This window comes from Vicia villosa, linkage group LG6 (assembly GCF_029867415.1).
Source record: "Vicia villosa cultivar HV-30 ecotype Madison, WI linkage group LG6, Vvil1.0, whole genome shotgun sequence".
In the NCBI taxonomy this organism is placed as follows: Eukaryota; Viridiplantae; Streptophyta; class Magnoliopsida; order Fabales; family Fabaceae; genus Vicia; species Vicia villosa.
In genome coordinates, this window is record NC_081185.1 from 18,149,725 (window position 1) to 18,221,813 (window position 72,089).

The following is a 72,089-nucleotide window of genomic DNA, read 5'->3' on the forward strand; positions in this document are numbered from 1 at the left end:
AAGCAATACCAATATAACTCTGATCTTGCACCGACTCGCATGCAACTTCAAAGCATGTCCATGGGTCCTAAAGAAAGTTTCAAGGAGTATGCCCAGAAATGGAGAGATTTGGCTGGGAGAGTCCAACCCTCTTTAAATGATAGGGAGTTAGTAGACATGTTCATGGGCACGCTAACTGGGCCATTCTATAGTCATCTGCTGGGTAGTTCTTCATCTGGGTTTACTGATCTCATCTTAACTGGAGAACGTGTGGAAAATGGTATTCGAAGTGGAAAGATCCAAGTGGGTTCTGCCTCTGGCACTACGAGGAAGCCATATCAAGGAAGAAATGAGTCTAATGCTATTCATAGCCAAAAGAGCCGTGGTAAGGAGGATCAGAATCAATCTGTTGGTGCCGTCCTTATCTCCGCACCAATATCTCAACAAGCTCCTAGACAAGACTACCAACGCAAGACTGATAGACCAAGGAGGCAATTCACTAAAATTAACATGCCTTTATCTCAAGCTCTGCAACATCTGTTGAAAGCCAACCTGATCACCATAAGAGATCCTCCAAAGAGCGTCACCACTACATCTCCAAATTATGACCCTAATGCAAAATGTGTGTATCATTCCAATAGCTCTGGACACACTGCTGATAATTGTTGGGCATTGAAAAATAAGATCCAAGACATGATAGATGCTGGTGAAATCGAGTTCGACGCCCCTGAGACTCCTAACGTCATCACCGCTCCGATGCCAAAACATGACCATGCTGTTAATGCCATCATGGATACCATCCATGTCTATGATGTGAGAGATCTGTCGACTCCTCTCCCCGATATCAAGAGAAAGTTGTTGCGAGCTGGTTTATTTCCAGGTTGCGACCCTGACTGTTATTACTGTGCCCTCATACCCGAGGGTTGTGAGAACCTGAAAAGAGGCATCCAAGGCTGGATGGATCGTGGCACTATCAGATTTGAGAAGACTCCCACTGTTGAAGAGTTGTGTGAGGGTTTCTCCCGTGGTTTGAAGTTCGAAGATGTATCTGTGATCTCTAAGGTACCACTAAAGATCCCTACCAAGGCTCCTTTCAAGATTTCTGCTGAACCCCGTGTGGCTCCGATCATTATCACTAAACCGGGTCCTATGCCATACTCATCTGACAAAGCTATCCCTTGGAATTATGGTTCCGAGGTCTATGTGCAAGGAGTTAAGCAAGAACTTGAATTTGATAAGGTTTCTGAAGATGTCAATCCTGATGTAGGAAACATTGCTGGAACTAGTAAGGTGACGAGGAGTGGAAGGGTGTTTTCTCCAGAGATCTCCCCAAATGTTACTTCACCTACCATTACTATCACCCCGAATGCTGATGCTCATGGTAAAGGACCGCTGCCTGAACCTGAAACTGTCACTAGAAATGCGCCATCTGAAGAAACAAATGAGTTCCTGAAATACATCCGCAAGAGTGATTATGATATTGTTGAACAAATGGGGCATACTCCTTCCAAGATCTCTATGCTGTCGCTCCTGAGTTGTTCAAAGACCCATGCCAAGGCCATGATGAAATTTCTAGAGGCTGCCCATGTGCCACAAGAGATTTCTGTCACTCAACTCGAGAACTGTATTGCGAACTTAACAACTGATAACTACCTTGGGTTTTCTGATGCTGATCTAAGTCCTAGTGGGAGGAATCATAACAAGGCACTGCATATCTCCATTGAATGTGGTGGTACTACCCTGGCTCATGTACTAGTTGATGATGGCTCGTCTCTGAATGTGTTACCCAAGGTGGTGTTGGACAGACTCAAGGTCGATGGAATTGAGCTGAAATCTAGTAATGTGATAGTCAAAGCTTACGATGGCACTATGAGTACCGTGTATGGCGAAGTTGAGCTCCCCATCAGAGTAGGCGCCCAAATTTTTAATACTGTGTTCTACGTGATGGATATTCGTCCCGCCTATTCCTGTCTACTTGGGCGTCCCTGGATACATAAAGCAAATGCCGTGACTTCAACTCTCCATCAGAAGTTGAGATACCCAATGGAAGGCAAGATTGTCACTGTGCATGGTGAAGATGAATATTTGGTAAGTTTCGTAGATGAGACCAAGTATCTTGAGTGCACTGGAGAGACATTTGAATCACCCCGCATAGCACATGAATGGAAGCTTGAACCAGTTCCAGAAACTAAACATGTCTACACTCCTCCTAAAATTACTGGAGATATTCCTACGATGGCTTCCCTGAAAGACGCCAGGGCTGTGGTAGAAGAAGGTGGTTGCACCATCTGGGGGCAATTACCTGACATTCCGTATAAATCCAACAAATGGGGTTTAGGTTGCACTGCTAAGGATCAGAAGGGAACACCACCTCCTCGTTCAGAAGACTTGAAACATCACTTCATCAGCAAGGGAGTTAATGCCATTGAGGAAGACGAAGATAATCACAACCTGGACAAATGGATCTCCCCTACATCAGACAAAGGGCTGGACAACTGGAAGACCGAGGACATTGTTTCTATCTCCTATAGTCAGGAGTAATTGCCACTCTTAGTTTATTTCCTGCTTTTCTTTCATTTCCAATTTTAATTCTTGTACTTCAATAAAAACAATAAACGCAAAAGCCATGTGTCCTGCCCGAGGCACAATGGTCCATTTGTTAGGGCTTGTCATTTCATAAGCATATTTTCATTCAATAAAACATTGGACGTTTCGTATTCAAATTGTGTGTTTGCCTTTATTTTTCTTTACTTTTTATAGCTATGCGTTCTCACACACACCCACATAATGCACTGCAGATCCACATTCACTCTGGATCCTGTTGATAACGATTCTGCTATTGCTAAATATGACTTTGAAAATCCGATCTATCAAGCTGAAGATGGAGGTGAGGAAGGTTGTGAAGTGCCTAGGGAACTTGCCCGTTTACTAGAGCAAGAAGAAAAGACTATACAGCCGCATGAAGAGCCAATTGAAGTTGTGAACATAGGTACCGATGAAGAAAAGAAAGAAATCAAGATAGGGGCTGAATTAGAGGATGCTGTCAAGCAAAGGCTGATTCAGATGTTACGAGACAATGTTGAGATTTTCGCTTGGTCATACGAAGACATGCCTGGGCTCGATACTGATATTGTGGTTCATCGTTTACCTATCAAAGAGAACAGTCCTCCGGTTAAACAGAAATTACGAAGAAGCAGACCTGATATGGCTCAGAAAATTAAAGAAGAGGTTGAGAAACAATTTAACGCTGGGTTCCTGAAAGTAGTGAGTTATCCACCGTGGATCGCCAATATAGTGCCTGTACCGAAGAAAGATGGAAAAGTTAGAATGTGTGTAGACTATAGAGATTTGAATCGAGCAAGTCCTAAAGATGATTTCCCATTACCGCATATCGACATTCTGGTTGATAGTACTGCACAATGCAAGGTTTTCTCTTTTATGGATGGTTTCTCAGGCTACAATCAGATTAAGATGGCACCCGAAGACATGGAAAAGACAACTTTCACTACGCCTTGGGGCACTTTCTGTTACAAAGTCATGCCATTTGGGTTGAAGAATGCTGGGGCAACTTACCAACGGGCAATGGTAGCCTTATTCCATGACATGATCCACAAAGAAATAGAGGTCTATGTTGATGACATGATTGCAAAGTCCAACACTGAAGAAGAACATCTGGTCCATTTACAGAAGTTGTTCGATAGGTTGAAGAAGTACAAGTTAAGACTAAATCCGAACAAGTGTACCTTCGGCGTAAGGTCTGGTAAGCTGCTGGGTTTTGTTGTTAGTAGCAAAGGTATCGAAGTTGATCCTGCAAAAATGAAAGCCATACAAGAAATGCCCGCTCCACGAAACGAGAAAGAAGTTAGAGGATTCCTGGGTCGACTAAATTACATTGCTAGATTTATCTCCCATCTGACCGCCACTTGTGAGCCAATCTTCAAATTACTAAAGAAAGATCAAGTAGTGAAATGGAACGACCAATGTCAAGAAGCCTTTGACAAAATAAAGAAGTACCTGCAAGAACCTCCGATCATGATACCACCTGCAGAAGGAAGACCTCTAATTATGTACCTAACAGTATTAGAGAACTCAATGGGGTGCGTACTGGGGCAACATGACGAGTCCGGTCGAAAAGAGCATGCAATATACTACCTTAGCAAAAAGTTTACCGACTGTGAAACAAGATACTCACTGCTCGAGAAAACTTGCTGTGCTTTGGCATGGGCTGCTCGCCGACTGAGACAGTATATGTTGAACCATACCACGTTGTTGATTTCCCGAATGGATCCCATCAAGTATGTATTCGAGAAGCCTGCTCTCTCCGGACGAATAGCAAGATGGCAAATGATACTAACAGAATATGACATCCAATACACTACACAGAAGGCAATCAAGGGTAGTGTGGTAGCAGACCATTTGGCGCAACAAGCGGTGGATGACTACCAATCGATGAATTTTGAATTTCCAGATGAAGATGTGATGCTTGTTACTGACTATAAGCAACCTGGCCCGGATGAAGGACCTGAACCAGGATCCCGATGGACTATGGTTTTCGATGGAGCTTCGAATGCACTTGGTAATGGCATTGGCGCTATAATTGTCTCTCCTGCTGGTGGACACACCCCATTCACCGCAAGATTATGTTTCGACTGCACCAACAATATGGCTGAGTACGAAGCGTGTATCTTGGGGCTCAGAGCTGCTATCGATTTAAGGATCAAATTCCTGGAAGTGTATGGGGATTCGGCACTAGTAATCAGCCAAATCAGAGGGGAATGGGATACAAAACATCCTAATCTCATACCCTACAAGGAGTTCGTACTATCCTTAATTCCATATTTTGAAGAGATTACCTTCGAACATATTCCCCGAGAAGAGAATCAGCTGGCCGATGCGTTAGCTACTATGTCATCTATGTTCAAAGTCAATTGGGATAATGAGGCTCCTATAGTTATCATTGAAAGACATGACGAACTCGCATATTGTTATGAGATAGTTGACGACGAGGCTGAAGAGAAACCATGGTTTTACGAAGTAAAAAGGTACCTCGAGATTCAAGAATACCCTGAAGGGGCATCCATCAATGACAAAAAGTTCCTAAGAAGATTCGCATCCAAGTTTCTTCTGAGCAATGGGACTTTATACAAGCGCAACTATGATTCAACCCTGCTTCGTTGTGTGAACAAGAAGGAAGCTGAAAAGATCATGGAAGACATGCACGATGGTACTTTTGGGACCCACTCTAGTGGACATACTATGGCTAAGAAGATTCTAAGAGCAGGTTACTACTGGTCTACAATGGAAACTGACTGTCACCACTATTCAAGAACGTGTCACAAGTGTCAGGTATACGCCGACAAAGTACATGTACCTCCCGTTCCTCTGAACGTACTAACTGCTCCTTGGCCTTTTGCAATGTGGGGCATTGATATGATTGGAGAAATTAAGCCTACTGCTTCCAATGGACATCGTTTCATTCTGGTAGCCATCGACTATTTTACTAAATGGGTGGAAGCTGCTTCATTTGCCTCCGTAACCAAGAATGTGGTGGCTCGATTCATTAAACACAACCTCATCTGTCGGTATGGCATTCCCGAAAGAATCATCACTGATAATGGTACCAATCTGAACAATAAGATGATCACTGAGCTCTGCACACAATTCAACATCAAACATCACAATTCTTCGCCTTATAGACCAAAAATGAATGGCGCTGTGGAGGCCGCCAACAAAAACATTAAGAAGATTGTGCAGAAAATGACTGTGACTTACAAGGATTGGCATGAAATGTTACCATTTGCTCTTCATGGTTACCGTACCTCCGCACGAACATCAACTGGGGCAACCCCGTTCTCGTTAGTCTATGGTATGGAAGCTGTATTACCAATCGAAGTTCAGATACCGTCATTAAGGATCATGAAAGAAGCAGAGCTAGATGAAGATGAATGGATCCAAACTCGACTAGATCAGATAAACTTGATTGACGAAAAAAGGCTCGCGGCTGTTTGTCATGGACAACTGTATCAGAAACGTATGATCAAGGCATTTAACAAGAGAGTCAAACAACAAGTTTATCAAGTTGGTGACTTGGTCATAAAGAGAATCATTCTGCCACAAGGTGATCCTAGGGGCAAGTGGACTCCCACCTATGAAGGACCATTCGTCATCAAGAAAATCTTCTCTGGAGGAGCAATGATACTCACTACTATGGATGGAGAGGACTTCCCGCAACCTGTGAACGCAGACATAGTCAAAAAATACTACGCATAAATATGACCCGCTAGGTCGACGTACCTAGGCAAAAATAAGGGCATCCCGGCAAACCAAAAAGGTTTGGGCAAAATTTAGGGATATATATAAGAAAAAATGTACACCCGTCAAGTTGAAAACCCGAAAGGGCGACTTGGGCAAAAAGGGGTATCCTGCTAGACCGAAAACCTGAAAGGGCGATCTAGGCAAAAGTTAAGGATTAAGCGTACGACTATGTCTCATTCCTATCATTCATCAATCAGATACAGCTACAACAACAAGTTCAAAGGGTTCAGATCAACTCAATCACTTTTCTCCGACAAGCATGGGATGAGATGCTCGAAGACATAATAGCAATAGCAGAGTGGAAACTCAATAGGATTATTTTTACATAGCTATGTTTCTTTTGTTTTTCTATCTTTTCAAAAACACACAATATGTTTTATCTTGCCTATTTATGGCTCTTCTCAATATAATTTACTTCTTCCTTCCAAATTCATTTTCTTCTTTTTTACTTTTCGAATACGCAAACGTCCAATGATAATTTTGAATGAACATATGCATATGAATGTGATTATCATTTTCTCCTTTTCCATAAAATATCTAATAGTCTATTAGTAGGAAAGGCAAAGAGACAATGTCCGAGGTAATCAAAAGTCCTCCCGCAAATCAATTGACATATCCCCACAGAGTAATCATTAAGAAGATATCTTCAAACGCTCCCGATAGAGACATGGCTGCCCAACAGAGTTTACATCTTCAACACAGTCGCTCTCCTCCAACACGATTTATCAATATCTTTATCACCAATCAAGGAACATCAAGTCACTGATCATCTCCAAGCAGAAATCATAAATTCCCAGCTGAGCATCTTCAAGACAAGATCAGACAGTACAATTACAAGGACATAAAGATCTACTTTCTTAATCAAAGACAACATAAATCATATTCACATATCATATGTCATAAACATGTTCACACACTGCATACATTACCTCATAATGAACTCATACATAACATACAAAGTTTCTCATTTATTTTGAGAGACTCATTACATAATACATGCATCATGACATTGCATAAAGACTAACTATACCTATTGCAGGATACAGGTACCGACAAATGAACGAAATCTCCAACTTTCCAAGATCTAATTCAGCTACTACGAACGGTACTGACACGGTCCACTCTCAGAGATCTAATTCTATCATCACGAACGGTGTAGACACGATCACTGACCTTCCCAGTCTAATTCAGTTACTACGAACAGTGCTGACACGACAAAAGAATCTAATTCTATCATCACGAACGATGTAGACACGATTATCTCTCCAAGATCTAATTCGGTTACTACGAACGGTACTGACACGATCAACTCTCAGAGATCTAATTCCATCATCACGAACGGTGGGGACACGATCAACTGTTTCCGAAGTCTAATTCAGTTATTACGAACGGTACTGACACGACAAAAAAGATCTAATTCTATCATCACGAACGGTGTAGACACGATCATCTTCCAAAGTCTAATTCAGTTACTACGAATAGTGCTGACGCGAACAACTCTCCTAAAATCTAATTCATCTACTATACGATCAACATTCAAACAATTACTTCTCAAACACTTCAGTCTCGACACCTGGATGGCATCTTCAAGCCCGTTTCCGACAAAAGTCCCTACTTCAGCTAGGGCAAATTTCTTGGTATTCTAGTGTTCAATCATCTTCCACCTTCAGATTTCGACTGGCGCACAAACCACTCTACATCTTCAGGTTTAAGATAATTGAACAGGGGCAGCTGTCATACCCCAAAATTTGCCCATGTTATTTTTCACACACAAAATCAAGTCAAAACACAAAGCTCCAAAACACACTCTCCTGTACAAAAGCTCTGAATTAGGGTTTGACTAATTCAATGGAAAATCATCGAATCAATGGCTCAAGGTGGTTCCATAGGGTCACCAACATCCCAAGTATCTCCATATAAAGTTTCAAGTCAAACAGAGCAAATTTAGTCCCTCAAATCCTGGTTAGGTCAACAGTCGACTCGTAAGGGCAAAACAGTCATTTCAAGTCAAAATACAGTCAAAGTTCAAGATATTTGGTCAATAACATCCTCATAACCCTAAAATCATCATTTGATCAAGGGTTGATCATGATGATGCAAAGAAAGATCAGAAAAGTCAAAAGTCAAAAGTTACTATTTTGGGCATGAACTGAAAAAGTCAACCGAACTTTGAAAAATCACCAAATATTCATACTTGATCAGAAAAATTCCCACCAAAGCTCATTTCGAAGGGAATTCATTCCTCTATCCAATGGTCCAAGAATCAAAGCTCACAGGTCAAGGGTTTAAGAATTATGGCCTCATACATTACAGGTCCTTTTCAAAAGTCAACAAAAAGACATTTTTTTCAAAAGCTTATAAAATGAGAATGAAAAATGATTTTGATAGGGGACCAAAGACATTGGTTAGAGGACTCTCTAAGGTTTCCAAAAAGTCCAAAAACATCTCCATACCTCAAGAATTGAGAGAAATACGCCTTGTCAAAGTTGGACTATTTTTGAGAAAAAGATATGAAAAGAAAAGGTTCAAAATCCAAAAATCTCCAAATGGGCCTATGATTTCTTCACCCAATCTTCATTACAAGCCCATGCACATTCCAAAAAAATCATATCCTTATACTTTATATTTTTTATTAATTATTTTGTGATTTTAATCATTTAAAATCATGAATTAAAAGTATAAAATATAAAAGATATGATTTGTGTTTATTTTTCAATCATCATCAATCATATAAATATCCAATAATCACTAAAAATTTCGTGCAAGGCTAATTGGTGAAGGAAAGATTGATTTTGGACATATTTAGAAAGATTTCTCCATAATTTTCAATCAAAATTTCCAACTTTGCAAATCAAAGATTCATAAGGATTTGGTTCAGTTTTGTTGCCCTAAATCCATCACATATATATATAGAAGCAATTCAGACCTAAAGGGACGAACTCAGCAGCCACAAGAACCCTAATTCGAGCACCAATCTTGAAGAAGAAAGTCAAATCGGTTTTTGGAATTGGAGGCGTTTCAAAGAGTCTAAAGTATTCCAACACACTCAACGATCAATTCTGAAGGTGTCTCGATCATTCACAACAAATCACACGCTCAGAATCACCCTCGTTTGCTCACGGTTTGTCAAAACTTAAATCGAATCGATTCTGTAAATTCATGCATCCATACACACAATTGATTGCATATTCTTGTTTAGAATAGAATATTTATCGTTTCTGGATAGTTTGACGTGTTATTATGGTGTTTCAAGCAAGATACCATGTTAGGGTTCGTACCCCCGAATTAGGGTCTTCTTCTACAGGTGGAATTAGTACCAATTGAAACCATGGTTGAATTCGCAAGGTTCATACGAACTTAATGGACCTGGTGCGAAAAATTTCTGTATCGTTTTGCCCCTACTCGTTTTTTTCAGGAATAGAGAAGACCTATCATAGCGCATCTGGAAAGGAGCGGTGTTAAAAGTGGAGGCTGAGGGAAGAAGACGATGAGGTGTCGTCTCCTGGTTGGGTGGTTTGAAGTTTCCCGCGCGCCTGTTTGTGATGTCCCCAGCTGGATCACACGCGATAAGAAACACGCCCTAGCGTGCTCCCTCACCATCCAGGCCGTCCCTTCCATCACCAGATCAATCCAACGCGCCCTAAGCTGCCAGTCCATCATGGATCTCCACGCATGCGCAACATAGGATCAAAAGGTTAGCAATATGATTAATCCCGACTACGCGCCTGATCCAAAATACGAAGTTAAGTACTCTATTTAATTTAATTTAAATACTATTTGGTTTATTTTTAGAATTAGGGTTTGTTCCGCCTTCATTTTTTCTCTGCCTTGTTTCTTTTCAGGGTTAACCTTAAAGGCGCCCTATCAACCATATCAAATCAAATTCAAAAGCTAATTCCCAATGGTCAGAGTCAACGCTTCTGGCAAACCCTTGCCCTCGACCCTGTCAGGAAAAGCTAAGTACTTTCTCTCTATTCTATTTTTTAATTTATATTTCTATTTTCTTTTGTGGTTAATGAAGTTTGCCCTCGAGCTTGATAATGCACTCACTCTCTGCTTTCTGCCTCTTCTTTCTCCTTTTCAGGGTTTGTCAATTGCCAAAGCTACGTTGTTGGTAACCCTAAACCCTATTTTTTGCCTTTTATTATTATTACTTGTGACAAACCCCATTGGGGATCCGCTGGTTTCAATTTCCCTTCCCCTTTATTGCTTTATATACTGCGTGGTTAGTAATTTAGGGAGTGCAAATTTAAACTGAATTAGAGTCACTAATTACAAGATAAATAACTGAATTGAACCACGTGAATGTTGCACACACGCACCCTTTTGGGGTAACCTCTTCGTTGCCTTGTTGCCTGTTGCCTGTTGCCTTGTGTTTTTGCAGAATAAGCCAAGTCCCTCGAATACGAGGATACCTCAGCCATGTTGCCTCGATAAAAAGGTCACGACCCTAAATGATGCTGCCTTCGATACACAAATGACCTAGACCCTCGGAAGTTGCCTACGGAAAAAGGCTGAGGTATCTTCTGGTTGCCTAACGAAAATGGCTTATTCTGATCCTTACCTTAGACTACCTGCCCTTCTATGGCATGGGACAGTCTTATGGCAAAGGATGCTTCGATGACCCTTCAACGTCCAAATGAAAGGCTTCCTGCCCTCTTATGGCAAGGATAGACCCTTTCACCCTGAAAGGCTAAAAGAACTCTTTTTTCAAATTATAAGGTAATTGCCCCTAATTGCCTTGCTCTGGCTAAAATGTCTTTTATCAACTTTTTCTTAAACAAACACTCTCAAGGCTACGCTCATTTACGAGCTAAAGTCCTTGTTTCTTCATCTTCTATACATTTCTAAACTTTTGGTTTCAAAACGAGCAAAGCAATTAAGAGCCCATGGAAAACCATGGATGCAAAGGGTGCCTTACACCTTCCCTTTGCATAATTACCCCCCGAACCCTATTTTATTTAAAAGGTTTTTCCTGTTTCTTTTAGCCTTTCTAATTAATTTGGATAAAATAAAAGTCGGTGGCGACTCTTGCTTACCGCGACATTTTCGATTATAAAAGTCAGTTCACCGTGTTACAATAAAGTATCATCAATGAACATGAATGAATGCAAACATACATGAACATACTTATACCATCGTCAAGTCTAATGAGTAACATCGTCAAATACTCATTTCATCATCATCATCATCATCATCAAAGTATGTTTATATACATTAGCATCATTCAAATACAATAAATCATCATCATCATCAATAAAGAACATACATGCGTCCACATCAATCATCATCATCAATAAGAAGAACACACATGTATCCACATCATTCCACAACAATCAATCATCATCATATAATTCTCAACAAATCATCGCATCATAATGTTTTTCAAAACAGCATCTTATATTGTCACATTTCATCAAATATGTCAACAATACATCATCCAATTAAACAAATCGTCACATGATTAATATTTCAACATAGCATGTATTTAACACATCTCATCACATATATATACAATACATCATTCACCAAGGAATAAAAATCATATTTAAAAATATTTGGATTCACACCTCATTCCATCATTTAAACACGTAGACCATCTCGTAAGATTCATCGTGCTCGAAACGACACTAAAAACAGACCTACGGTTCGAAAGTTACGCATCATTTAACTTTTCCAAGAAAACAACCATCGCTACAGCACGCGGTGCAACCATGGTTCGCGGCGCGACCTGAACCACACAAACGAGTTCACGGCGCAACATATGCACGCGGCGCGAAACGAGAAAATAAGTACGCCTTCGTGGCGCCAACACTGGGACGCGGCGCGAACTGGCGATTTCACAGACTTTCGGGTGTGCGTCAGATCCTGCGATCTCGCCCAATTTGAGTCCAAAACTAACTCCATACATCATATACAGGCAGTTAATCATCAATTGCATCATTATTCATCATCACACATCAAAACAACACATAAATCAATCAATAATCCATGCAATTTTCATCAATTCATAACCTCCCCAAACCTAACATATAATCCAATTGACTCAACAACATCCCTAATCAATATTATTATCTAAGAACACGATAATAGATGATAACCAGAGAGTCCCCCCTTACCTTAGCCAAAGATTCTTGATTGGTTCTTTTCCTCTTTGTTCCTCTTCACGTACCAGCTTTCCAATCTCTCATCTCCTCTGGTCTGCTTTTCACGTTCCTTTTTCCTTTCTCCCAATTTTCCTTATTATTTATGAAAAATAACATTTTAATTAGTAAAGGGCTTTACTAACATAGCACCCCCTCTTTACTAACACCACACTTGGCCCAATAGCCCATCTCATAATTCTTTCTAAATAATTCCACAAAATACCGAATAATTCCAAATAATAATTTAATTTCCAATTAAATTAAAATTAGAAAATATGGGGTGTTACACTAAACACACACAACACCTTTCAAACATTTCAAACAAACAAGTGAGCTAAGCAAGCTAAGAGCCCATGGATAACCATGGATACAAAGGGTGCTTACACCTTCCCTTTGTATAACCTACCTCCCAAACTCCATCTCTTTTCAAAAAGGGTCTTTCCTGTTCTTTTATGCCTTTCCTAATTGGATAAAATAAAAGTCGGTGGCGACTCTTGCTCACCGCAACACATTGTTTGCGAAATTAAAAGTCAGTTCTCCCACCGAGTTACAGAATGCATCTTTTTTTTACATTTCCACACCACAAAAAATTCTAAGATGTCCTCTTATATCTTGAATAATACAACTCGGAGCTTTATAAAAAGAGAGAGTGAAAATAGGGATAGCATTGAGGACGGATCCAATAAGAGTCACTCTACCACCGATTGAAATGTTTCTATCCTTCCATTTAGATAATCTCGAAATGATATTATCCACCACGTCCTTCCACGTTCTTTTCTTATTAGCTCCTTCGCCCACCCAAATACCAAGAAATTTAAACGGAAAGGACCCTCTTTTGCAAGCAAGGAAGGATGTGGCCGATTTAGAAAACCAATCTCCTATATGAATTCCAAAAAAATAGCTTTTATGGAAATTGATTTTCAACCCGGAGACAATCTCAAAACCTCTCAATAACACTTTCAAACTCCAAAGGTTGTCGTAAGTAGGTTCTCCAAGAATGACGGTGTCATCCGCAAGTTGAAGAATGTCAACAAAGTCATTTTCTCCATACTTGAACGGCTTAAAGTCACCCCTTGCTACCGAATTCTTGGTTAAAGCGGTTAAACCTTCCATAGCAATCACAAAGAGAAATGGTGAAATGGGATCACCTTGACGTAAGCCTCTTTGAACCTTGAAGTCTTTTGTTGCACTGCCGTTGACCAACACGGACATGTAGCTAGGAAAAATACAAGATTCCATCCATTTCATCCATCTCTTTCCAAAACCCATTTTACCCATTATCCATCTAAGGTAATTCCAAGAAATCGAGTCATATGCCTTTTCAAAATCCACTTTAAGGAGTAAGCACCCCTTCTTCTTCTTTTTTTCCCAATCAAGAATCTCATTAACCATTAACACCCCGTCCATCATACTCCTTCCCGGTACAAAAGCGGTTTGGTTTGGAGAAACCAATTTGTCCACCACCCGTCTCATACGAGCCGCCAAAATCTTTGTAATAATCTTGTAAATACTCCCCACTAAACAAATAGGGCGGTATTCAAACAAGTCTTTTGGGTTCTTGTTTTTTGGAATAAGAGCAAGAAATGAAGAAGTGATAGATTTTACAAGTGTACCTTTTTGGTAGAAGTCTTTGCAACACTTCATCAAGTCATCTTTAAGGAGGAACCAATACCTTTTATAAAATTCCAAAGAGAAACCATCCGGTCCCGGACTTTTTCTACCATCACACGACCAAATTTCTTCCTTAACTTCATCTTCGGAAAAATGACTCTCAAGCTCCAATGATTCTTCATACGATAAATAATTCAATTGGATCCCAAAAAGTTCCGGTCTAATGCTCTCCTCTTCTTTGAAGAAATTTTCAAAATGATTGGAAGTAAGAGCTTTAACTTCTTCGACCCCTTCCACTCTTCCCTCCGAAGCATCAAAAAAGAAAATTGAATTCCTTCTTCTTCTATCTTTTAGAAAATTATGGAAATAACGAGTGTTATCATCACCTTCGGAAAGCCAAAGTTGTCTTGATTTGAGTCTTAGAAGTCCTTCTTTTTTGTTAATGTTATCCCAAAAAACCTCCGCCACCTTACTTCTAGTTTTTATCACATCTTTCGGGGCGTTACCTGCAAAATAAACAAACAAGTTATCAAAAAAGTGCATCTCTCTCGCGTCTTTGTCTATTTTGAGGTCTATCCACCCGTAGACCGTTTTGTTCCACCAAGAGATCTGATTTTTAAGAGTTTTCAACTTTTCAACCAAGCAATAATCTCCTCTCTCTTTGACTTCTATCTTTTTCCACTCCTCTTCCACAAAACTATCAAACTCCTCATGCTTGAACCACATGTTGTTGAACTTAAAAGGTTTAGACCCCCAATTCTTTCTATTATCTTTCAACCAAATCAGAGCATGGTCGGACACATTCCTCTCACCAATATATTGACTATCCACCTTCCAGTCTTCGATAAAGCTTTTCGATAGAAGGAATCTATCTATCTGACTCATTGCCTTTCCATTACTATTAATCCAAGTAAACTTGCCACCAATCGTAGGAAGGTCCACCAAATCCATTTCCTCTATGAATTCATTGAAAATATTTATGTCCCTTCTATAGCTACGGTTTGAAACTCCAATTCTTTCTTCAAAGGAAGAGATTGAATTGAAATCTCCTCCTATACACCAAGAACCATTGTTGTTATTGTTTTTGAGCTCGCATAACTTTTCCCACGTTCTTTTTCTAGTAACTAATTCGCACGATGCATAAACATTAACAAAGTTAATAGTTTTGCCTTCCTTCTCAACACAAAGACCCAAGAACCCCTCTCCTCTAAAGCTATAATTGAGAGAGAACAAATCTTTTTCTATATTGTGAGTATGCCTCCCGAAGCCCCATTAGCATCTAAGTGAGACCACTCAACTTGATCATCACCCCACATGTCTTTGACCCAGTTTATATCAATGCCACTCAACTTTGTTTCTTGTATAAAGCAAATATCTACGTCCCCTCTTTGAATGTGGTAACCAACTCTCTTTCTCTTGGCCCGACTACCTCCTCCTCTCAAGTTTAAGGAGAAAATAATCATGGTGGAACAAAGTTATTGGTCCCCTTCGACACCGACTTCCCTTTGTGATCCCTTAATTCCATTTCTTTCAATCTTGATATTGGATCAAAATTGTCTGAAATATTTTTGATGCCCAGTTTAACCATTGAATTCCATAGCCCCTCTGCTGCTCTGTTCAACACTCCATTTTTAATTCTATTATTGCAGTTTGTAATATCAGCACTAGAGATAGAGTCACAAGTTAAAGGGATACCTCCTGACAAATAATTCTGCTTCAAAAGAGTAAGTTTCTGTTTGAACGATTGACTTGCTCCACACTGAATTGAGTCCCTTCCTTCTTGGACTCTGTTTTCAACAGGATAAATAAAATCTTCAGCTAGCACCCCTAAGTCCATGACATCTCTTATCTTTAGTTTTCTAAATTAAACTTTTCTTTAAAAATTTATTTTTATTAATATTCAGTCTTTTTTTTTTCAATTTTTATTTAATTTTGTTTAGCATTTATTTCATAAATTTACAATGAAAAATATAAAAGAAAAAAAATTATATGCGCAAAATAGGAAAGAATAGAGAGTACACATAATTATGAGTAGGACAATAATGTGATTTCAATTTCATAGAAATGCATTGCTCTAATTTGGTGCATTTGGCTAATGAGGAATGCTATTGTTTTTGACAATGCTACTTTTTAGTTTTGATGTCGTTATATCCAACATCTTGTTTCTTTCTTGGAGATGGTTAAGTAGTAGTAGCTCTTCTCCTAGAACTAGTTTCTATGATTGGTACAAGTTACCTTTAATTTGCTTCAACTCTTTATAGAGTTTTCGTTGTAAGGGTTGCACCCCTAATGCGATATCTTATATCATTGCTTATTGAAAAAAAACAAATGCATAGATTTTTTTATTTAATATAATGAGATTGTATTCCTTTTCTATTAATATCATAAAGCTTGAAAATTATAAATAGATGTACATATATATAAAATAGAGGAGGGATCAAATTACACCCGAAGAGTTACACCACGAATTACACTCGTTCAATAACTACATCTCGAATTAATATTTTTTAAATTCAACCGTTGGATTGAAACATAATATCATATAGATCATACCTATAAAGTTTGAGCTTAATCTATAATGGTTTACTATGTCATTGAATTACATCAAAATTAACGTTATATGAAAGCTCATTTTGACGTTAATCTTTGGATATTTTGATGATATAGTAAACCATTATAGATTAAGCTCAAACTTTATGGCTATGTTTGGGAGTTTGGAGGGGAAGGGAGGGGAGGATTTTGAAAAATAGGAAGAATTTGGTGAAAAGGATAAAAAGATTTTGGGTAGGAGGGTTTTGGAGGGTTTGAGTTTATTCATAACACCAAAAACCCCATAAAATGGGGGAACTCAAAAATTGTATTGAAGGAGGGTTTTGGAGGGTTTTGAAGGGCTTACATAAATTTTCTAAATATCTTTTAGGTTGTTATAGTATTTTGAAAATTAAAAATTTAGTAATGTAAATGACTCTTTTATCATTCTAAACAAAATCATTTTTTCAAAAAATGTCAAATATTTTCCTACATTTTTTTAAAATTTTGTTTTTGGAAGCCTTCCCCTCCCCTCCCCTCCAAACTCCCAAACATAGCCTATAGGTATGATCTATATGATATTATGTTTCAATCCAACGGTTGAATTTAAAAAATATTAATTCGAGATGTAGTTATTGAACGAGTGTAACTCGTGGTGTAACTCTTCGGGTGTAATTTGATCCCTCCTCTATAAAATAATTCAAAGAATAAATATTTTCATAGATGATATTTAATATATTTTTCTTTGACTTTATTAAAAACTCAACAACATATATTTTTTAAGGCGAAGATATTTCGTGTGCAATTTATATATATATATATATATATATATATATATATATATATATATATATATATATATTCACTTTGGAAAAAAATCCACATAAAAAATTAAGAGGTCCCACCAAATAATTTTATTTCCTGCCTGATATTTTTCAATGTCAAACACAACACAGATTGTTATTAAAAAAAAATTATCTTTCTTAAATGCTAACTTGATGTTAGTGATTCCATCTTCTTACTATAACAGTTTTCAAATTTAAAAGTAATTAAAATTTATTTATTTTTTTACCAAAATCAAAGCAATATTCATTCAAAGAGTAAATAAATAAATAAATAATTTCTACTAAAATTTAAAAGATGGAATTGCGAAAAAAAAACTCATATTAATAGCATAAAACAAAAAGAAAAAAAACTCTACTCCTAGACAAAAATAAAGCAATGATATCACAAACAAAATCTTTTATCTATAATATAAGAAAATTAATGGTTGTGGAAAAGTCAAAAATACTCTTATTTGATTTTTTGCCACCACATTAAAATTGAGGTTTTTTGGTCTTTGCATCATAAAGTTATTAATTTTATTATTAAAATAATACAACTCTTATATTTTATCAAACTTATTAAATCTCTCTCCATTCTCTATTTTTTTTCTCTTTAATCACTTTTTCATTTCTTTCTTCCACAAAAAAAAAAACTATTATTGATATATATTTTTTATAAACGAAAAATGATATTTATGATCGAAATATTTTTTTAGTCAAAAATGATATACGGGAAAATTTTATCTATAATATAAGAAAATTAATGGTTGTGGAAAAGTCAAAAATACCCTTATTTGATTTTTTTGCCACCACATTAAAATTGAGATTTTTTGGTCTTTGCATCATAATGTTATTAATTTTATTATTAAAATAATACAACTCTAATATTTTATCAAACTTATCAAATCTCTCTCAATTCTCTATTTTTTTTCTCTTTAATCACTTTCTCATTTCTTTCTTCCACAAAAAAAAAACTATTATTGATATATATTTTTTATATACGAAAAATGGTATTTATGATCAAAATATTTTTTAGTCAAAAATGATATACGGGAAAAATTTATTCAAAAAATCTATTATTGATATAAATGCTTTTATATATGAAAATTTAATATTGATTCAAATATTTTTGTAAATGATACCTAAATAAATATAATATATGTATACGGAAAAAATCTAATATTTACGAAAAATGGTATTTATGATCCAAATATTTTTTATTCAAAAATGATAAACGGAAAAAAATCTACTATTGATCTAAATACTTTTATATACGAAATTTACTATTGATCCAAATATTTTTGTAAATGATACCTAAACAAAAATAAAGTTTGTATACGGGAAGAAAAATCTATTATTGATCTAAATATTTCTATATACGAAAAATGTTATTTATGATCCAAATATTTTTTATTCAAAAATGGAATAGGCCAAAAAATCTATTATTAATCTAAATATTTTTATATACGAAAATTTGATATTCATCCAAATATTTTGGTAAATGACACATAAACAAAATTAATATTTGTATATGGAAAAAAATTTATTATTTATGAAAAATAGTATTTATGATCCAAATATTTTTATTCTAAAATGGTATACGGGAAAATAATTTACTATTGAGCTAAATATTTTTATATACGAAATTTACTATTGATCCAATTATTTTTGTAAATGATACCTAAACAAAAATGAGGTTTGTATACGGGAAAAAAATATATTATTGATCTAAATATTTTTATATACGAGAAATGGTATTTATGATCAAATATTTCTGATCCAAAAATGATATACCGGAAAAAATCTATTATTGATCTAAATATTTTTTATACGAAAATTTAATATTGATCCAAATATTTTTATAAATGATACCTAAATAAAAATAATATTTGTATTATTATTTACAAAAAATGTTATTTATGATCCAAATATTTTTTATTCAAAATGGTATATGAGAAAAAAATCTACTATTGATGTAAATATTTTTATATACGAAATTTACTATTGATCCAACTATTTTTGAAAATGATACCTAAACAAAAATGAAGTCTGCATTCCGGAAAAAAATCTATTATTGACTTAAATATTTTTATATACGAGAAATGATATCTATGATCAAATTTTTTTGATCCAAAAATGGTATACGGGAAAAAACATATTATTGATCTAAATATTTTAATATACAAAAATTTAATATTGATCCAAATATTTTTGTAAATGATACCTAAAAAAAAATGAAGTTTATATACGAGAAAAAATTTATTATTGACCTAAATATTTTTATATACGAGAAATGACATTTATGATCAAATATTTTAAATCCAAAAATGGTATACGGAAAAAAATATATTATTGCTCTAAATATTTTAATATACGAAAATTTAATATTGATCCAAATATTTTTGTAAATGATACATAAACAAAAATAATACTTATATACAGAAAAAAAAACTATTATTTACGAAAAATGGTATTTATGATCCAAATATTTTTTAATCAAAAATGATATACGGAAAAAAATCTACTATTGATTTAAATACTTTTATATACAAAATACTATTGATCCAAATATTTTTGTAAATGATACCTAAACAAAAATAAACTTTGTATACGGTAAAAAAAATCTATTATTGATCTAAATATTTTTATATACGAAAAATGTTATTTATGATCCAAATATTTTTTATTCAAAAATGGAATAGGACAAAAAAATCTATTATTGATCTAAATATTTTTATATACGAAAATTTGATATTGATCCAAATATTTTTGTAAATGACACCTACACAAAATTAATATTTGTATATGGAAAAAATCTATTATTTAAGAAAGATGGTATTTATGATCCAAATATTTTTATTCCAAAATGGTATACGGGAAAATAATCTACTATTGAGCTAAATATTTTTATATACGAAATTTACTATTGATTCAAATATTTTTGTAAATGATACCTAAACAAAAATGAGGTTTGTTTACTGGAAAAAAAATCTATTATTGATCTAAATATTTTTATATAGCAGAAATGGTATTTATGATCAAATATTTTTTATCCAAAAAAGAAATAGGCCAAAAAAATTTATTATTGATCTAAATATTTTTTATATGAAAATTTAATATTGATCCAAATATTTTTGTAAATGATACCTAAATAAAAATAATATTTGTATTATTATTTACAAAAAATGTTATTTATCATCCAAATATTTTTTATTCAAAAATGGTATATGGGAAAAAATCTACCATTGATGTAAATATTTTTATATACGAAATTTACTATTGATCCAAATATTTTTGTAAATGATACCTAAACAAAAATGAAGTCTGTATTCGGAAAAAAATCTATTATTGACCTAAATATTTTTATATACGAGAAATGATATTTATGATCAAATATTTTGATTAAAAAATGGTATACGGGAAAAAATATATTATTGATCTAAATATTTTAATATACGAAAATCTAATATTGATCCAAATATTTTTGTAAATGACACCTAAACGAAATAATCAATTATTTATCTAATTTTTTTTTCTTTTTTAACATTTTTATTTAAAATAAATGATGTATCCAAATTCGTATAACCGAACAGAACCCGTGCATATGCACGGGTTTGTTACTAGTTGTAGGTGAAAATAATGCATTTGTTCTTCTTGATCCCAAGAATCGCAAACGGATTTATTGGGAGATAGAACCTTAATGATCCCAAGAATGCAACCTAAATGTATTAATATTTATTTATTAAATGTACTATTAAATTTATAAAATATGTTTAAAAATATTGGAGAATAAAAATTAAAGGAAATTCTTACATAAAACAATTAAATCCATATTTATAGAAACATTCAATGAGAAAAGAGATAATTTTATATTTATTTTTTAATTAATTAAAATTTATAATTGATTGTATATAAAACTATTTCTTATATTTGTGTTTATTCAAAAAAAAAATTAAAAGACTTTTATCACGAATGACACTTTATAGAATATAAAATAATTAATAACCATTTAATTTAAATCATAAAGTAATAGCAATGTGAACTCAATATCTCAATATATTTACCAAACCATTCATTATATCTCTAACGTCAAATTAATTTATTATAATAAAACTTATTGTCGCAGCTATAATTATTATGCACCTTATATCATAAACTGATTTAATTAAAAACTAATTTTATTTATATAAAAAAAATTAAATTTATTGTTATGAACTAAATAAAATTATATAGAGATAAAAAAAAGGAAGAGAAGAGAGAAAGCAATATTATATTATATTCTTCAAGAATTTTACATTGCAATGTGGGTCTTATTTATAGGACTCTAGGGGGGTGGAAAATCATATTCATTGAGGTGGAATAGGAAGATGAATAACAAAAAGAAGGATGGACATCCACTATCATAAATATTCATAACACTCCCCCTTGGATGTCCATTGAGGATATGCCTCGTTAAAATATTACTAGAAAAAACCCAGTGGGAAAAAAAATCTAGTGAAGGAAAAAGTGTACAATATTCTTTCATTTCTCCCCCTCAGTTGAATGGTCATTTCTTTGATGAAGACTAATCTTGTGTACTAGTTGATTAAAAATTCTACTTGGGAGTGACTTTGTGAAAAAGTCTGCAAGGTTATCACATGAACAGATTTGTTGGATTCTTATGTCACCATTCTTTTGGAGATCATGAGTAAAAAAGAACTTAGGGGAAATGTGTTTTGTCCGGTCTTCTTTAATGTAACCATCTTTCAATTGAACGATGCATGCAGTATTATCTGTTAGAACAAGATTTGTTCTGATCAATATTCTTAGTTTTGATGATAACAAGCATATGAATTTTGTATGAGATAATGTGGTACTCTAATACAATGCAATTTCCATTTCAGGAATTATATAAAGAGTATGCACAAAATCAGCGCAAGAAGCACTGACTCAGAAGGTTCAGCATGCGACATCAGAACATGGTCTGGCAAGACATCAGAAGATGGTCAAGCAGAATCAAAACATGGGTCTATGGAAGCATCAGAAGAACTTGAGATCAGAAGCAGAAGCACTGAAGTTCTCATGGTATCACGCTCAGAAGCACTTCAAGGTCAGAAGACAAGAAGATGCTCTGCACTAAGCTGTTTGACTCTGATGACATTCAAACGTTGTTCACACAAACATCAGATCAGAAGCAAGTACTAGACTGGCAGTCTACGCTGACTGACAAAAGGAACGTTGAAAGCTATTAAAGGCAACGTCAGTAGACACATCGAAAACAAGGCTCGAGGTAGTTGACAAAAGAGTGAAACATTAAATGCAATGCTGTACGGATTACGCAAAGCATTAAATGCTCCCAACGGTCATCTTCTTAAGCGCCTATAAATATGAAGTTCTGATGAGAAGCAAGGTTACGACTTATGAATTCTGAATACAACACTTGCGCATTATACAGAAACGCTGTCAAATTCAAAAGCTCTCAAACTTCATCAAACTCACTACATTGTTGTTGTAATATCTTAGTGGGATTTAAGCTTAAACTTAAGAGAAAATCACAGTTGTGATAATAGCTTTATAAGAAGCATTGTAACTCTTAGAATTTGTTTACATTAAGTTGTAAGAACTAGAGTGATCAGGTTGTTGATCAGTATACTCTAGAAAGTCTTAGAAGGTATCTAAGAAGATTGTTCCTAGAGTGATCAAGTTGTGATCAGTATACTCTAGAAGACTTAGCAGTTGGCTAAGTGGAAAACCATTGTAATCTCGTGTGATTAGTGGATTAAATCCTCGGGTGAGGTAAATCACTCTAAGGGGGTGGACTGGAGTAGTTTAGTTAACAACGAACCAGGATAAAAATCATTGTGCAAATTGTTTTTATCTTACAAGTTTTAAAGCTACACTTATTCAACCCCCCCTTTCTAAGTGTTTTTCTATCCTTCATTATCTTCATATATGATCGTTATATTTAAATTTTCAAAAGATAAACCATAAGTATTTTGGATGTGCTGAATTAAGGATCTCAACCAAACGCATTTTCGACTTGCCTCATGTAATGCTAAAAGTTCTGCATGATTAGATGATGTTGCTGCTATGGTTTGTTTCACCGATCTCCATGAAATAGTTGTACCCTCACATGTAAACAAATAACCTTTTTGTGATCTACCATTATGAGGATCTGACAAGTAACTTGCATCTGCATAACCTGTTAATTCAAATCTGGATACTTTTGTATAGAACAAACTCATGTCTATTGTACCTCTAAGGTAACGAAGTATATGTTTGACTCCGTTCCAATGTCTTCGTGTATGTGAAGAACTGTATATTGCTAATAGATTTATAGCAAATGATATATCAGAACGTGTATAATTAGCAAGGTACATTAGTGCTCCAATTGCACTGAGATATGGTACTTCATGACCAAGCAATTCTTCTTCCTTTTCTTGAGGTCTGAAATGATCTTTCTCCATATCTAATATTCTAACAACCATTGGAGTAGAAAACGGGTGACATTTGTCCATATATAAACGTTTTAACATTTTTTTTATATAGCCTTCTTGATATACAAATATTCCTTTGTCCAAATGTTCAATTTGCAAACCTAGACATAATTTTGTCGTTCCTAAGTCCTTCATCTCAAACTCTTTCTTTTGGGAGCTCTTCAAGAGTTCCAATAATATTTATGTCATCCACATAGACAGCTATTATTGCAAATTCCTTTCCTAATCTTTTTATAAAAATACAAGGACAAATGAAGTTATTTGTATATCCTTCTCTAAGCAAATATTCACTGAGACGATTATACCACATTTGTCCGGATTGTTTCAGCCCATAGAGAGACTTGTTCAATCTTATGGAGTAGCGTTCTCGAGATTCAAAGTTGTGTGCATCTGGTATATTGAACCCTTCAGGGAGTTTCATGTAAATTTCACTATTAATTGAACCATATAAATAAGATGTCATTACATCCATCATGTTCAAATTAAGCCCTTCATGTGTTACAAGGATAATTAATTATCAAAAATCGATTGAATCCACTATAGGTGAATATGTTTTTATCAAAATCAATCTTAGGTCTTTGTGAAAATCATTGAGCAATAAATCAAACTTTATATCATTCTTATTTTTCTTTTTCACAAAAACTCATTTATATCCAATTAGTTTCACACTTTGAGGTGTTCGGACTACAGGTCCAAAAGTGAGTCACTTGTAAAGTGAGTTTAATTCTTCTTCAATTGAATATATTTATTTTGGCCAATTCTCACTTAGTCTACAATCTTTAATAGAATTTGACTCATAATCCTTGTTATCGTTGATCACTTTTAGTGCTATATTATATACAAAGACATTGTCAATATTGACTTTATTTGGTTATCTCAATTTCGGCTCCATTCCATTTCATCCATGACATGATTTATCAAGATCTCTTTATTTCATATATCAAGTACTTGATTTGTTCTTCTCGAACTTAAAATTAAATTAGGTCAAAGTGCTCTTAGCATTGTCATATCCTCACTTGGGTCATCTTTAGTTTCTTTTCTTAGTAGAAGACTTTTAACATTGGAACCGACTTTCATACCACGCTTCAGGCGCAGCAAGAAATCATTTGCAATATTATATTATCCAATAGGAGAATCCACTTTGAGTGGAGTATTATCAGCTGATAATTTATTTCATAAACTTTGCAAATGAATAATATTTTGAACTTTTGGTTATGTCATACCCCAAATTTGTCCTACCCTTTAATTTTTAACTGACTTATGCTTTTCATTTCATTTGCATCATCTGTCCATTAGGGCATTAACATAACACATGCATTCATTAATCAATAATTTGGCAAGGGATCAGAAGACCAAGAGAGTTGTTATATGTGTGGGTTCATTTCATTTGAGGTCCTCGTGGAACAAGAACCCCGATTAAGGCTTGTTTTGGTCTGTATCATCAGTGGAATTCTAGGGCTTTAGTGCCAAGAATTGGTTTTGTTTCCAGGTCTCGGTATTGGATTTCAATTAGTCCTCATCATCTCCGGCAACTTGGTTCATTTGGGATTTTACTAAGTATTGGATCATTTGATTATTTGAATTACAAGGCATTTACTTGGGTTTGTATGCGGGTGTCGGAGTTTATATGGTGTTTTGGTGAATCATTTCATCTTTGGAAGCCATTGGATAAAGCGTCAAACTTTGGTCAAAGTCAACCTCAAAAGGTTGACCAAGGTTGACTTACCAGCCAAATGTCTACCATAGGGTTTTGATAGTTTTCATCTCACCCTGTGGTTCACTCAAGTTTCCAAGTGGCATGTTAGAACAAGATCGAAAATGTCGAATGTTCAAGTTGAAAAGGGAAGGAAAGAGTGGATTTCAAAATTAATTGAAAAGGGTCAACATTCAAACAAAGTCAAATTAAGAATCATTACAGTTCCAAATCTCCACAAGGTCCATTTATTACATCACAAAAAGGGAGTTATTACAAACAGAATCTTGTTTTACAAACAGAACCTTGTAATAAACAAATTAAATAAATCTCCCAAAATTGACTATATTGTTGACTCAAATGTGATTGCTGCTGAGTCTGAGTTTTACCGCAGATTGATCGAAGAGTATTCCAAACAAGCCATACACAAGCCGAGTGAACAAGCCAATTCCGAGCTAACCTGCAAATCAACCGGCACATATCAGTTTCATACAAACACTAAAAATGCAAAGGAATTCAATCCATGGCAGTCCCATATGTGCATCGGTTCAGACCAAAATTGACAAGTGGTCGCAAGTCGCAACAGTTACCGGCATAACTCACAGACAAAGATGTAAACCAAAATCTGTCACAAGGCGGTCAAACATCTTCACATCTTAGACCAGTTCGAATGGCATTACATTAGTTCAAGAGCCCGATGCATATCTGCGAGGTCAGAGTTAACAAAATCAGGTTCATATACCATTTCCACAGTTACAGAACGTCAATAAAAAGATTCATACATATAAACAATGCACATTACATGCCACTCCAAATACAGTACACAACTTGCAGCTCCCACAAGTATCAGCCCTGCATCAAGCATTCATAATTTCAATTAAGTCTTGCATTTGTACAGTTCAGTAAAGAAAAGAAAATCAAACTCTCCTAAACCTATAACTAACTACCCTCAACTAATTTCTAACATTCCTAACTAACAGCTAATCCTAACCATGTAACTGAATCAACTAATTTCTATGCTTCCTGGACCACTCTCGCTCCACTTTCTTCTGAGCCTTCACTATGCTTCTTCACCATTGTTCACATATCTTCACCATTCTTTGATCCCTTCATTCATTCTCCATCACTTCATCCTCATCACTCTCCCATAACAGAAAACCTGTAAAGAACCAGAAATCAACACAAAAAAATCCGCAACAAACTTCAACCATTCAATTCAGGCTTCGATCTTCATCAACAAACCATCACTGAATTCACTGCAAATTCATCGAGAAATCAGCACCTTCATCATCTATCATCACCTTCGCATCGAATCAACAACACCACGCCTTCATCACCGCAATCGTAACAACCTTTATCATCAACAATCTTTCAATCTGCGACAACGATTCAAGGAAGAAACGAAGAAAAGAAGGAGAGAAGATCGCGAAAAGAGGAAGAAGAATATCGAATATGATTACCTGAAGGATTTGGTTTTCTATCTGTTCTCGTCGCGATTGAAGGCACGCCGAACAAGCTCCGTTAGTTTGTATTAGAAAACGCATTCGATTGAGAGTGAATCTGAGATGATGAACCATCGTTCTTGCGCGAGTTCTTTGGATGCCGTGTGAGAACGAATAGAGATGTGTGAGCTTGAGATTCTAAAGAGAACAGAGGCTAAACGAGAGATCGAGAGTCAGAGAGAACGAGAATCGGAGAGGAAAAGAGAGAGGACGTGACGTGTCGGTGGTGGCGGACGGCGAAATTTCACCGTCGAAGGAGGGCGTCAGCTGCCGTACGTTCGTTGACAGAGAGAAGGGGAAGAAGCTGCAACGTGAAATCTCAAAAGTGTAACCCTATTTCCTTTCCTGATTCAAGTTTTTTCATTAACATGTTTTTAATGTGATTAATTAGACTTAATTAGTGTTAATGATTAGGATTAATGGAAAACCTGAGTGGTAATCAGTATTACACAGAACTGAATTATTGATGGATCATCATGCTTTGGGCTAAAGAACACAATTACTACTTGCTCACCCCCATCGCTGAGCCCATTTTTTATACTTATAACTAATTTTAGTTCATTTTAAAATTACTAATGCACCCCATCCTTAGGCAGAATTGATTTTCGTTTTCAATTGTTTTGTTTCTCTAATTTTTGATCAATAAATCATTTTTCCATGAAATAAAAAATAAATAAAAATAGGTTTTAGATAGATATATGTGTGTATATATTTTTGGTATTTTTTGTAGATTTTTAGAAGTTAGTTTGTTATTTTTAATAAATCATTTACTTTGGTATGTTCATGTTTCTTTCGGTTTTGATAGATTTCGCAAAGTGATTTCGTTTAATACTTTAGGATCAGAATCTAATTGCCAATTTTTGTATGATTGCTGTAGACTAACCCATGATGTTGTGTATAAAAGATGAACTCCTAATTCTTTGTTTTGATTGGTATTTGGTTAGTGTTGTTTGACTCGATTAACATGCGTTCCTAATAGACAATTGTGACGTTTGCGCTCTCAAATTGAAATGTATTCATGCAATAATGTTGGTTCCTTTTTGTACATATAATTAGGGATGTTTAGAGGTCCTAAGACCTGGAATTGAAAATTTTAAATCATGTTTTCCCATTTTACTCGATTTTTCTCTCTCACATGTAAATAACTTGTTTTTGGTCGACGATTGCACCGTAACTTGTACAAATGACCCGTAATTTTGTGTGAAACTTCTTGGCATGATTTTGTGATTGTTTAGGCATCTAGTATAGGCTATTTGCTACTGACTTGTACCATTTGATTGCATGTTTCTAACTTCATTCACAATTTGAAACCGTTTAGCTAGTATTGACCTAGTGTTGTGTAGTTTTGGTTAGAGTTTTGTATTGTTTCATGCTAATTGACTAATATAGATTAACATAGGGTATTGGAACTAAATGAATGAGTTTGCTACTGACTTCAAGCTTAGACCATGTGTTCATTTGTTTTTGTTTTGAGTAACTGATGTTTGTCCGCTAATTGGTAAGTAGCGACGCATGCGATACTTTGACGACTTCTTGTGGATGTTTTTGTAGGGTACCGTGATGCTTTTGTATTTGATTTGGGACATTCAATCCCATGTGCTGCTACTGACTTGGGGCTTCTTTCTCTTGTTTCCATGCTTAGCCTCTCATTTCTTGCTTTGATGTTGCTTACTCCTTACTATTGCTTGCCATGTTCCCTTAGACTCTTCCTTCTTTGATAAGAGGAATTGAGATAGGATAGTTATCCTCGACCTTAGGGCCATTTGTAGATTAAAATAACATAGATTAGAATGTTAGATCTAGTTCCCTTTTGCATTCTTTTTTCTTTTTCAACTCTTTAAAACATTAATAAAAGGAAGATGCGAATCACATTAAGCAAGTGATAGAGAAATGAGTGGGATTCATTCCCTAATCTATTTCTCAATCACTTAGTGGCATAGAAACGAGTGGGATTCATTCCCTAATCTGTTTCTCGGTCACTACTTAATGGGAGAGAAACGAGTGGGATTCATTCCCTAATCTGTTTCTCAAACATTAATTAATGGGAGAGAAACGAGTGAGATTCATTCTCTAATCTGCTTCTCAAACATTACATAATGGGATGGAAGTGAGTAGGATTCATTCTTTAATCTGCTTCTCGATCATTATACATTTTATGTGATTCGGATCGCAAAGTAAACTCCCTTAAAAAACACACAAACAAAAACGCTTTAAAACACCTAACAATGGTTCAGACTAAAGCAAAGTAGAGAAAGTGGTGAGTGGCCCGGTATTGGGTACTGTTCATCACTCATCTACCCTAAAAGACACAAATCAATCTCTTTCTTCTTCCTAAGGGCACCGTTATCTCCGCTCCATTGCATCCTAGGCGATCCCTTATGCAAGAGCGCGAGCGTTGACTCCGCCCAATTAAAAAACACAAAAACAAACAGAAAATCTTTAGCCGAGCTACGGTAACTCTGATTCCTGAAAAGGATACGTAGGCAGCGGGGTAGGGCCCGTGCGAGTACAACTCTTTATTTTCCCTACATTTTGCATTCATTTCGCATTTAGACATAGACATAGTTATACACCCTTTAGATAGAAACAAACATAGGTGGATACCATCGAGTACGATGGGCGTGAGGGGTGCTAATACCTTCCCCTTGCGTAACCGAATCCCGTACCTAGATTCTCTGGTCGTAAGACCCTGTTCCTTCCTTTGTTAGGTTTTCTGATATTCCTTTCCCTTATGGGATAAATATATTAGTGGCGACTCTGTTCATTTTTTCGCGAGCGTGCGACAGCTGGCGACTCTGCTGGGGATGTTGCTAGACCTGTTGCTGGTCCATCCATAACGAGTCGATCCTAGCCTGCGTTTGTTTGTTTATTTACTGGGTGTTTATTTGTTTTTATGTCTATACCTTGTATATATGTTTGCATGTTTATTTTTCTGCTTGCATATCATGTTTATTTCTGTTTGCACATCATGCATATGGATTATATTCTGTGTTCCTTGGGGTCTTCTGTTCTATTTTGCAGGTTGGGTGGGATGTTCTATGAGGTAAAAGGCCCAATACCCAGGCCATGAGTGATACCTTAGGAACTAGGAATAGAGTGGCCATGACGGACAGAAGACGTATGTCTGATTGATCCGATCATGTATCCACGGACAGAGCTTGGTTGAAAGAGGCAATATCGTATGATTACGCCTACTTTCAATCCTCTGTTGGCTTTTTTGACCTACCCTGACCTAGATTCACCTGTGAGTGGGGAGGGATATACATGACAGGTACTGTTGGTGACTATTGGTCTTCCTGGTATTCAAAAAGGTGTCGGACCTTTGATTCTGTGATATTTGACCTGTATCAGTTATTCAGAGGATTGTACAGTGGTTACTAAGATTATATGGACCGAGGATCCCATGCTTTTGCATTGCATAACATCATTGCTTTGTCCACTCCATTTATGAAAGATCCTAAAGTCTATTTCCAAAAAAAGAGAGAAAAGAAAAGAAAAGAAAAGATATGTAAAAGAAAAGGAAATAGAAAAGCAAAAAAGAAAAGAAAAGATACTCTATACAAAAAAAGGAAGCTTTAATTCCAAAAAAAATAAGAATGAAAGTGTCTGAAAAGACTTTAGGATCTCTCATAAATGAAACATGCATTCATACTATCATGCATTTCATGGTTCTTTCAAAGACTTATGGGGCCATTTCCATCCAGATTTCAAGATCAACAACAGATTTGACTTCTCACTGCCACAACTCCAAGATCAACTATGGAACAACTCCGTGAGGAAATGGATGAGATGAAGGAACAAATGGGTCATCTTATGTTGGAGATGCGAGACTTGGTCCGTAATCAGGATGCACTAAAAGAGGTGAATAGTCAGTTGAAGACTCAATTGAGCTTGGTCATGGAAGTTCTGAAGACGGTATTAAGGAAGGAAGGTGATGTTGTTCCTGCTGCTGCGACAGAAGTTGTTGATTCCTTCTTCCCAATAGGATTCCTTTCCACTCATGGAATGCCTCAGGGAGCTCTCCCTCAATTTAAGTGCCATTACCTCCACATCAATCTGTTCATGTCCCTAGAATGAATCAAGGGGGTCAAATGTGTGGGAAAAAGCCTAAGATACCTCAGAGGCTTCTCAATCCGATCCCGATACCTTATGCTCAGTTACTTCCTTGCCTGCTGGAACTTCAGTTGATTGAGCTACGAGAATTGGCTACGCCTAAAAAGCTTCCCCCCAGCTTTGATGCCAATGCTCGATGTGAGTTCCATTCTGGGACACCTGGTCATGATATTGAGAATTGTAGGGCGCTGAAGCAGCAAATTCAAGATCTCATTGATTCAAAAGTGATTTTGTTCACCCCCGAGGGTATGTTTGTTCGAGGAAATGGGGTTCCAACTGCGGTGGAAGAAAAGGTTGATTCATACTTCTATGTCAGATCTACTTCAAATCAGAAGCATAATGCACCATCTTGGGTTCCAGGTTTCCCACCTCATCAGTCTCCATTTGTTTCTCAGCCAAATCAAAAGAGGAAGACACCTGAACAGAATGGGTACTGGAATCATTGCCATCAGCAGGGTCCACAAATGCCAAGGAGACCACCAAGAAGGATTGACCCAATTCCTATGACCTATAGTCAGCTCCTTTCTCATTTGCTCAAGGATTCTTTGGTCCAACTAAGGGAGTTTAAGCCCCCTCCAATACCAATTCCTCAAGGATATGACTTAAATGCAAGGTGTGAGTACCATTCTGGGACATCTGGACATTCAACTGAGGATTGTAATATTTTGAAACACAAAGTCCAAGATCTCATTAACTCCAAAGTAATATCATTCACTCCAAATGGCCTGCGCATAAAACGTAGAGTTCATGCATAAGTGAATGCCCAAAACAAAAAAAAAGAAGAATAAGCCCAAATGGAGTCAAGGCTCCTCAACATTGGCAATCATCATTTCATTTCCGTATTTTGTTGAAGACTACTTCCTTGTCTGAGTTGGTTGGTATGATAATAATAAAAGCACCACAAATTCTCGAGCAACTTCGTCATAATCTTTTCCAAAAAAAAAAATAAATAAATAAATCAAGAATGTTTTGTAGAAGCATCTCTCATTCTCAAGGTTCTTATGCTCAGCTGTATCCGCGGAGGTTGGTGTTGCAGTTGGTGTTTGAGTTCTCTTTGCAACAAATAGCTGCTCTAAGTTTGGTGACTACGCAAGGTTCCTCCATGGCAAATACTTCTTCAATGAATATGCTTGGGGCTCCCGCACGAGGGATAAGCAAGACGTACTCTTATCTTGAGCATTGCGCCATTTGCATTGCTCGAATCCCTAAAAGCATCACAAATTCCTATATGAATCCGTCAGAATCTTCTTTTGTGTGATAATCAAGAGTGTTCTTCACAATGATCCTCATTCTCAAGGTTCTACTTCGGATATCAGTTGCCTTTTCTCAGGATCTCCTTCTCAGTGGCTTTGCTAGTTAACAAAGACAAGAAAAATATGAGAAACAAATTGATGTGATTGCCTTGTGCTCATTCGTTTCCTTGTTTGTTGGAATCACAATTGGTTAAGATTCTAGTATTGGGTCTTCTTCACCATAAGTGGCTCTCTTGAGTTGATGATCATACAAGATTCTTCCCATTTATGATGGCGATTACTACTCTAACAACTATGCTTGGGGCTCCCGCACGAGGGATAAGCAAGACGTACTCTTATCTTGAGCATTGCACCACCCGCGTTGCTCGAATCCCTAAAGCAAGGCAAAAGTTTACGACTCATAGGTGACTTCGTTGGAGTTCTCTTTTGGAGTAATCTAAAGTATTCGGAAGGAACTGCAGAAAGTATTCAAGCTCAACAAGTCCAAACGGAGTCAAGTCTCCTCAACAACGACACCCATTTAGTTTCTTACTGCATTCTCATTGTAATTTTTCATTTGTGTGTTTAAGCATCAATAGCATGTAAAAACTTGTTAATTTCTGAATGAAAATCATAATACATTTTCTATGTTTGTCTTGAAGTAATCCATTCGTTATCACTCATAAAATGTTTTGGCATTACGATACCAACTTTACTAATTGCTTGCTTATGCAAAAAGCTGAGGGAGAATGATGAAAGATAAAAATGAAAAATCTCTAATCATGTGTTTTCAAATAAAAACCCTACTGAGGATGTACAGGCATTGTTTCAAATCCCCAAACACCGGAGATATAAGGGAGATAGACCCTCGATAACCCCCTTTGAGCCTTGAAGTAGGAGTTTCTTTTCTAATCACAAAAACCCTTATTTTAACCTTGGGGCAGGGTAGTGTTCATTTAACTTGATCGAGCTTTCAAAACTCACCAAAAGGGTATGCATCTAAGGATACAACAATGGTTATCCTTCAAAAGGTTGAGGAATGTCAAGGCCGCAATGATTATCCTTATCCCATCAAGAGGGCAAAAGAGGACGATGCCTCAATGGTTATCCCTCATCAATCAGAGAATGAGACAGTCACAATATTTCAAACAAATCGAGAGCAACGCAAGATCACACGACTTGTTCAAAAAGTGAATAAAAAAAAGAAAGCCCGCTAAGTCGAAAACTTGAAATAAGGGACTTAGGCAAAAGTTAGGGCATCCCGCTGGACTCCAAAATAAAATTCAAGAGAATTTGTCCAGGCAAAAGTTAGGGAAAGCAGAAGCGAAAAACAAGAATTACAAAATAAAAATCCTCATCAAAGGAACAAAGTCGTGTGATGATCAATCGGAAGAATAGGAAAGTGAGTGACTGCCATGTCCGAAAAACCTCATTGATTCCTCAACCATCCCAAATTCCTTGTGAGGAATGAACACTCATGTCGAGTTAATGGAACCTAGGAATGGAGAACATCACGAAGGGGGTGGGTACCAGATAATTTTGAGCCTAAAATCCTTTGTTTTCTGAAAACCGTGAACCTGGCCAAGTTACAACCCTCAAAAGTCCTAATTGAAGTAGGGTTTATTTTGAAAGCGCACTCCGATTAGATAGCGTTTAACTGACTCCTAATGAAGCGAGACTCATATCCATGTTGGTATCGTACGTTTGCTTTATCTTCCATATGCAAAAATCGAGGTTGTGTCAACTAGTGATTCGGTCACAAGAGGTCGCAACCTCATTTCACAAAAAAAAAGTTTTACAACTTCAAGACTAACATAGGCTTTGCATTAGAATTATCATTCTTAGAATTAACATTCTTTTGCATGCAAAATATGTGCTTAACATCAAGTAAATTTTCAAGGATGAGAATCAGTGAGTAACTTGATCATGTCAAGGTACAAGAAACTTGAGAACTCCGAGGAGTAAAAGCTAATCACCTCAAACATGGACCATCGAGGGGCAGGTTCTCTAAAGAAATTCGTTGGGCATGAACAGTTGATGCGTTTTTTGATTACTCTGTGGGGAAGAGTTTGAAGACTCTGTTGAGCGTGGTAAAGTTGTTTCCATGTTTTGTTTGACTTCAAAACAAAGAAAGCTTGGGGATTCTAGTAATATGTACCTAATCAGGGGCAATTAAGTCGAGGTGACCTCTCAAATTCAGCATGTCTGGGGCAATCATGTCGATAAATCTCTTCAAGCTTTGATCAATCTGGGGCAGTCATGTCGAGGAATCTCTCTTGAATTCAACCAATCTGGGGCAATTACGTCGAGATTCGACAAATCTCTCCAAGGATTCTATAGTGCAAATTCCTTCATGGGTCGTGAAGCTTGGGGCACAATCTCTTGGGTTATTTTGTTCTCTCCCCAATCATAGGAGTTTATTTCTCCTGGAAACTAGGTCTCTCCCAAGCGTAGGAGTTTATTTCTCCCGAGAGTTTGTTCCATTCCTCAAGCACAGGAGTTTATTTCTCCTAGGAGTTGTCCTACTTCCCTAACCAAGGCTCGTTACCTGGATTTCTCATCCCTAACATGGTGAATCGAGGGAATCTCCTCAAGCTGAAAATCCTCCAAGCAGTGGCACATGGTGAGAAGTCAGAAATTATTCTTCAAGTCAAAGAAGGTGCATCTTACAAATCAAAGTCCAATATCTATTGGCACCTCCACATGGTCCTTAACACTAAGGGGATTCTCCCTGGTGTTTACCTCACTAATGCCTTTATTTGGCACTCTGCATATAGTATTCACTGCATATAACATTGCATCCTCAAAAGCGTAGCATATCCATCAAAATGGAGCATTACGCCATAGAAAAATTCAAACATGCATACAAAGCATAAGCCAGATAATACAAATCAACACTCAATCAAGACGACGACACATCCTCACACAAAAGGTTGTCCTTACAAATTCCGATTGATATCTGCTACCACATTTCAAATCTTTTCCAACCTCGGTGCCGATGCGAGGTATCTTCAATCTCTGATGAGTGTCTGACACAATGTCTTCTTTTGTCCCTTGATGTCGAGTCGATGTTGAGTCTTAGATCACCACGAGATCTTATTCCTTCCAGTCCCGATGTTGAGTCTTAGATCGCCACGAGATCTTATTCCTTCCAGTCCTGATGTTGAGTCATAGATCGCCACGAGGTCTTATTCCTTTCCAAAGTGTGGAGAATCGCACGAGATTTTCTTTCGATGTTGAGTCATAAGATCGCCACAAGATCTTATTCCCTTTCTTCTGTTGACGAGTTGATCGCCACGAGATCTTCTTTCGATGTTGAGTCATAAGATCGCCACGAGATCTTATTCCCTTTCTTCTGTTGACGAGTTGATCGCCACGAGATCTTCTTTCGATGTTGAGTCATAAGATCGCCACGAGATCTTATTCCCTTTTCTTCTGTTGACGAGTTGATCGCCACGAGATCTTCTTTCGATGTTGAGTCATAGGATCGCCACGAGATCTTATTCCCTTTTCTTCTGTTGACGAGTTGATCGCCACGAGATCTTCTTTCGATGTTGAGTCATAGGATCGCCACGAGATCTTATTCCCTTTTCTTCTATTGACGAGTTGATCGCCACGAGATCTTCTTTCGATGTTGAGTCATAAGATCGCCACAAGATCTTATTCCCTTTCTTCTATTGACGAGTTGATCGCCACGAGATCTTCTTTCGATGTTGAGTCATAGATCGTCACGAGATCTTGTTCCTTTCAGTCCTGACGTTGAGTCGTAAATCGCACGAGGTCTTTTTCTTTCGATCATTGTTTCATACGACCATTCTCTTTGAAAACCCCGTGTCGGCACCGCTACCACGTTATAAGCTATCTCCATTCAAACCCATTACCCACTGTAAATATTTCCATCAGAAAAAACAAAATTTCTCTTTCCCCAACAGATATCAAAACAAAAAGAAAAAATAAGAATAACACTTACACCATCTTTTCAGGACAAATTTCAGGTCTTGATATTTATTCTTCTTCTACCTCGAATGTTCGAAAGGCTAACGCCAATCTCACCTTCAGGTTTAAGATGATTAAATAGGGGCAGCTGTCATACCCCAAATTTGTCCTACCCTTTAATTTTTAACTGACTTATGCTTTTCATTTCATTTGCATCATCTGTCCATTAGGGCATTAACATAACACATGCATTCATTAATCAATAATTTGGCAAGGGATCAGAAGACCAAGAGAGTTGTTATATGTGTGGGTTCATTTCATTTGAGGTCCTCGTGGAACAAGAACCCCGATTAGGGCTTGTTTTGGTCTGTATCATCAGTGGAATTCTAGGGCTTTAGTGCCAAGAATTGGTTTTGTTTCCAGGTCTCGGTATTGGATTTCAATTAGTCCTCATCATCTCCGGCAACTTGGTTCATTTGGGATTTTACTAAGTATTGGATCATTTGATTATTTGAATTACAAGGCATTTACTTGGGTTTGTATGCGGGTGTCGGAGTTTATATGGTGTTTTGGTGAATCATTTCATCTTTGGAAGCCATTGGATAAAGCGTCAAACTTTGGTCAAAGTCAACCTCAAAAGGTTGACCAAGGTTGACTTACCAGCCAAATGTCTACCATAGGGTTTTGATAGTTTTCATCTCACCCTGTGGTTCACTCAAGTTTCCAAGTGGCATGTTAGAACAAGATCGAAAATGTCGAATGTTCAAGTTGAAAAGGGAAGGAAAGAGTGGATTTCAAAATTAATTGAAAAGGGTCAACATTCAAACAAAGTCAAATTAAGAATCATTACAGTTCCAAATCTCCACAAGGTCCATTTATTACATCACAAAAAGGGAGTTATTACAAACAGAATCTTGTTTTACAAACAGAACCTTGTAATAAACAAATTAAATAAATCTCCCAAAATTGACTATATTGTTGACTCAAATGTGATTGCTGCTGAGTCTGAGTTTTACCGCAGATTGATCGAAGAGTATTCCAAACTAGCCATACACAAGCCGAGTGAACAAGCCAATTCCGAGCTAACCTGCAAATCAACCGGAACATATCAGTTTCATACATACACTAAAAATGCAAAGGAATTCAATCCATGGCAGTCCCATATGTGCATCGGTTCAGACCAAAATTGACAAGTGGTCGCAAGTTGCAACAGTTACCGGCATAACTCACAGACAAAGATGTAAACCAAAATCTGTCACAAGGCGGTCAAACATCTTCACATCTTAGACCAGTTCGAATGGCATTACATTAGTTCAAGAGCCCGATGCATATCTGCGAGGTCAGAGTTAACAAAATCAGGTTCATATACCATTTCCACAGTTACAGAACGTCAATAAAAAGATACATACATATAAACAATGCACATTACATGCCACTCCAAATACAGTACACAACTTGCAGCTCCCACAAGTATCAGCCCTGCATCAAGCATTCATAATTTCAATTAAGTCTTGCATTTGTACAGTTCAGTAAAGAAAAGAAAATCAAACTCTCCTAAACCTATAACTAACTACCCTCAACTAATTTCTAACATTCCTAACTAACAGCTAATCCTAACCATGTAACTGAATCAACAGAGCTATAACAGAAAGATATAACTGAAAAATGAGGAGAGAACGAACCTTCACCTCTATGCTTCCTGGACCACTCTCGCTCCACTTTCTTCTGAGCCTTCACTATGCTTCTTCACCATTATTCACATATCTTCACCATTCTTTGATCCCTTCATTCATTCTCCATCACTTCATCCTCATCACTCTCCCATAACAGAAACCTGTAAAGAACCAGAAATCAACACAAAAAAATCCGCAACAAACTTCAACCATTCAATTCAGGCTTCGATCTTCATCAACAAACCATCACTGAATTCACTGCAAATTCATCGAGAACTCAGCACCTTCATCATCTATCATCACCTTCGCATCGAATCAACAACACCACGCCTTCATCACCGCAATCGTAACAACCTTTATCATCAACAATCTTTCAATCTGCGACAACGATTCAAGGAAGAAACGAAGAAAAGAAGGAGAGAAGATCGCGAAAAGAGGAAGAAGAATATCGAATATGATTACCTGAAGGATTTGGTTTTCTATCTGTTCTCGTCGCGATTGAAGGCACGCCGAACAAGCTCCGTTAGTTTGTATTAGAAAACGCATTCGATTGAGAGTGAATCTGAGATGATGAACCGTCGTTCTTGCGCGAGTTCTTTGGATGCCGTGTGAGAACGAATAGAGATGTGTGAGCTTGAGATTCTAAAGAGAACAGAGGCTAAACGAGAGATCGAGAGTCAGAGAGAACGAGAATCGGAGAGGAAAAGAGAGAGGACGTGACGTGTCGGTGGTGGCGGACGGCGAAATTTCACCGTCGAAGGAGGGCGTCAGCTGCCGTACGTTCGTTGACAGAGAGAAGGGGAAGAAGCTGCAACGTGAAAGCTCAAAAGTGTAACCCTATTTCCTTTCCTGATTCAAGTTTTTTCATTAACATGTTTTTAATGTGATTAATTAGACTTAATTAGTGTTAATGATTAGGATTAATGGAAAACCTGAGTGGTAATCAGTATTACACAGAACTGAATTATTGATGGATCATCATGCTTTGGGCTAAAGAACACAATTACTACTTGCTCACCCCCATCGCTGAGCCCATTTTTTATACTTATAACTAATTTTAGTTCATTTTAAAATTACTAATGCACCCCATCCTTAGGCAGAATTGATTTTCGTTTTCAATTGTTTTGTTTCTCTAATTTTTGATCAATAAATCATTTTTCCATGAAATAAAAAATAAATAAAAATAGGTTTTAGATAGATATATGTGTGTATATATTTTTGGTATTTTTTGTATATTTTTAGAAGTTAGTTTGTTATTTTTAATAAATCATTTACTTTGGTATGTTCATGTTTCTTTCGGTTTTGATAGATTTCGCAAAGTGATTTCGTTTAATACTTTAGGATCAGAATCTAATTGCCAATTTTTGTATGATTGCTGTATACTAACCCATGATGCTGTGTATAAAAGATGAACTCCTAATTCTTTGTTTTGATTGGTATTTGGTTAGTGTTGTTTGACTCGATTAACATGCGTTCCTAATAGACAATTGTGACGTTTGCGCTCTCAAATTGAAATGTATTCATGCAATAATGTTGGTTCCTTTTTGTACATATAATTAGGGATGTTTAGAGGTCCTAAGACCTGGAATTGAAAATTTTAAATCATGTTTTCCCATTTTACTCGATTTTTCTCTCTCACATGTAAATAACTTGTTTTTGGTCGACGATTGCACCGTAACTTGTACAAATGACCCGTAATTTTGTGTGAAACTTCTTGGCATGATTTTGTGATTGTTTAGGCATCTAGTATAGGCTATTTGCTACTGACTTGTACCATTTGATTGCATGTTTCTAACTTCATTCACAATTTGAAACCGTTTAGCTAGTATTGACCTAGTGTTGTCTAGTTTTGGTTAGAGTTTTGTATTGTTTCATGCTAATTGACTAATATAGATTAACATAGGGTATTGGAACTAAATGAATGAGTTTGCTACTGACTTCAAGCTTAGACCATGTGTTCATTTGTTTTTGTTTTGAGTAACTGATGTTTGTCCGCTAATTGGTAAGTAGCGACGCATGCGATACTTTGACGACTTCTTGTGGATGTTTTTGTAGGGTACCGTGATGCTTTTGTATTTGATTTGGGACATTCAATCCCATGTGCTGCTACTGACTTGGGGCTTCTTTCTCTTGTTTCCATGCTTAGCCTCTCATTTCTTGCTTTGATGTTGCTTACTCCTTACTATTGCTTGCCATGTTCCCTTAGACTCTTCCTTCTTTGATAAGAGGAATTGAGATAGGATAGTTATCCTCGACCTTAGGGCCATTTGTAGATTAAAATAACATAGATTAGAATGTTAGATCTAGTTCCCTTTTGCATTATTTTTTCTTTTTCAACTCTTTAAAACATTAATAAAAGGAAGATGCGAATCACATTAAGCAAGTGATAGAGAAATGAGTGGGATTCATTCCCTAATCTATTTCTCAATCACTTAGTGGCATAGAAACGAGTGGGATTCATTCCCTAATCTGTTTCTCGGTCACTACTTAATGGGAGAGAAACGAGTGGGATTCATTCCCTAATCTGTTTCTCAAACATTAATTAATGGGAGAGAAACGAGTGAGATTCATTCTCTAATCTGCTTCTCAAACATTACATAATGGGATGGAAGTGAGTAGGATTCATTCTTTAATCTGCTTCTCGATCATTATACATTTTATGTGATTCGGATCGCAAAGTAAACTCCCTTAAAAAACACACAAACAAAAACGCTTTAAAACACCTAACAATGGTTCAGACTAAAGCAAAGTAGAGAAAGTGGTGAGTGGCCCGGTATTGGGTACTGTTCATCACTCATCTACCCTAAAAGACACAAACCAATCTCTTTCTTCTTCCTAAGGGCACCGTTATCTCCGCTCCATTGCATCCTAGGCGATCCCTTATGCAAGAGCGCGAGCGTTGACTCCACCCAATTAAAAAACACAAAAACAAACAGAAAATCTTTAGCCGAGCTACGGTAACTCTGATTCCTGAAAAGGATACGTAGGCAGCGGGGTAGGGCCCGTGCGAGTACAACTCTTTATTTTCCCTACATTTTGCATTCATTTCGCATTTAGACATAGACATAGTTATACACCCTTTAGATAGAAACAAACATAGGTGGATACCATCGAGTACGATGGGCGTGAGGGGTGCTAATACCTTCCCCTTGCGTAACCGACTCCCGTACCTAGATTCTCTGGTCGTAAGACCCTGTTCCTTCCTTTGTTAGGTTTTCTGATATTCCTTTCCCTTATGGGATAAATATATTAGTGGCGACTCTGTTCATTTTTTCGCGAGCGTGCGACAGGTTCATATTGATTTGTACGAGGATCAAGACAACAATTTATTTTAAATTGTTCATTTGAACTTCTTGTTCATGATTTCAGCTGTTCATTTGAACTTCTTGTTCATGATTTCAGATGTTCATTTGAACTTCTTGTTCATGATTTCAGCTGCTTATTCTCTCCCCCTAATATTGGAAAAATTAATTTATCAAGTGATAATCAGTCTACTGGGCTGCAATCAAGTATTTGTTTATTTTCTCAAATTATATCCTCAAAATTGAGATTCATATTAATTATATTTTTCCAATATTCTTTCATGACTCATCTTAATGTATTATATTAGAGCAATTGGAATATACACAACACATCCAAATGTTCACTTAGATGAGAAGTATAAGAATAAATTAGCCAGGACTAAGATATAATATCTTGTTGGCTAATGCGAATAAATATCTTAATATCATACTTTGGGTGTTTCAAATATATAATTTAGAATTGTTGATCTCATAAGTATCAACCATATAATTAACTTTAGACGTCTAAAGAATGGATCTTCGGGTCCATTTTCTTTTTATGAACATATATTACATGATATTCAATATCAATTTTAATAATATATGTGATACTTATACATGAATTTCTAAAAAATTCAGAAAACAAGATCTTAGTTTAATTAGTTGAGAAAATAATTTCACAAACTTCGGGTTATGAGTAGAGACATATGCATGATATTTTAGTCGATGCAACAATTAATGTCATAAAAACGCAATTTCTCAAATTTTTTATTTTCCTTTAGAAACACACAAAAATTGACTGGATTGAAGAAACTTCTGGTTCTTCAATACAAATTATTCGCATCATATTATATCCGAGATGACCCAACCGGTTTTACCAACGATACATTTAAGTGTAATTTGTAAACTACTGGTTTACAATGACATGTGCTTCAATTGTACTAATATAAGTGTAGTACAAGCCCGAGGAAAAAGCCTAGCTTTTCTATTATACATTTTATGTCCAAATTTATTTGTGTAATACAAATATATTCAATACCTCCAATATAATTCATGTGAATTATCTATGATGAAAATATTGGCAAGACATAAAGAGAACACACAAAAAGAAAATATAAAAGATTAAAGTTCATTCGAATCTCGACTCTATCAAAATATGAGCTTACTTTCTTGTTCCTTTAAGATGGACTAACAAATGTCATCCATACACTATACTTGTAAAAAGAAAAGAATAGTATAATTAAGATATATATATGAGAAATCTAAGCACTATTGTAACAACTTTAAAATATGTAGCAATTTTAGACTATTGATATATTCTTTAATAGATTGCAATTTTTTAATTCTCTTGTTAAAATATCAATATTTAGAAATAATGTGAATAAAGAAATTGTATCCGCAAACATTGATCATCCTAATAATATCTCATAATTTAACACTTTAATCATATGCATGCATATGAACATATTATCATATAATTATCAAAATCATACAAAATCATACCACTAAAATTATATATATATATATATATATATATATATATATATATATATATATATATATATAAGATAATTTATACTCTAACAAATTTAATAAGTTTTTAACATAGCCAAATGCTAGAAAATTACAATAATCCAAAAATATAGTTATCCTTCTGGGATGTGTTAGAGTCACTCATGTCATTCTTCTGGAATGACAAATATTTTATGAGTATATTACAATTTTTTTTACATCAAAACACACAAATTTCTTTGTGAAATCCTTTTGAGATACTTCACTATCATTGATCCAATCTATCTAGAATTCGATAATATAGGTGATGCAATCATTTTTCAAATTTTTAACATAACAGATGCAATCCTTCTGGGATATGTTATTAGTATAGATGCAATCTTTCTGGGATTCATTAATATCATGATGAAGTTCTTCTAATATTATAGATACAACAATTTAAGGTGTGAGCAATCCTTATTTTAAAACTTTAACTCTTCGGAAATTATATATCACAAATGATCTTCGTAGTGATAAAAAGAAACAATTATTTGCATAATCCTTCTAGGAAGCTAAAAAAACCCTTCAAAGTCATGTCACAAATGTTCACGTCGATTAAACTTTCAGTAACCTGACACAAATTTAACTACACTTCCACGGGTGAATGTTAGTGCAAAAACTGACCAAAATTCGTTCAGACAATTTTTAAAGGCAAGTTCTACTAGTGGATGTATAGTAAAAAAAATTGACCAAAATTCCTTCAGACAAATTTGAAGCCAATTTCCACTTTTGTCTATGGGTACTTTTATCCTCTTTAACTTTGTCATATTGGAACAACACCCATGACAATTATTGTTCATAATTTCCAACAACTATCATTTATTTTCATAACATTAGAAATTTGGACATGTATATACTTTTCAAGTAATGTTGACTCTAACAAAAAAAAAATCTTAACTTTTTCTATGAGAAACAAAAAAAAATCTGGTCCATCTTAAACGAAAATAGTAAATACAGCATTACAATTTCTTCAGGAATTATACAATGTTATTTCGCTATCCTTCAGGGATGCTTTGCTTTTGTTACAAACAATGACCTAAAAATTATAACCATCCTTCTGGGATGTAAAAAGTCATTTCATCCTTTGACGCAATCAAACTTATTTGTGCACTATCCATCACAATCGGAATCATTGTAAAACAACACATGTTATCCATAACTTTAACAACATCAACCCATCTTACATTGAGTTACTACCTGAGATTTTTTTTATATTGTTCTTAAACATACATCAACTCTATGACAAATAAAGTTACAATAAAATTACATAATCTTAAACATAAATTTATAATAAATTTATTGAACAAAAAAATTACAATAGAATTGCAGAATTTTAAATGTTCTAATATGATTATATTTATCGAATATCAAAAATATAATAAAATAATCTCCTCAAAATCATATTTGAGAGTAGAGGTGTCAATTTAAGGGGCCAATTAATTTGGGCCCTAGCCCTTATAATAAGAGGGCCTAAAATAATTTTAAAATAGTAAGCCCTCAAATACATAGGGCCCAATGTTAGAAGGGCCCAAAATTTTAAAGAGGGCTATAAGGCCCCAAATAAAATAAAAAACTTAATTTTTAAATAGAATAGAATCAAAAACTCAAAAAATAAATCACTTTTAAATATAAAAAATTAAAAATATGTTTAAAATTTTCAAAAAAACAAACAACTTGTTAAATTAGTTTTTTTTTAAAATTGAAAAAAAATAAATTAAAACTTCTGTTAAAAAATTCTAAAAAAAAAAAAAAAAAAGTTGTTCCAACAAAAAATTTCAAAAATAAAAAATATATATTGAGTATATAAAAAACAAACTATATATATATATATATATATATATATATATATATATATATATATATATATATATTTTGAATAGGACTTTATATTTTTTTCTTCACATAAGCAAGCATATTATGTATCTCAATTCAAAAATTATACAATTCTAGAATATTAACAGCAAGTCAAAGATTATACAATTCTAGAATATTAACAGCAAGTCAAAGATTATACTATTAACTAATTGCAATCATGGCAATAGATGGATTTGGAAACCTTGAATGAATCTCGTTAATTTCTTCAATGACTTCAGATGTGAGCTTGATCTTACATGCATTTAGAACCTTCCGGAGCTGCCATGACAACACTAGCAACAAGAGGGTGTCGCAAAATAAAAGCTGCTCAAAACACAAAGAACAACAACAAAGAAAATAAGGATAAAATAAAACAGGAAATCTGATAGACATAATGTAGAAAAACCATTGACCATAATGTAGAAAAACCATAGACATAATGATAGACAACAATGATTGCATACACAATGGAATTGTATGAAAATAAAAAGCTTAGCAACGCATGACATTATCATTCAAACAAGGCTATATAAATTCTTCAGTTGAAAAAAAATGAACAATGCTAACTATAAATGGTCACAACTTACAATAAAGAAACCCATTTCTAATTTGGTAGCAGTTCTTAAAATCACTTTACAATGGGACTAATAGATTTCAATCTACCAGCAAAATGATAGTATTTGGAAAGAACATCAAGGAGCTTTAAAGTGCCTTTGAACTGAATGCGGATGAATGTACTTAATCTATCATGTACCCTTATGATAAAACCACTAAATAAAAGCTCTTAGCAACAAGCTCAACTTGGGATATTATGCTAATGCTAATTATATATTGATGCAGTCAGTATATGATATCAATTAGGGAAATGTTCTCTCCTTAGCGCGATAGCCTTATGCTCATTGTCATTCAATGAATTACTCATGCATTTGTCGTTATTATTGTTGTGTTGGTTTATTGGTTATGAAGTTTTTTTGGTATTGAAATTTACAGTGAAGACTTTGCTATATGTGAAACAGCTACAATTGTCAATTATGAATGGAGTTAAGAGTAAGATTCTAGCAGTTGCAATACACAACTATATCCAATACCACTGCCCAAATATCACAAAACCATTCAACTAGTTCAACACTCTTAAAAAATATCATTACTTAATCAAATAACAATAACTTGCTAAGAAGCAGATTCAAATAATAAAAATCAAACATGTATAAAGTTATTGAAGCATTTTCACAAACAGCTTGTGAATGCACATCTTAAGCAATATTATATGTATAAAAGATGACCCATGTGAATTCAAATAAGATGAAAAAGAGCCCATTTACAATCCTATTGATTCATTCCTATAACATAAAGATTTAACATCAAATGAGATGAAAAATGAAAGTTGATTTTAGAAAAACTAGAGATTAAAGAGAAATGGATAGAGAAGAATACCTTTATTTTGTAATGGAAAAAATTCGATGGCGGCGCAATAGGTTGACGGTGGCTATGACGGTGGCGATGAAGATGAAGCTTCGGTGAAGATGAAGCTTTGCTGAACAGAAAAGAGTTTTCGTGCTATTGGGAAATGAAGTTTTGTGAATTTTTGGAATAAAGTAAGGCCCCTTCAATGGGGCCATAAAAAAATGTATTATGTGAAGGGCCTAAAATATTAGGGCCCAAAATAAATCTCAATAATTAAGGGCTCATTATAATAGGGCCTTAATGGGGTTAAATAAATAGGGCTTTTAATTATAGGGCTTATTTGACAGCTCTATTTGAGAGCTTCGTGCTGATAACGTGTTATGAACTAAATAAAATGATCTCCTCAAAATCATACCTTGAGTTGTGAAAAATTGTATTTCATTTCTCTTGGAGTGGCTAGAGGCATTGATTACTTGCATAATGGATGCAATATGAAAATTCTACACTTTGACATAAAGCCTCATAACATACTTCTCTATGAAAATTTCAATCCAAAAGTTTCTGATTTTGGATTAGCTAGACTTTATTCTATAGATAAAAGTACTGTGACATTAACTGCCGTAAGGGAAACCATTGGATACATGGCTCCTGAGCTATTCTACAGAAATGTTGGAACAATATCTTACAAAGATGATGTTTATAGCTTTGGAATGTTGTTAATGGAGATGGCAAGTAGAAGGAGGAACTTGAATACATTGGCTGATAAATCTAGCCAGATATATTTCCCTTTTTGGATTTATGATCAGTTACGTGATGGAAGGGAAGTATCAATTGAGAATGACACAGATCAAGAGATGAAATTGGCAAAGAAAATGATGATTGTGGCTTTGTGGTGTATACAGACAAAACCTGAGGACCGTCCTTCTATGATTAAAGTGATGGAGATGCTTGAAGTAGCAGATGAAGAAGATATGCAAATTCCTAATAAGCCTTACTTTTGCCTACAAGATCAACCAGTTGCAGATGATAATATTGGCATATCGTGGACTTCATATGATTCAAGAGTAAGTGATCCCAAGGAACCAACCAGTAAATCAATAAATTTGTCCAGATTGTAGTGGATTCTTAGGTGATTTAATTTACAATGAACAGATAATCTTGTCTGTCCTAGTATAACATTCTTAATTGTAACTTTAACCCTAGGATTTAAACTAAAAGTTGCGATGTCTATAATCTTAAATGCAAATATTACAATTAAGATGATTGAGAATTTGAAGACAACTGAGTTTGAATAAGCCATGACTAGAAGCACAGTATCTAAGAAACTTATATCAATCTTTATTTATAGAACAATATATAGCTTACGCTCATTTTCCGATTTTAATAAATTAATAATTTTTTGCAAAACTTCTTTGAGAATAATTATAATTTGATAAATGTTGGTTTCATATTAAAGGACAAGAGTATAATCGTTATAAAAATTTAATATTTCTTTAATATTGGGAACTGTTTTATTAACAGAGTAAATTCAAAATTGTGATAATATTTAGTTTGTGTCAATAATGTACCATGCATTTCATTTCAGTTAAATTAATTACTCCATCCCTTTTAAATTATAAAATGCTTTAGATATTTTATACAAATTAAAAAATATAATTAACTTTATAAAAGAAAGAAAAATTATATATGATTTTATAAATTATTTTTTATTTATTATACATAAAAAAATTAAAAGAAAATAATAGTAAAAAATAATATATTATTAAAGTATTGCTAATGTTGCTTATTTTGCAAAAAGACTTATAATTTAAGGAGGGAATATATTATATTATTGTGATATATTTAATATATACTTTAAATTTTTAATCTTAATTTAAAAATTTATGAATGAAAAAAAGGATACATGTGAACCAATTACAACCATGTATTTAATTAAAATATAATTTTATTTTAAAATAACTAATATGACATGACAAGTATAACAATTTTAGTTTGTATGTATAAAGTTAATTTATGATGTATTTTAAACTCTTTTAATATATCTCACACCACGAAGTTGAATTATTATCACTTCTATAATATAAGAAAGGAAAATGTGATGGTTAAGACACAATAACCCTGCCTTAATTATGTGACAAATATCACTTATGGGGGTAATTTAGGTCCAAAGTAATCATTTGTCAGACAATTAGTTGGTATTAGTTACATAATTGGTTTCTTTTGCCCATATCATGAGTTGCATCTATTATTTAATATTATTGTTACACTTATCAGTTGCATTTGAACCGAAAACTGTGAAGAAAAGGTGTTTGCACAACACCGAAAACTGAAGAAAATGTGTCTGCAGAGTAGGTGTCAAGTGATGATCTTCCCAATGACCACTGTTTACAGGTTGTAATCTTTCTTTCCTCTTCTCTTTTTTTCCTCTTCTCTTTCTTTCTTTCTTCTTCTCTTTACTGTCCGGAACAAACCCTAAACCGAAGAACAATTTTCTTTTCACTATCTCTTCCTTTTACTTTCTCAAATCGTTTTTCTGGTTTTGTAGACACAATAATGGCTAGACCGTTTGAGCCGGTGAAGAACATTAATGATACGAAGGAGCTTTGGAAAGTGGTTGTTCGTATCCATCACAAATGGACGGTTGTTAACAAGAACAAAGAACATTTTGAGTTGGTTGTTGTTGATAAAGATGTAAGCATGTCTATTTGGGTGTTTTGTTTACTACTTCTGTTCATCGTTTTTGTTCTTCTTCCTGCATATGTTTTTTGTTAAAATGCTTTTGTCCATCTAAACTTTTGGCTTAGTCAAACTTTGGGTTTAATGATGAAGATCTACGCATGTCAAACTGGGTGTCAAATTTATTTCTTCTCTTTGTCCTTTTAATTTTTTCCTGCATTTTATACGAAACTGTTCTTTTTGTTGTTGGTGGTATATCATTTATTTCTCTGTTAACATAACATAAAATGGTGATACCAATTTATTTATACTTTGATTTATTGTATAAACAAACTTGTGTTTTCATGGAAACATTGTTATAGCAACACTGATTTGAAACTAACATCTTTATTTGTACTTTGAAACTTTGTTCAACTAACATCTTTGTTCAAATGTGGTTGCTCTTTGAAAGTTTGATCAACTAACATCTTTGTTCATATGTCCTTGCTCTTTTCATATGTGGCTGCTCTTTGAAACTTTGCTTTTTGGTCTATCATACAGGGTTGTGACATCCATGTCAAAGTTCCACATCCTTTTAAACAAGCTTATGATTCACTTTGGTATATTTTTGTATTGATTTGCATTTATTACTAAAAAACTCATATGGATTGTTCAGAATCTTACCGATCTCTTTCTATTCAAGGGAAAACTGTGAGTTATCTTAACCATAAATTTTTTAATCTGGTATATTTTTGTATTGAAGAGGAAGGTGTTTTGTTATCTTAACCATAAATTTTTTAGTTATCATAAACTGATCACAACTTTAATTTTTACAGAGAAAAAAGTGAAGGAGAAAGTCTAAGTAGACTTCACTATGGAATTAGAAGCTACGTTGGGGTGAGTAGAAAAGTTATTTTTTATTTGATTTCTTGGAATGTTTTATGATGCAATGCTATTGAGGTGTAGCTGTCAAGGTTTTATAGACCTTTTGTGATTTTGGTCGGTTCAGGTGTTGTGACGGCTATAGCGATTCAAAAAACTTGATTATGTCAATCTAAGTGTTTTTGCTCTTATTTTGCAGCAAGTATGTCTCATATGTTTCCAGTTTCTGAACGAGAAGAATTGATTGAAGCTTTTAAGAACACTTCTGGTTCTCGATACTTGTGTTATTGCCTAGGTATGTTATCTACTTTAGTTTTATAAGTGGTTTGGTTTGAGGGAGGGAAGCTATGCTCTTTTGGTTTTATACATAGTTCTGAATGTTTGATAGTTGTTGTTATAAGTGTGATTGGTTATGTGGATGTTAGAATATCCTTTGTTTGGGCTATGTGGATGTCAGAATATCTGTTGGGTTGGACTCAATTTGTTGAGGTCAGAATCAGTGTCTGATTGAAGCTCGCGTGTCAGGGTGTTTTATTGTTGAAGTGCATGTATAATAGCTGACACGTGATGTATTTGAATCCTTTTATCAGGTCTCAGGTTTCTGGTTTCTTTTTGCAGTCACAGGTGCTTCGTCTCTGTTGTGCCATTGTGGTTTCAGTGTTGTTGTCGGCGATTGTCTTTTTATTATGTTTCCTTCTGGTAGCGCAACCTATATAATAGCATTCAACATTGCTATGATTCGATTTTGTTTATGTTCATGTTTTGCGAGACCGTTGTTGTTGCTGACAGTTTTGCATGAAAATCTTTTTTTTTTTTTACATTTATTCAGGGTATACTTTTCAAGTCATTGTATGGTTTTCTCTATTCCTTAACATATGTTCTTTTGTAGGTGGTTCTTGGAGGTGGTGAGGATGTATCAGCTATTACAACTACTAATTAAAGTGCTAGAAGGTATTGTACTTTACTTGACAGTCCATAAATTATAGATGAATGTTGAATAACATGATAGAGCTAACACCACCGTAGGGCGACTAATGTCAGTTCCAGATTGGCCAGATCTGTTCCTTCTGATGATCGCACTCATGTATCAGCACATATTGTAGGAACATATGGCTATACTGCCCGGGAGTACATTGCCACAGGTATTGTCACTACAAACATCCTCTAAATTCCTTCTTATGCCAATGAAACAGATCATTTGTATGTGAAAAGTGATGTATACGAATTTGGGATTGTTTTGTTAGAGATACTAACCGGTAAGTGGATAGATGAGATAATATGCCTTTTATTTATGTTGCAGGAGCTGCTGTAATATATGCCAATTATTGGGCAAGCCGTTAGCTCCTAGTTCGTCCCCTAAATCTTGAATCTTATTGTATTCGAACCATAATTGAGAGATCTAATATGCAGCCTAGCACACAATTTCACTCTGGTATTCTGTTTCTATGTAAAGCCACTATGTATTCAAAGGAGTTTATGGTGATACATATTCATTAAAGTTGTTTTGTCTCCATGAGATCCATGACTATCATACGATTCGCTGAATTTGATTCTCAATTACCCGTGGCTTCTAAAACTTTCCAATATTTACTTTATTCTAACCAATGCAAGGAATTAATGAGGGCCTACTCTAATATTTACTTTCCAATATGTGAGTTTGATGATCATTGGCAATATCTCTGCCATTGCTAATGGAATGTCACAGCCTATCATGACTCTTATCCTTGGCAGAATCATCAATGCCTTTGGTAACACTGATCCACACCGTACTCTCAAAGAAGTTTCTAAGGTCTTTTCTTTTTACCCTTTAACTGTTTTGTAATATACATATTTTGATGGCAAATACTAATGCACCTGATGAAATTTCAGGCTTCATTGTTGTTTTTTTACCTCGTTGTTGGGACCGGAAACGTATCGTTCCTACGTAAGACCATACTTTGACACTTGCCCTTCTCTTATTATTCATCTGTACTATTAATCGATGGTTTTAAATTGCTGTTGTACTCTGCAAAGGTACCGTGTTGGATGGTTTTAATCGACGGATTGTCCGAGCCATTCGACATGATTGCTGCTCAGCGTTACGGTCTTGCAGTTCAACCTGATAGCTACGTCGCAAGTGGTTTTCAGTTGCAGAATAGACAGTTTGGGAGGGATTTTATTGCAGGGCAACTTTTGCATGACTTTGTAGGATGAATCTTCAATCTACTAAGACATTAAAGTGTTGTATTATAATTCTTTTCTTGATATATTTGTTTCGTAGGATATAATATATGTATCATTGTCTCTAGAACATTTGTATTTTCTGTAGTTGAGGGACCAGTACCATGAAATTAATTTAACCATGTCTTCCCTAAGATTTCTCATTTAGTCTGTGTGGATGTTGAATGCGAATATCCTGTTGCGTTTTCACCTACCTTTCAATTTTTTTTGGTGGCGTATTTCATTGTCACATTTCTACTTTTGTTTAGAATCATTATTTAACTATCCATACTCCCTCTTGAATTGTAAAGTTAGGATGAATCCACAAAATTAAATTTGCGAATTGCCGTGCACTCTATTTATAAAGTTTCCCTGCCACATTTTTGGGGTCTAAACTCAATCAATAACTTGTGAGTTGTAGAGTATAACCGAATTATTTTCATGTCACATTTTGGACAAGTAAACTAACTTAGCAACAAAACCATTTACTGAACATCTTTTTTCTTTTTCTCACCAACCCACCTCATGATAAGTATTACTGTGGAAGTTAGGGATTTAATCATGTAACACTCAAAAGATAAGAGTTTATATTGATTGTTGTGTCTGCCTTTATCATTCCATAGTCTTGTCCAAATTCAAACTTTCTATAACAAAGTTTGATTAGAAGTCTCATTCTTGCTGTTCCAGTTTTACTAAATATTTAGTTGAATTTCAATAAAAAAAGTCCTTTGTTTTAGCATTGGAATATTGGGTTATATAAATTATAGAGACAAAATTAGTATTTAACTATAAACAAAAACACATAGAGAATGATTTGCTTAATTATATTAATACTATCTCTTATCGGTTGTCAACAAGCTATATTTGAGAATGGCAAATATGTTTTTTTAAAATATAGAGAATCAAACGTCATTTCAATAATTTAATTTTAACAAGAACATGAATTTTCTAATCAAAATATTAAATATTAACGGGAATATGAAGTTATGATCAAAATATTGAATATTAATGGGAACATGAAGTTACTGATCAAAATATTGAATATTAACGGGAGCATGAAGTCACAGATCAAAATATTGAATATTAACGGAAACATAAAGTTAGTGATCAAACTAATATTTGTACACGGAAACATGAAGTTATTGATCAAAATATTGATTATTAACGGGACATAAAATTACTGATCAAAATATTTTTTTATTAATTATACACGGGGACATGAAGTTATTAATCAAACTAATATTTGTACACGGGAACATGAAGTTATTGATCAAAGTATTGATTATTAACGGGACATGAAGTTACTGATCAATATATATTTTTTATTAATTATACATTATTATTTTTTCACGGATAACCAAATATTTTTATATTAAAACATATACATTTGAAACAAATGCACGTCCCGTACCAGAACTCGTACGAACGCACGGGTTTGTTACTAGTTTTATAGAAAAGTTGTTGAATTATTACAGCACTATTTTTATAGGACAACGTTATGTGGCTAAGAAAAGGACGTGGCGAAGCGATGAGATCAAAACACGAGAAAAGCCAGAGGGTATTATTGTAATTGAACTTCCACACAGCCTCTATATAAACTTCACCTCTTCTCAAAACATCTCAAACAAATACCAATTCCAATTTCAATTTTCTAGACCTAATTTCCTCGATCTCGCCGTTGCCCTGTTTCAATTTTTCCTGAATTCTCTTCTGCTTCTCAATCTTTTCAATTCTCTGTAAGTGCATTGCGATTATCTTCGGTATTCATTTCTTAATTGATTATCGATTTCAATGTTTGATGATTTTTTTCTGATTTTGATTTTGATCGATTTAGGTCATTTAATCTGAAATCTTGATTCACAGAGGGGAAATCGAGAAACAGATTGTTCTCCAATTGTTAAACAACAGTGAGTTTCAAGCTTTTATTTTTCATTTTTTGTATTCCTTTAGGTTTTCGATTATGTTTTTGGACGCTGAACTATGAGTATTTTTGAATGAATTGAACAAGAGATGGATGATAGGATTTGATGAATTTTTTATAGGATTTAATAGTATTTGATGATCTTTTTTATAGGATTTGATGATCTTTATGATGGGATTTGATGAAGTTTTTGATAGGATTTGATAAATTTTTTGATATTAGATGAATTTTTTGATAGGATTTGATGAATTTTTTTTATAACATTAGATGAATTTTTTGATAGGATTTGATAAATTCTTTGATAACATTTTATAACATTTGATGAGTTTTTTTATAACATTTGATGAATTTTTTGATAACATTTGATGAATTTTTTGACAACATTTAATGAATTTTTTTATAGGATTTGATAAAAATTTTGGTAACATTAGATAGGATTTGATGAATTTTTTGATAACATTTGATAGGATTTGATGAATATTTTGATGACATTTGATGGGATTTGATGAAGTTTTTGAAAAGCATTTGATGCTTGAAAAGTTTTGTTCTTCATTTTGCAAAATATTTAGATAAACTTACTCAAGGAAAAACCTGCAATCTCATGTCCCCTCATCCAGATCATTTGATTCTAAATTGAGTTTTTCAATCGATGTTGCTCAACTTAATCCCCGGTCTTCCTTTCTCACATTCGGAGGTATATTTATGTGAGTGTGTGCATGAAACAGAAAAAAGATTAATATTATGACTCAGGGTGCATCCCTATCTCTGCTGTATCTAAGAGGGGATTACAGTTAGATGTACCAATTAAGGTTGCAAGATTTATGAGGCAATAACCATCCATTTTTGAAGAGTTTATAGGTCCTAGGTATAATCATCTTTGGTTTAGGTTGACATGTGAAGCTGCTGAGATTGACAGGGATGAGAAAAGAGTATATGAAGAAAGCAGGGAGGAATTAAGATCCAGGTTGAGGAAGATGATATTGTTGACCAAAGAGAATGTTCTACCTCTAAAGAAGTATTTTGGTTTTCCACAGAAAGTGCACAGAGCATTCGAGCGGCATCCCCATATGTTTTACGTGTCTTTCAGGAATAAAACATGCACCGTTGTTCTTAAAGAAGCTTACTGCAATGAATTGGCTATCGAGAAGCACCCCTTTTGAACTTGAGGAAGAAATACATCAAGTTGATGAAGGAATCTGATGTGATTTTGAGTCAAATGATCAGGATGAAGGGGAGATGAGATTGCAGGTTTATCTATAAAAAATTGCAAAATGAGAAACAAGACTTGAAGTTGCTTTTCCTGTGTCCATGGTCCATGTTTGAGATATATTATTTCATGTCTAATATTGAATTTGTTAATGATTTCCAAATTTTCCATAATTGTGTTTTACACATGGTTTAGTCATTACTAATAAACCCTGAATTCATGATTTTTTTTGTTTGCAATAACTGGCCTATTGTGTTGTTGAATTTTTTGCTCTATTCCTTTTCCAGGAAGTTGTGAATGAAGTAATGGAGTCTAAAGGTGGTAAGAAGAAGTCTAGTAGTAGTAGTAGATGCTCTTTATACGAAGCTCCTCTCGATTACATCATTGAAGACGTTCGACCACACGGTGGAGTAGAAAAATTCAAATCTCCTGATTACTCAAACGTAAATTCCCATTTCAATTCCTTTGATTAATCTAGACATTAGCATAAGATTATTTATTGAATGATTTAGTTTCTAACATCATTTTCTTCTCTATTATGCAGTGCACCCGCAAGCCCTCCTGAGATTTTCAGGGTTGTCATAGATTTAGGTCCTTTATCTTTCAGTCTGCAAATTATTCTAGTTCCCTCTTCTCCTTTTCCTCCTCCTCCTAGTTGCTTTTCTTCTGCTTCTGTTCTATTTCTCTACAAACAACAAAAATTGTTTTCTCCTTTGAGTCAAGATGGCCATGACAAACTCAGCTATTGGATTTGAAGGTTACGAAAAGAGGCTTGAGGTAACTTTTTTTGAGGGTGGTGTTTTTTCTGATCCTGCTGGATTAGGTCTCCGAGCATTGTCTAAAGACCAATTGGATGAAATTCTGAACCCAGCAGAGTGTACAATTGTTGACTCACTATCTAATGATTATGTTGATTCATATGTTCTTTCTGAGTCAAGCTTGTTTGTTTATGCTTACAAACTTATCATCAAAACCTGTGGGACTACAAAGTTGCTTCTGTCTATCCCAGCAATTCTTAAGCTTGCTGATGGTCTTAACATTGCTGTGAAATCGGTGAGATATACTCGTGGAAACTTCATCTTTCCCGGAGCTCAATCATTCCCTCATCGAAGCTTTTCTGAGGAAGTTGATGTTCTTGACAGCTATTTTGGCAAACTTGGTTCTGGTAGCCAAGCTTATATGATGGGTGATGCTGACAACAAGTCACAAATTTGGCACATTTACTCTGCCAGTGCTAAGGCAGAAGCTTCACCGGAAGCTGTCTATGGCCTTGAAATGTGCATGACTGGTTTAGATAAGGAAAAAGCATCCGTGTTTTTCAAGACAAGCACATCTTCAGCAGCTTTGATGACTAAGAATTCTGGAATCAGGAAGATCCTTCCAAAATCTGACATATGCGACTTTGAATTTGATCCATGTGGATACTCAATGAATGGAATAGAAGGGAATGCGATATCAACAATCCATGTCACTCCTGAAGATGGATTCAGTTATGCAAGCTTTGAAGCTGTGGGTTATGAGTATGAAGAGAAATCTCTGAATGAAGTTGTTGAAAGGGTTTTAGCATGTTTCTGTCCAGCTGAGTTTTCTATTGCTTTGCACATTGATATGAATGGTAAAAAATTAGACCAATTTCCTTTAGAAGTGAAAGGATACTACTGTGGAGAGAGGAGCAATGAAGTTGTTGGAGAAGGTGGTGCTGTAGTTTACCGTTCCTTTGTTCGAAATGATGGCTGTGCATCTCCAAAGTCTACTCTGAAATGTTGCTGGAGTGAGGATGAGAGCGAGGAGGAAGAGGTGAAGGAGATATAGTACTCTGGTCTAAATTTGTATGTTCTGTTCTTGTCTATCTTGTCTGTTTTCAGTGTTATTGCCTAAATAAATTTGTGCTTTTGTTATGAAAGCGATACAATAAACGTGTTATGCTGTTGTGAAAGCGATACAATAAACGTGTTATGTTACAAATCTTAGTTTATTTATAATTCTCTTGTGGGTTTTGACAAAATAATTTCCTGTGATGATGACTAGTGTAGAAAAGTAATAAATTAAAGTTGTACCCGATAGTGATTAGTGAATCATTGAAAAAATTAATCTCATGTGAATTTTGTTTTATCAAGATCAAGCTATCTACTATCTACCCAATACTAATAAATTGACCAAACAGACTATTTTACCCTTCTAACCAAAAATTCTTTCCCTTGCAAAAGGATGTTCTGGTAAATAACAAATTCAAAAATACAATTTGCCAAACGTGCGGTTCTCATTGGCCATGCTTCCCAAATCTCTGTACTGCCACCCACTTTTTGTACTTCCCTCTGCTTTCATTGGTGGGATTAAAAAAAAGTTCTTCCTCCACCCAGTACACACTTCTTCACACTCCACTCTTCTCTCTCTCATTTTATGTTCTCTCTCTTCCGTTGTTTTCCATCTTCCTTCTCCATTGAAACCCTAGCCGCAACTGCTCCATTTCTCCACTTTATTTACGGCCACCACCATCTGTAATGAGAGAACTAAAGTCATATTCATACTATTTATCTCATGGCCTTCCTAATCAACCAATTGGAATTTTGTTTCAAAGGACTTCGCAGCAACCACCGTTTCTCCATCTTTGACCGATTCAGTAAGAACGATAATCGTTTCTCCTTCTCCGACGAGTTTACATTCCTATTAACATAACAGGTTGGGTATTTCGTCTTTTCACTAAGTTTTTTTGGTTATTGTTTCCTTTTTTTCATATACACAGAGGAAGTAGGAGATACCAGACCGAGTTCGATGGATAGAGTCACGACATGTGACAGTAGAAGTCATGTTGTCCTGGAAGGTTTTATGATTTTGCTCTATTTTCAATAGGATGTTACATAAATGATTTTGTTACCCATGTTTAATGTTGTTTCTATTGTCTTAAATTTTCCAGATTTTTATTTCAATATGACTGAAGCTAACTCAAGGTATGATTTTCTTTAGTTGGGTTTATTTGCTTTTCATCCTTTTTGTTAATGATAATGACTTTGATTATACTGTCTTGATTATTGGAAATTTAGGAGATTAATCGTGTTCATTCACTTGCTTGATTTATGACAGCATATATCTTATGACTTTTGGTTTCTGCTGTAAGTTAAGAACGTATCTGCCACCGTTAATTTGTTCCTACTTATATGTAAATGTTTTAATTTATTACATCATTAAGTAGGGACTGGAATTCTCAAATGAGATTAGCAAAATTGTTTGATATTCTGAAATTCTGATTCAGAATAAATAGGGATTGTTTTGCAATGGGAGTGTGAGTGTTTTGACTAAGGGAATGTTCTGAAATTGTATTCTGAAATCTTTAGTAAGTATGGTAATGGGACTGTTTTGACTAAGGGACTGTTTTGTCTTATATTTTCATCCCTATTTGCATTATAAATCAGTGAGAATGTTAACAGTAGGTGTATAATGCTAGAGAAAACTAAAGAACTCCTAAAGCGGTTTCTTGATTCTTAATTCATGACACCATTAATTTGTTCCTACTTTGATTAATGTTTATTTTTGTCTTAGATTACTTTGGTTCTAATTTTTGTTATGCTTTTATGCTTCAACAGATCCGGTAAGCTGACGATCGTGGTGTCTTGCAATGACGTTCAACAGATCCGGTAAGCTGACGATCGTGGTGTCTTGAATAAATTGTTTTTTCTGTGATATGCAATAGGCAACACTGCACCTGATAAATTTTCTTGATACTGGATGAGACTCTGTATATAAAGCTAAGTTACCAAATTAAAATTTTCTCTGCATTATGCTAATGTTGAATTTTGATCTATTTTGCAAGTTGTATTTACTGTTTTGTTTATAGAATAAATAATAATTCTCAATCCACCACCTCTATTTTGTACATGGAACTTCTAAAGTGCAAATTTTGCCATTTACCAAAATAACTTTTACGGATTCTATATTATTTTGAAAAGATGCTTTTGAAGCACATGAATAAGCACATGAACCATCTTTTTAATTCTATCTGTTTCTAAGTTTTCAATTTTTTTTTATTCTATCTGTTTCTAAGTTTTCAAAATTTTAGAAAGTTTTAGATTGGTTTGATTTAAAATATATGTTAAATTTACTAAAATAAAAAAGTTCACTAAATAATTTGGAAACTTAGATGAATTATATTGCATTTTATAGATGAATTATGTACATGAGTTTTGTAACATAATTGTGGATGGTCAATAGATGTTGTTCTGACACTTACTTTCACTTATTTTCTTTTCATAGTAAATCTGAAGCTCTTTTTGTTGATGCTAACACCAAAAATTGATGGTTAATGATACAGGGGCTCTTCAAAAATTGCCAAAGGTAATAGGATATATCTTACTCCATTTTGGTTAAACATAGAGATTTATATTTTCATTTTAATTGTGACTGGATTGTGTAATTTTTCAATTTGAACTAGACTGGTTGAATAGAGTAGCACAGTTGATGTAGCTATTCTGGTTGCTTCATTTTGTGTTATTTGCTTCATTGTACTTTTTATTCTAAACTATCATCATATCCATGCAATGAGAATGTCAATAATTTAGATCCATATCAAAATCATCTTGGACAACTTGATCAATAGGTTATATGTTAATGTTAGTTTCGAATTCCACCTAAATTTAATATTCACCTATGTTATCGCATCGGTTTAGGTTAAGGCCAAACTCATTTAGTTTCAAAGTACATGTCATTTGATATTAATCTATTTTTTTCTCTCATGATAAATAAGAATTGATTAATAATTAATTTTATTAATTTTATTAAATACAAAAAATCCATGATTAAAGAATAAATTAATTAGATGACTTTATACAAATTTAATGTGTCATAAACCCCCAAAATTAAAACAGATAATTCCTCATTCAATTTCATAATTAAATGTCTTAGTATAAAATATAAACAAAATATCCTAATAAATTTGAAGATTTGTTGTGTTTTTTAGTTAATTGATAATATAATTAATAAAATATATCTTGTCTTTTGTCAAAATTATTTTAAATATTTTAATTTGTTTATACATTTTATCACCTATTATGAACTAACAACCTAACACTAAATTGAAATAAATGCTTCTGCACTTTAGTGTAATTTAGCATTAATCAAAAATTTATATTTTGTTTTATTTAATTTTTACCAAATCATATCAATTCTATTTGTTTAATATCACTAAAAAATGCTAATTAATATTTTTTTTAATTTTGATAAAATTAAAATTTTATTTTATTAAATTAAATAATACTCAATAGCCACGCAAACATTTAACCTTTTATTTTACGGGTCATTATCAACACAATACCTAATTTTCATACTACTTATATTTTATTAGTAAAACATTAAAAGTAGTTATTCTATTTAATTTGATATATTTCTCAGTTAATTTAAAATTCAATTTAGCAATGATACTAAATGCTCCAATATATTTGCAGACGATCCTACTAGAATTATGATTTGTTTTAAACACTTGATTAATTGTCATTATTATAAAATAAACTGTAATTTATAATCATTATTATAATTTAATTATACAATTAAAATAAAAGTTTAATGGTAGTACACTGTCAGTGTAAAAAAATTACACATACATCCAATTAGAATGGTTTAAAGTGCCAAATCATAAAAATATTTTAAAATTTACAGTGTGACTTGGCGCTTTACATGGTCGTTATTGGTTGACAGTGTAAAAATAATTTATACTGTCAATGCACAATCCCTTTTCTCTTAAAATAATATTTACAATTATTAAGTTTTAAAGAAAATGATATATAAATTAAATATCACTGCCCGTCAATTAAATAAAAATATTTAATGTCATATTATTTTTATTATTATTATTATTTTTTTTTAAAATTGATTTTTTTAATCAATTACAAAGAGTACCTAAAAATTTACCATTTTTTACAAATTAGAGAGAAAAAGTAGTTACTACCAAAATATGTTTAAATTGTGTTTATTTAACTTGTGTTTAATTTTTGCATGTAACCAACTTTATCGGTATTAATTTATAATTTATTATTTTTATTAAGTATCAAATCTTTCTTATTATTATCAAAAATATCAAACAATTTAATTTTATAATTTTTAAAAAATAAGATTTTTTTTTTATCCAATTTAACAATATGATGAAGTGGCACGGGACACGGCCGATCAAATTGAGACATCAAAACATTTTAAAAGATTGCTTCAAATGTTCATTTAAGTACAAATGTGCGGTACAAAGTAGCTTTTATCCATATACACTCTTATATTTTGTTAAATTTTTTTCAAACTCACATGCTCTTTTTTTAAATGGTTATTTAATATAGTTGAATTTTTATGATTATAGTTATTTATAATTAAATCATTCATTTTAAATTTACATGTTTTTATTAAATTTACTTTATTTAATATTAAATAAATTTACATATTAAGCTGTATTTTACGGGTCACTATCAATAGAATACATATTTTATTTATTTTTTCAATTGTTAAAATTATTTTTATTCTCTTTCCGTCTCATGGGTCAATTTTTTTTTATAATTATTTTTAATTGTTTACACAATATCATAATACAATTACCCGTGCGGAAGCACGGGTCTCTTACTAGTTAGGGTTTGTAAAATGAAACTATGACTCAGCTTCCATGCATCGTATGTGGTGTACTTTATCGGTAAATGATTGCACTATCAAATCTTTTACTTTAAAAAATCAAATATTTGTGCACTTTTGTTTTTGATCGGTAAGTGATAGAACTATCAAATCTTAATTTTAAAAAAATATCAATTATTTGTGCCCTTTTGTTTATATTGCGTAACCAAGTTTGTGGCTGTAATGTACCTAAAAAATTGGATATGTGGCTGTGTAGGAGTAAGTACGTAAAAGTTTGTTGTGGACTTGTGGCTAGAAATGGTTTTGGTTCATTGAAAATCTCAAGGTAGGACTGAGACACAAGAACACGTGATCCATTTAAGGCACTTGGAGCCAACCGACATTGAGATATATGTCTCTAAAAAAATTGGAAATAATCAAGTTTAAAATTTAAAAAAAAAAAATCATATTTTTTAAAAAATTACCTGGATGATCAGGTTTCAGGTTTGGGAGGTGCCCTATACATAAGAGTCAGCTTCAAGGTGCATATGTTTTTTTTTTTAACTAATGTGTCACCCCATGACACAAATGTGCAAGCCTAAAATAGGCTGTCATATGGGGTGGCGCCAATGCATATTGTAATTTTTTTTTAAACAAATTTAAATTTGTTTTTTATATAAAATTAAATGTTAAATAAATAATTAAAAATACGAAAATATATATTAATGATAAAAGATAAATTACAAGTTATATAAAAAAATATTACAAATATTCTAATGATTATGGTCACCGTAACGACCGTCAGTTCTGCACTTAGGCGATACTCGATTTTGTTGGGGACGTTGTCGACCCCTACCCCTTTGAGGTTCTTGTTGTGTTTGGGTAGGTGGGCCTTGGAATAGCCCTTCCATGTGCTCGTTGTCCATGTACTCTTTGATCCTACTGTCAAAGAGTTGGTTCCCATTGCCCTCAAAATTTTGTCGTCGTGGTAGGGTAGCCATATATGGTTGGTAGCAACTGACACTTGAATTGCCTTGGTAAATAGGCATTGTTGGTTGGGGTGTAGTGTAGCCATATTGTTGTTGTTAAGAGCTACAATAATATGATTCCTATGTGATTATTTGGTGGCTTGGGTCCTATTCCTCATATGGGCTCAAGTCGGGGCTAAGATGGGATGTGGAGGGGTCCGCCTCGTGGCGTTGTTGGGTGAAGCCATATGATTATTGTTAGCAAGGTTGTTGTTGATAGGGTTGCTGTTGGTAGGGAGTTTGATACTCAGCCTAGTAAGGGTAATGGTTTTGGTGTTCGGAGGTCTGATGGAGTTGGTACTGAGTTTGGTACGAGCTATGTTTGCTTGGTTGGCTCGGTTGGCGTTGTTGGCGTTGTTGGCGTCGTTGACTTTGATGGCGTTGTTGACTTTGTTGGCTTTGTTGGTTGTATTGCTGTTTGCAGGGGTCGTGCGAGTAGTACGTGTCAGACATATACATTTCTGGGGTTGTGACCGATCTATACCAATTCACATATTCTTCAGTTGGATACATTGGGAATGGGGCAATGGGGAATCAGAGAACACAGTGGCGACGATCCTTCCACATCTGACAGAATTCGGGTGTGAAATTTTTCCAATCTTGGACATCCCATTGGTGATTCACTCTTTTCATATGCCAGTTACCCAAATTAGTTGGGGGAGCCGGGATCTCTAGACGCATGCAAAATTGGAGTTTCACACGGTCAGCTTGGTGCATCTCCACAATGTTGAACCTTATGATAGGTGTTGTCGCAGTCCAAACTTCTTGGTCATCGGGGTTTGGCTCATGTTCGAGATTCATATATTGATAATTGGCAAGATTTTGCACCGGAGTGGTGTAGGATGTGGAGGAGATGTGCCTGACATGTGTTGTTGTTTCCCGTTTTCCCCGATGAGCATCGTATACAACACACACGTCAATATATCACATGGTACATATGGGTTACTAACCCTGATATGTTTGTGGCTGAGCCAAGGTATTTGGTTGACCCACGCACACGTTAGACATCCACATCAAATCAACAACAACAATACCCACCACCGTACACCACCCAACAAGCATACAACCAAGAATACCAACAACCGTACACCACCCAATAAGAATACCAACAACCGTTCACCACCTAACAACTGAAGGTGGAGAAAAATACAAGAAAGGGGGGATTGAATTGTGTTCTTTACCAGATTAAAATTTCCTTTCTTTTTAACATATTTTCTTTCTTTCGTTGATCATCTATTGAATTATGCTTTTGGTGTTGCGGAAGCATGTGGAAGTAGTTATTTACTTAATATTTTTTTTAATACATGATTATTTTAAAAAAAATTCTCAACAATACCTTATTTATCTTGTAAGAAAATCAATTATATATGTACTTTTTTTCCACATTATAAAGATATGTGGCTGGCTGTGACTGTGATGTACCCAAAAAATGTGTGTGGCTACTGTAGGATTGTACGAGAAAGAGTATGTAGACTTGTGGTTAGAAATGGTTTTGGTTCATTGAAAATCTCGTCAACCCGCAGAACCATGTGATTCATTTAACATGCTAAGCAATTCTAGTACGTGACGGCACTTGGAGGCTTTTTGTGGAATCGTTATTTTTTTTACCGAAATTTAAAAATGTAACAATTTTGACATATAAGACATTGCATTTTATTAAATTAATTTTATGTGTTAAAAGTAGTGTAAAAAAATTATTAAAAAATATAATTAAAAAAACAAATATTATTTTTTACATTAAAAATGATAACGATATTTATTTTAAAACAAAATTTTTATTTGGTAAAACGCCAGTAATTTTAAAATGGAGGAAGTAATTTTTAAACCATAACTACGTAGACAAATTTGAATTAACACTTTTAAATTGATTGATCAATATTTTTTATATATAAATCAGATCAGTCAAATATTTACTAAACCGTATAATCTAATTCAGAGATCAGTTCAGACATTAGGTAATATCAACTATCTCTGAGATCTAGTTGCGAGAAATCAAACTATAATATCATAAGAGATAAGGGATGGTGTATTGATAGCGTAAATTATTTTTACACTGTCAACCAATGACAATCATGTAAAATGTCAAGTCACATTGTAGATTTTAAAATACTTTTATGATTTAGACTTTAAATCATTCTAATTGGATATATGTGAATTTTTTTTTAGAGTGTACTATCATCAAAAGCATACTGATTTGAATATTCAAATGTATTATTTTCCATGTCGTTCATTTATTTCTTCACAATTTAGACTGTGATTAACATTAATATCTTTTGTTTATCAATTATATCAATACATTTGCTATTTTTATTTATTTATTTTATAAAGTGGCTTTAAGAAAAGAATCTATACCAAATTTGAAGGATAACGGTACGTGGCGAAAAAAGGGACGCGGCAAAGCATGCAAATAATGCAATAATAAAATAGAAAAAAAAGCCAGAAAGGGTATTCTTGTATTTCAACTTTCACCTCAGCCTCTATATAAACCTCACCTCTCCTCATAACATCTCAAACCAATTCCAATTCTAATCTCCATTTTCAAAACCTAATTTCTTTTCCCCAATTTCGTCGCTCTGTTTCAATTTTTTCCATTCTCTGTAAGTGCATTACAATTAGCTTTTATATTCATCGCTTATTTGAATCACGGTTTCACTGTTTGATATCTTTTTTGCTTTCTGATTTTGATTTTGATTTTGTTTGATTTAGGTCATTTAATCTGAAATCTTGATTCACAGAAGGGAAATCCAAAAACAGATCGATCTCCAATTGTTATAACAACTGTGAGTTTCAACCTTTTATTTTCATTTTCGTTTGATTATGTTTTTGGACGCGGAATTATTAATATTTTTTAATGAATTGAATGAGAGATGGATGATAATAAGAAATTATTTTCTTTTCCGTCTTGTTGATAGATAGCATTTGATGATTTTTTATAAAGTATTTTTGATGCTTGAAACGAATCTGAATTTTTTGTGTGAAAATTTCCCTTTTCCTTTATCTTATTGATTGTACACGTTTATTATAATTTATGAATTCTCAATGTTTCTTACATTTTCTGATAATCCTGTGAAAAATTTAAAAATTGTTGATGATGTTAAATTATTGTTTTAAATTTTCTATTTATTTTCATTATACATGACTCAGATTTGATTGCATAGTTGTGGTCATTCTCAATTGCATTTCTAATGATTGATGTAGAAATAGGGATGCTTGTTTTCCATTATTGATGTATGTGTTGCTCCAGATATATTCTTTCATGTCACATATTGAATTTCTTATGATTTCCAAAATTTTCTTTGTAGTTTTACAAGTTTTTGTCATCTATACTAAAAAAACCATGTGTTCATGATTTTTGTTTATTTGTTATTGGCCTATATTGTTGTTGATTTTTTTTTTGCTGTATGGGTTATTCAGGAAGGTGTGAATGAAGTAATGGAGTCTGAAGGTGGTGAGAAGAAGTCTAGTAGTAGTAGTAGTAAATGCTTTTTATACGAAGCTCCTCTCGATTACATCATTGAAGACGTTCGACCTAACGGTGGAGTAGAAAAATTCAAATCTCCTGATTACTCTAACGTAATTTTTTCCCTTTTCAATTCCTTTGATTAATGTACTAGACATTAGGATGTGATTGTGTATTGATTGGTTTAGTTTCTAACATCATCTTTTTTTTCTCTATTGTGCAGTGCACCCGCAAACCCTCCTGAGATTTTCTGGGTTCTCTGATAGATTTAGGTTCTTTATCTTTCATACTGCAAATTATTCTACTTTCCTCTTCTCCTTTTCCTCCTCCTCCTCCTCCTAGTTGCTTTTCTCTACAAACAACCAGAATTGTTTTCTAGTTTGAGTCAAGATGGCTATGACAAACTCAGCTATTGGATTTGAAGGCTATGAAAAGAGGCTTGAGATAACATTTTTTGAGGATGGTGTTTTTTCTGATCCCGCTGGATTAGGTCTCCGAGCATTGTCTAAAAACCAATTGGACGAAATTCTGAACCCAGCAGAGTGCACTATTGTTGACTCACTATCTAATGATTATGTTGATTCATATGTTCTTTCTGAGTCAAGCTTGTTTGTTTATGCTTACAAACTTATCATCAAAACCTGTGGGACTACAAAGTTGCTTCTGTCTATCCCAGCAATTCTTAAGCTTGCTGATGGTCTTAACATTGCTGTGAAATCGGTGAGATACACTCGTGGAAGCTTCATCTTTCCCGGAGCTCAATCATTCCCTCATCGAAGCTATTCTGAGGAAGTTGCTGTCCTTGACAGCTATTTTGGCAAACTTGGTTCTGGTAGCCAAGCTTATATGATGGGTGATGCTAATAACAAGTCACAAATTTGGCACATTTACTCTGCCAGAGCTAAGGCAGAAGCTTCACCGGAAGCTGTATATGGCCTTGAAATGTGCATGACTGGTTTAGACAAGGAAAAAGCATCTGTGTTTTTCAAGACAAGCACTTCTTCAGCAGCTTTGATGACTAAGAATTCTGGAATCAGGAAGATCCTTCCAAAATCTGACATATGTGACTTTGAATTTGATCCATGTGGATACTCAATGAATGGAATAGAAGGTAATGCAATATCAACTATCCATGTCACCCCTGAAGATGGATTCAGTTATGCAAGCTTTGAAGCAGTGGGTTATGAGTATGAAGAGAAATCTCTGAATGAAGTTGTTGAAAGGGTTTTAGCATGTTTCTATCCAGCTGAGTTTTCTATTGCTTTGCACATTGATATGAATGGTGAAAAACTTGACAAATTTCCCTTGGATGTTAAAGGATACTACTGTGGAGAGAGGAGCAATGAAGTTGTTGGAGAAGGTGGTGCTGTTGTTTACCGTTCCTTTGTTCGAAATGATGGCTGCACATCTCCAAAGTCTACTCTGAAGTCTTGCTGGAGTGAGGATGAAAGCGAGGAGGAAGAAATGAAGGAGATATAGTGCTCTTGTCTTAGTTTCAATGTTCTGTTCATGTCTATCTTGGCTGATTTCAGTGTTATTACCTAAATAAGTTTGTGCTTTTATTGTGAACGAGGAGGAAGAAGTGAAGGAGACTTAGTACTTTGGTCTTTATGTAATGTTCTTGTTTATCTTTACTGTTATCATTGTTACCCCAATAAATTTTGCTTGCTGGTAAAGCAAATCAATAAACGGATTATGTTGCTTGATCATGAGTTATATTTGGTTCTGTACTTGGATTATTTCTAAATAAATATGTTACTATATAATATAAATATATGATAGATTATAAATAGTTTTGTTTTTAACTAGTTCAAGATAGAGAAATTGATTCAACTTGAATGAAGAAAGTATGCGGTCAGTTGCACCAGCATCTAAGATCTGGAAGTTTGAATCCTTACCTGCAGTGTTGAATAAGAATAAGTGCAAGATTAAGGAAAACGGAGAGGTGGTCACAACGATGGCCATCATTGGAAATGATATTGGCCTGATGAATTAACAGGTTTTTCTCTCTAGGTTTGTATTCTAATCGATAAACCTGCTTGAGAATGCTATTCTAATGGATATATCTGTTTGAGAATGTGGGTGTTGTATTCCAAAGGATAAGCTTGTGCGGGTGGTTCTTTTCTTTAGGTTTGTATTCCAAAGAATAAATCTATGTGGGTGGTTCTTTTCTGGATAAACTTGTTTGAGAATGCTGGTATCAATCTATTCTTCCCTTTACATTTGTATTCTGAAAGTGGTTCTTCTCTCTAGGTTTGTATTTCGAAGGATAAACCTGTTTAAGAATGTGTGTATAAATCGATTCATTTCTTTAGGTTGTCCTTTTTTTTTTTATTTGTATGCCGAAGGATATACCTGGGAATTAACCGATTCTTCTTTAGGTTTGTATTTCAAAGAATAAACTTGCTTGAGGATGCGGGTATCAATTATGTGATTTGTGCATTACAATGTTTGCTACCACTTAGCATAAGTGAATTGCAAACTACTACTCAGATACTTATAATTTTGATTAATCCGATAATTTTTATTAATTTGGGAGCTAAAGTTTGATCTAAGTAGTTAATGTTTTTGTTAAGTGAAAAGGGTTTATTAGTGTCCGTCATAAGTCATAACGTTGGTTGTCACAATCTTGCAAATCTAAAAATTTTATGTTAAATTCTTGCTTACAAAAATTTGTGAAAAAATAAAAGGGTTAAATAAGTTTTTGTCCTAATAAATATTGCAGTTTCATTTTTAGTCCCTTCTAAATTTTGACAATGGTTTTAGCTGGTTTTGTCAATGGTTTTTTTGTAAAAACCGTTGCCTAAAGGCATGGAGGGACTAAAAATAAAAACTATAATATTTATAAGCACTAAAAATTTATTTAACCCAAAATAAAATAGAGAGATTAAATTTTAAATTTGTACATGCAAAAGCTCATGAAAAAGGAAATAAAGATATTAAAGTTCAGATCTAAAATGTTGATTTGCCTCATAAAAATGTGCGGACAAATTAAGTAAGTATGTTCAACTAACCGTGATTAACTATGTGGCCACTGTCACGTGATTAACTATCAAATTGTCAACAAAAATCTTGTTAAGAGAATCAATTACTCCTATTCATGTACTTTATCTTTTCAATAATAAAAGAAAGTATGTGGCTGTGACTGATGTAGTTAAGAAAATGTGTATGGTTGTTGTAGTATAGTACCAGAAAGAGTAAACGATAGTTGTGGACTTGTGGCTAGAAATGGTTTTGGTTCATCTAAACAATTCTAGTACGTTAAGGCACTTGGAGGCCTTTTGTGGAAGGTCTCTCTCTACTAATTTCTAGACAACAATTACAACAAACTGTAATTTAGAAGGTGTTGGTAGTTTTATTAGATTAGATGCCTAGGATTAGTACAATTAAATATTAATTTAAAGATTTAAAAATTAATTTTTTTTTTTTAAAAGCAAGAGACTAATATTATAAATCAACCACCAACAGGTTCAACAATTACAAGACCAAAACCAAAGAAAATTATAAACCGATTGCAACTTCAAGATAAGTAAAACAATGGGTTATTGCTAAACTCATAGAAATTACAATAGGAATGAGTAATTTTCCCAATGAAAGACCACCTCCACATTAGGGTCTTACAACTCCAAACCACATCCCTCGAGTTCCAAGAAGCATTGTTGAAGACTATATCATTCCTACGAAGCCACAAACTCCAAATAATAGCCAACCAAATGATTCCCTCCTTTCCCTTTTTGACTTTCTTTTTCCGACAAAAAGAACTCCAATGACAAAATCCCTCCTTAAAATTCGTAAAACTTTGATAATTCATTGCTACCCAATCGGACATCTCCCTCCAAACAATAACAGAATTCCGACAAGATAAGAAGGAGTGTAATAACGATTCATGACAATCACCACAAAAAGAACATTCTAAATTCGAGGAAGAATTGAGAATACCTTTGCGAAAAAGAGAGTCTTTCGTCGGGAGCTTATTGAGAAAGCACCTCCAACCAAACGCCTTCACTTTTACGGGCGCCTCCACCTTCCATAAAGCACTAAAAGCCGATTGGAAGCGATTATCCGGGCCATGACGAAAGATTTAAAAATTATAATTTTAAGTTCGCAAAAGAGTGTTAACTTTTTTTACACTAATAACCTCTAGCATTTTTTAAAATAATCCTTTTATTTATAATATTTTTAATAACTTATTATTTTTTTCTCTACCATAAATGATTTAACATTAATAAAATTACAATTAATATTATTTGAGTATAATGATTTTGCACTAACTAGTTTTACATTGTCATTCAATAAAAATTTATTATTAAGTCATATATAATTAACTTAAAATTTATATTCTGATGTGAGAGAATACATGATAGTGAATGATTGACACTATAAAATTATTTTAACATTTAAAAAGATAAGAACTTTTCCAATGAACGACCAGATTGAAAGGGAAGAAATATAAAATAAGTGAATTTGTAGTTTTGATGCAAGAAATGAGGATAACAAAAAAGTTATTAAACACAAAATTTATCATGGTTTATTTTAGAAGTGATAAAATGGATCTGATTTGTTGTACATGTCTGTTTTACCCGCACTTTTCTATGGTGCAGGTTAAGGTTTTAGGACCACACTCTCTAATATGTTTGTTCGTCACTCTGATTTTTTCGGGCGCGACATTAACACAAGTTTTTGTAATTTTTTTGATAAAAAGGGAAGTGTTTGTGGGTTTGTCTTCGCCGCCCTCATTTTTGCAAGACCGGCCAAAGATTTAAGCCTGCGTCCTACACAAAGCTCGCTCCGTCCCGTCTCTTTTTTTGTAGACTTTTGTGAGGCGAGACTAAATGAGATAGACATGCCCGTTAGTCACCCCAAATTTGTAACACCTGAGGTCGTATAGGGCGATGAGTGGTCGTCGAATTCACATCAGAATGAGATGGATCTTGAAGTTGTGCAATGATGAGACTGCTTGGTTGAATAAAGACTTGTAAGGATTGATTGGTACTATCTATACCAACAAGATGCATCTTTTTTTGGTAGCTTAACATATAAGAACTCCACAATTAAGTGTGCTTGACTTGGAGTAGTATTTAGATGAGTAACCTTATGGAAAAGTTCTCAGAAAGCCTGCGAGTAAGGACAAAGCATGCTAAAATGACCTGTGTTGGTTTGTGAGGCAGTTGGTAATCCTAAAAGCAGTCCGAGGCATTACATAATTCACCCCCTTAACTCGAAGTTAGGAATGAAAATAAGACAAGCTAACTAATAAGGATCTACAGACTAACCTACACATGCAAGTCTACAATCTAACCTACACATGTTTAGGTCAAACTATACTCTTTTTAAAAATATAAAAGGCATAAAAAAATTATAAGTCTATTTAGTTAAAAATGCCAAGCCTCCGACCATTAAAAAAGTATTTCAGATTGACCTATTTAAATAGATGTGAATAATTTATTTATAATGTATTTTATACTTTAAATTAAAATACAAACATCAATCAAACTTAGGTATCTTGAAGAAATTATAAAAACGGGTTGAAAACACCTTATGAACAATTTCATAAGTTATTTTCATAAGTTCTCGCAAACAAATAGTCTCACAAAGATGCATGCTTGGAGGATGCTTTAACGGATGTAGTACAAGACACATGTTACTCGGACGGATATGACCTATCGAGCTTCCAAACTTTTTCTATTTCACAACTATGAATCTTCAAGTCTTGACATCATTATCATTGAGTTTAGCATCATACAAGAGCTTTAAATTTTCTTAATGAGGCTTTAGATATCTTCATGTTGATTACCGTCATATGAGAGTTTAAAGGTTAAATCACCGGCGAACCTAGAAAAAAAATTCTTCACTTGAACGTCGTTGACCAGAGTATTGACGTTAAAGAGATCTCTTGGTCTTCAAGAACATCTTCAAGAGGATAACTTAATCAACCATCTTGAGCATCTTGGACCGATTGATCTATCTTCAATAAATAAGGACTTCATTGAATATCGTTTGATATCAGGTTTTGTTATCATCAAAACTAAACAACTACTTAGTTGA

General features: G+C 34.3%; 3 protein-coding genes, 2 long non-coding RNA genes and 1 pseudogene across 8 annotated transcripts; 4 read left to right on the top strand and 2 right to left on the bottom strand.

Annotated features, from left to right (window-relative positions):
• Positions 1 to 26,153: 26,153 nt before the first annotated feature.
• Positions 26,154 to 27,417, bottom strand: LOC131611300 (uncharacterized). 3 transcript variants are annotated; one of them, XR_009286839.1, is made up of 4 exons: positions 26,816 to 27,417; positions 26,565 to 26,732; positions 26,356 to 26,425; positions 26,154 to 26,278 (listed from the first exon to the last, which is right to left on the bottom strand). It is a non-coding gene; the product is annotated as an uncharacterized LOC131611300 (long non-coding RNA). The 3 variants fall into 3 exon arrangements; XR_009286838.1 differs by having other exon boundaries at positions 26,565 to 27,417; XR_009286840.1 differs by having other exon boundaries at positions 26,162 to 26,278; positions 26,376 to 26,425; positions 26,565 to 27,417.
• Positions 27,418 to 37,217: 9,800 nt separating this feature from the next.
• LOC131611301 (uncharacterized) lies at positions 37,218 to 37,921 on the bottom strand. Its single transcript, XR_009286841.1, has 3 exons — positions 37,766 to 37,921; positions 37,574 to 37,688; positions 37,218 to 37,443 (listed from the first exon to the last, which is right to left on the bottom strand). It is a non-coding gene; the product is annotated as an uncharacterized LOC131611301 (long non-coding RNA).
• A 16,504-nt stretch (positions 37,922 to 54,425) lies between these two features.
• LOC131613278 (protein WHAT'S THIS FACTOR 9, mitochondrial-like) lies at positions 54,426 to 55,263 on the top strand (annotated as a pseudogene).
• A 281-nt stretch (positions 55,264 to 55,544) lies between these two features.
• LOC131608940 (S-adenosylmethionine decarboxylase proenzyme-like) lies at positions 55,545 to 56,948 on the top strand. The gene has a single exon (XM_058880535.1). The coding sequence runs from the start codon at positions 55,707 to 55,709 to the stop codon at positions 56,793 to 56,795; it is 1,089 nt and encodes a 362-aa protein (XP_058736518.1). The 5' UTR covers positions 55,545 to 55,706; the 3' UTR covers positions 56,796 to 56,948.
• A 139-nt stretch (positions 56,949 to 57,087) lies between these two features.
• LOC131608941 (uncharacterized) lies at positions 57,088 to 59,834 on the top strand. 2 transcript variants are annotated; one of them, XM_058880537.1, is made up of 5 exons: positions 57,088 to 57,603; positions 57,727 to 57,804; positions 57,898 to 57,931; positions 58,565 to 58,615; positions 59,232 to 59,834. In XM_058880537.1, exons 1-5 carry the CDS (start codon positions 57,522 to 57,524, stop codon positions 59,272 to 59,274), a joined length of 288 nt encoding a protein of 95 aa, XP_058736520.1. In that variant the 5' UTR covers positions 57,088 to 57,521; the 3' UTR covers positions 59,275 to 59,834. The 2 variants fall into 2 exon arrangements, with proteins under 2 accessions (XP_058736520.1, XP_058736519.1); XM_058880536.1 differs by having other exon boundaries at positions 59,290 to 59,834.
• A 6,446-nt stretch (positions 59,835 to 66,280) lies between these two features.
• Positions 66,281 to 67,753, top strand: LOC131608943 (S-adenosylmethionine decarboxylase proenzyme-like). The gene has a single exon (XM_058880538.1). It carries the CDS (start codon positions 66,435 to 66,437, stop codon positions 67,521 to 67,523), a length of 1,089 nt encoding a protein of 362 aa, XP_058736521.1. The 5' UTR covers positions 66,281 to 66,434; the 3' UTR covers positions 67,524 to 67,753.
• The last annotated feature ends 4,336 nt before the right edge of the window (positions 67,754 to 72,089 follow it).

Coding starts and splice junctions, on each gene's coding strand:
- LOC131608940 (XM_058880535.1), top strand. CDS start 55,707: ATGGCCATGACAAACTCAGCTATTGGATTTGAAGGTTACGAAAAGAGG.
- LOC131608941 (XM_058880536.1), top strand. CDS start 57,522: ATGGCCTTCCTAATCAACCAATTGGAATTTTGTTTCAAAGGACTTCGC. Junction 57,932..58,564: donor ATGACTGAAGCTAACTCAAG/GTATGATTTTCT, acceptor ATGCTTCAACAG/ATCCGGTAAGCTGACGATCG. Junction 58,616..59,289: donor AATGACGTTCAACAGATCCG/GTAAGCTGACGA, acceptor TTAATGATACAG/GGGCTCTTCAAAAATTGCCA.
- LOC131608943 (XM_058880538.1), top strand. CDS start 66,435: ATGGCTATGACAAACTCAGCTATTGGATTTGAAGGCTATGAAAAGAGG.